We start from the raw sequence: 72,089 nt of genomic DNA, 5'->3' as shown, positions 1-72,089 counted from the left end.
AATGTTCTCTCTCCTAATCTCTGCTTTATAAAATATATGCCTTTCTTTAAGACTCAAATCTGGTGTCACCTACAGAAGACCTTTCTCAGTACATCCTAGATGCCTTTGTCTCTAAAGCTACTTTCCATATACTCTGTATTAATGTATGCATATATATATATATATATACATATATATATATATATTATCTTTTTCATTAAAATGTCAACTTCTCAAAGTTGAGGACTACGTTATTTTTTTTAATTTCCAGGATTTATTTCAATTTTTGTCATAAAATATATCTAATAAATGCTTGTTTGTTTACTATTTATCTATTTGGTCCTTACAAAAACCCCTGGAAGTCAATAATCCAATTATTGTCACCTCTATTTTATAGATAAAGAAACTGAGACTTATAGAAGTTGTGACTTCACCAAGATTACAAAGCTAGACAGACTCAGTGCTTAAATCCACATCAAAGAATAATCCATTTTCTACAACTTGACATTGCTTCCAGGTTGGTAGTGAGAAAACAAATGCTTAAAGACATTGTTTTCTTTGTTATCCAAATAATAAAAAGTACAATAAACTGAGGGAAAGGGCAATTATAGAAATGTTTCATACATAACTAGCCTATTATAATTAATGCATAAAGCTGGTTTAAATTATCAAACATAGGAAACCTCTCAGTGTAGTAAAGGAACAGAAATTGATCTGGCAGTGAAGTGGCAGAGTAGATAGTGGGATGGACCTGGAATCATGAAGACCCAAGTTCTAATCCAGCCTCAGACATTTATTAGTTATATGATCTCCTTTGCAAGTCACTTAACTTTTGTCTGTCTCAGTTTCTTCATCTATAAAATAGGAATAATAATGGCACCTACCTCCCAGGGTTGTTATGAGGGTAAGATGAGATGATATTGGTTAAATATGGTTACGATGTTTGCCAATCTCAATGTACTACATAAATGACAAGTATTGGTATAATTTAGAAACCAGACTACCAAGGTTCAAGTTGCATCCTTGTCCTAGATCCATCATTAGAGGACCTCATTCACTGAATAATGCAATATTTCAACCCTCTTAGTTATATATAAATTGAGATCGTATATTAATTTGTATCCCTACTTATTTTCTTATCTCACTGTGACAGACCTAGGGCATCAATTTCTATGTAATGTTGACTTCCTTCTGAGATAATCTTTAACAAGAACTGTATGTATCTTTCATGTTTATAATTATTTGCATTTTGTCTTCCATTTTTAAATGTGAGCTTCTTGAAAGAAGGGACCGTTCAAAAGACATGAACAGGCAATTCTCAGACGAAATTGAAACTATCTGTAGCCATATGAAAAGATGCTCCAAGTCATTATTAATTAGAGAAATGCAAATTAAGACAACTCTGAGATACCACTACACACCTGTCAGATTGGCTAGAATGACAGGAAAAGATAATGTGGAATGTTGGAGGGGATGTGGGAAAACTGGGACACTGATACATTGTTGGTGGAATTGTGAATACATCCAGCCATTCTGGAAAACAATTTAGAACTATGCTCAAAAAGTTATCAAACTATGCATACCCTTTGATCCAGCAGTGTTACTACTGGGCTTATATCCCAAAGAGACTTTAAAGAAGGGAAAGGGACCTGTATATGCAAGAATGTTTGTGACAGCCCTGTTTGTAGTGGACAGAAACTGGAAACTAAGTGGATGCTCATCAATTGGAGAATGGCTGAATAAATTGTGGTATATGAATATTATGGAATATTATTGTTCTGTAAGAAATGAACAGTAGGATGATTTCAGAAAGGCCTGGAGAGACTTACATGAACTAATGTTGAGTAAAATGAGCAAGACCAGGAGATCATTATATACTTCAACAACAATACTATATGATGATAAATTCTGATGAACATGGCCCTCTTCAGCAATTAGATGAACCAAATCAGTTCCAGTAGAGCAGTAATGAACTGAAGCAGCTACACTCAGTGAAAGATCTCTGGGAGATGACAATGAACCACTAGATAGAATTCCCAATCCCTTTATTTATGTCCACTTGCATTTTTGATTTCCTTCACAGGCTAATTGTACACTATTTCAAATTCCGATTCTTTTTGTACAGCAACATAACTGTTTGGACATGTATACATATATTGTATTTAACTTATACTTTAACATATTTAACATGTATTGGTCAACCTGCCATCTGGGGGAAGGGGTGGGGAGAAGGAGGGGAAAAGTTGGAACAAAAGGTTTTGCGATTGTCAGTGCTGAAAAATTTCCCATGCATATACCTTCTAAATAAAAAGCTATAATAAAAAAAGAAAGGAAAGAAGGAAGAAAGGAAGGAAGGAAGGAAGGAAGGAAGGAAGGAAGGAAGGAAGGAAGAAAGAAAGAAAGAAAGAAAGAAAGAAAGAAAGAAAGAAAGAAAGAAAGAAAGAAAGAAAGAAAGAAAGAAAGAAAGAAAGAAAGAAAGAAAGAAAGAACCATGTTTTAGTCTTTATTTTATCCCCAACACTTTGCACAATGTGGGGCACGTAGTATACATTTGAAAAATTCATGTTGTATTACTAATTAATGTCAATTCTGCTAACAATGAAACTAGCCTTTCTATGCATTTTATCTTCCATTTATAAATGTGAGCTTTTTGAATGAAGGCATCATATTTTAGCCTTTATTTTATCTCCAACATTTAGCACAATGTGGGAAATGTCGTATACATTTGAAAAATTCATGTTATATTACTGACTAATGTCAATTCGGATCTAAGAGAAATATCTATTGCTAACAATGAAACTAGCCTTTCTGTGCGATGAAAATAATAATAATTCAAAAACAGCAGACTACATCATTGTTGTTATTATATAAAAATCTTCTATAACCATCACCTGTGGGACTTCTCTCTTAGAGGTGATTTTTTTAGATCATATAAAAGAAAGACAATCAAGATCATGTAATCAACAAAATGGAGGACTACATTTTTTCCCCAAGGGCCCATTAATTCTTAAAAACCTCAAAAGAGGAACATATCTGAGGTAGATCATTTGTAACTGAACCCACAAGATAGAAAAGCAAAAAGTCCAATAAAGTAATTGCCTTATGAAATAGCAATGGAAAACTGATCCAAAATGGGCTCACTCAGCACTCCTCCCACAACAGCCTCCACATTCTAACAGGGTTACCAAACCAAACTATAGTCTTGTGCTTTGGGACAAAATCAGGGATTTCTTTTTGTGGTAGAATTTCTTACAGCACCCTCAATTTTCCATTTTTCTCTTTTCTTCTGTTTTAGCAGGCATCAGGCATCAACTCTGCCTAGCCATGTGGGCACAGGGAGAAGGACATTAGAGAAAAGAAATTTTACTTCTTTTTGCCTAGGCAATCCCAAGGTTTCAGGGATTTTTCCCAGAATACAATCCCCCCTGCCCCCGCTAACCATTGAAAAAATGAAAGATGTTATTTCAGTATGACCAGATAAAGAAAGAAACTGGGGCAGAGAACAATATGTATAGGAGTACTGAGTTTAAAAAGAAAAGGGTAGTGGGCTCATATGGAATTAGTCTTGCCTCCCTAGAATCTATTTGGAGAAGTGACTGTGGTTAATAAAAAGATAATTCTCCAATATGGGAGGAGGTTGAGATAATCTTGTGGTCCAGTCTTAGGGTAAACTCATCATCAAAGAAGGAGTCAGAAAGTAAGTAATAAGGGAATATAAGAGAAATGCTAAACTTGAAAAAGATCAAGAGGAAGAAAATTCAGCTAAGAGCAAAAGCTAGAATACAAAAAGATAAATCAATAAAGATACTAAAATTGGAAAGGAAGACATCTAAAAAATTACATATTTCTCTAAATAAATACCATATGATAAAATGAATCAAGACATCATGAAACACAGAACTCTAAGTAGATTCCCAAGAGAGCATGGAATTGCAATAGGTTATTCTAGAATGATTCAAGAGAGAAATAAGAATCTTGAGAAAAGTAAGATGCTAAATAAATTGTGGCATTTATGGCCTGCTCAGTAGAAATAATTAAGAAAATAAAAACAATGAAACTTGAATTCCTAATGATAAATCTTTCCAAAGAAGTTAAAAGAGAGAACCACAAACTGGAAATACAAATATACTGAAATGAAGAACAGTCTAGAAGAAGAACAAAAAGAAGAAATCTGAAATGAGAGACTTTTAAGATAGCCTTTGCCTGTAAGAAGAGGGAATTCTTGGGTTTAGAGACTGATTGTGACCTGGGGATCCATACAAATCTAACCTTATTTATCTATGTCTTGAAGTCAATTAGGATAAGAATTATACATGAGTTCTGTAGCACTTCCAACTAGAAAAGTGGAAAACAGGCCTGTGAAACTGCATATATAGAATATATTTAAAATGAAATTTCACTTTCAGCCATTCTTTGATCCTTAAAGTTCCAGGTTATTTGCATATGCTCATTTATTGTTTCATTAACTTTTAAACTACTTATGCATACTAATACTTTATGCCCAGCTCTATTCTGAGGAAGTAGCAATTAGATCAAAGAAGGTAGAGGGCTTTAGTCCCCTTAGTCTAAATACTGATTCAGTATCAAAAAAATCCTGCAGCCAGAACTGAACTGACTGCCAGAGAAGATAAACTTATCTCTGCGTGAAGACAAAAATAGCCTACATCTAGAAGTACAACCTTAAGAGAAAGAGCCTCCTCTTTCAAAGCTTAATGTAAAGAAAGTCTTGACAAACAAGTCAGTGGCCAACTTAAGGAAAGCTCTTTGAAATAGTACATATACTTGTTTTGAAATATGATGGGTCACACAAAGCAACATTGAGATTTCATACAACCAGGAGGTAGTTTTGAAGATGAGGACTATATCCATTATTTATGGAAAGATCCAGAATGAGAAAGTAAAGGCAATAACTTATATCAACATAAGAAAAATACTACGTGTGTAGGTGGATCCATTCTAACAAAAAGTATTACCACTAGCACACGGTAATGTAATGAGTAAAGAAAAAAGAACCAAGAAAAATATTTACCAATTGACCACAATGACATAAAAGGGGAAAAAAAACCACTGAAGATATCAAAAATCTTACCAATTCAGTAACCACCCTTGATGTCAGAAGTCTGTGGTAAAACAGCAGAAGACAAATTAGATTGGGAATACAAGGACTTTATAATTCAGATTCTCCTATTTACCATGTATGTGATCTTGATCAAGTAACTTATCTTTTCTGGACCTTACTTTCTCATTTATAAAATTAGAGTATTGGATCACATGGTGTCTAACTTTGTAGAGAACTGAAACTCTGAAAAAGGTATTCTGGAATCAGACAAGAGAGCACTTAAGGCTAATTACCTATTCAATGTGAAATAGTGGCTCTATAAGCATATATTTAGATTATGGCTCTCCTCACCATTAGAGTGGTGCTGAATGCTTGGTGATGAAGTAATCGTAGGCAAGGATTGAAGGGCTGAGGGAGAGAAGTTAGGGTCACTTGACTGCAGGACTAGGAGGGGAGAGGCTGGAGAATCCGGACTCCAGAATCCAGGATACAATTTATTTAATTTATTATCAATTTATTTAAAGATGGATTGGAGATATAAGACAGAAGGCTAATAGACTAAGAGGCCATTACAAAAATGTAAAAGGTCAAAAGCACCTGAACTCATGAGGTCACTGTGTGAATAAAGAGAAGGTACACAATATATTGTGGAAGTAGGCTTTTGAGATTTGGTAAATGATTAGATATAAGGTGCGAACAAAAGAATTAAGAATGTCACTGTGGTAGTGGATCTGGAGTGGCTGGAAGAATAATGGTGTTCTCAAGAAGATGAGTCCTGTTTTGGACATGTTGGGTTTGATATATCTGTATGGTACATCTAGTAGAAATGAGGTAATCAATAGATAGCAGATGATATGGTCCTGGAGTTCAGAAAAGACCTCATCATTCTGTGGCTAATCCCATTATTCTTGTGAACACCTGGTATAGGAAAAGTCTGACTCTACACCATAACCTCTGTACTACAAAATGGAAAAAATTTTACCTGCCTCCTGCTTATCTACATTATGAACTTTCATTTAAAATTCCCATGTATTTCTATTTCATTTCATACTCACAATCATATGATATAAATGCTATGTTATTTTACCATTATTATTATTATTATTACCATTTATTACCATTTTCCAAATGAGGAAAATGAAACTAACCCAGGTTAAATAACTTATTTGTTGTCATTCAACTACTAAGTGTCAAAGTCAACCAATCAATGGATAAACAAATATTTATTAAGCACTTATTAGATGCCAGCCACTATGATGGGTGCTAGAGACATCAAGCAAAACATTATATAAGGGGAAACTATATATAAGTATAAGCTCTGGCTCAAAACTCCCAATGACTCTGAGATCACATAATTCCGGTCCAATCTGGAGTTGTGTCTCCAAAGGCAAAGTTTCCTTCTTTTTCATCTTCCTTCCTATCAAATCTCTAATATAAAATTTATATGTGGTTCATAGTGTAATTTTTTCCAAAGATGAGCAATAAAATGTCCCTTTTCAACATAAACATGTAATGGATAAGTATGACTTTAAGACAGATTCACTACAGAAATATATGAACTTATCATGAATCCATGGTAATCCATGAACAAATCCAGAAAAATAAATTCAAACATGCCTTTAGACCTTAGGACAAGTGTGATTAGTCTGCTACATAAAACCTCACAGGTTGTTGCTGATTCTCATCTTTTAATAGAACTCCTTTGGTATATTTGGGATATTTGTAACATTTATGCCTATGAATGGAAAATTAGTGTTGGCCCCTTGGGCTATCCAACAGAAAATTCTCCAGGCTTTGGGGCAAGAGGAGGGGAGAGGGAGACAGCATTTAAGTCAATACTAGAACGATAGTCCTACTAGGTAACTGGGTCCTTTATACATAGATGTCTCTGACACATGTGTTCCATAGAATAAAATATTAGTCTCACTCACTGAATGAAGATAAAAGGACATTCACACTGGGCAAAGCTATTCCAAGAGAGAGGGTGGAGTTGGGGCTACAGGGCAGACCCAGGACAACTTTGGCAGTCAATTTTCTTTTTTCCACTGTCTCTGGACTGAAAGTAATGCCAAAACAGCCAACAACCTCAGGAGACACCCCAGAGACACAGATAGTGTGTTCTCCCCTCCTCCAAAAAATAGTTGCACCCACCCAACAGCTTTTCCATGGAACTTAGCAGTAGCAACTGGGGCGTCATGAAGCATTAATTTTTTCCCTTGCGTGGTTTCCCACATTCTATGACCACCTGAGAACATGCCATGGAAAATACTGGAAACCTAGGTAAATGAAGGGGAGGCTGACATACATCACCCTGGCCTTAAAAGTAAAGGAGCAACTCCCCCATCCCTAAGAGTACACAGATATTTGATTGCAAACTGGTGGTTTCCGAGTTTCTGTTCCCTTCCTCTTCCCTCTTCTTATTTCCCCCAAATAAACACAAATTCCTATTAAAACTTATTATGAGGGAGTAAAAAGCAAGTCTAGGTTGATTTACTGTCCATTTCCCTTTTGGCTCTGGTCACTTGGCCAGTGCTATTTTGCAGAAAAGGTAGGATTTCAGGAAAGCCAATGTAAGCCTTGGAGTGAACCAGGTGTATTGTTTTTTGTGTCTTTTTGTTTGTTTGTTTTTTGTCTGAGTGTTCAAAGTCATGGTGGTGGAAGGAAAAATGGAAGAATAATGAGTAAGACACTCCTGGAAGAAATACTAGAGGGGAGGTTAAACTAGGGAGTATAGAATATCCTACTGAGAAGTCTTCCTGTGTTAGTTGCCTAACACTGCTTTTCTACAACTCCTGTAGTTCCCTGGGGTGAAAGGAAGATGAGGGGCATGCAATAAGACAGAGATTCAGTCATGCACTGGGGAAAGTATTATGTACAAGATCTGGTGGACTAAAGATATGGACTGAAGGAAAATCAAGTGGGACTGAGTCTGAATTAGTTGAGTAATTATATCTCCAAAGCAGTCATTAAATGATCCACTCAGCCTTGAAGGTAGGTCTCTACAAGAATGTTTTCTGAGATCTGTGCTTTGTCCTGTGTTGGTCAGCATTTTGATCACTGAGTTAGAAAATGACATGGAAGAACTAGTTGTCATGTTAGCAGATGACAGGAAGTTAGGTAAGATAGTTACCTAACAGCTAAAGGACAACAGTTAAAGTCCAAAAGATTTTCAGCTATAACAATAGGCAGAATCTAATAAGGTGAAATTTATAAAGGTCTAAATGGGTTCAATAAAATGACATAAAATGACAACTACACAGGTGGTATGGGTATGGCATGGGATGTGAATCCTGGGAGATCTGAATTCAAATTCAGATTTATATTTACTAGCTGTGTGATACTGGACAAGTCATATAACCTCCTTCTGTCTGTATTCTCATCTATAGAATAAGATAATCATAGCATTTATCTTCCAAGGTTATTATTAAGATAAAATGAGATAATATTCACAAAGTGTTTTGCAAACCTTAAAGTACTGTATAAATGATAGCTAAGATATAACTAGATAAAAGTTTCTGTAAAACATATGTGTGTGTGTTTGTGTGTGGATAAATACACACACACACACATACATAAAGTTTTAATGGCCTACAACCTCAAAATTAGTCAATAGTGTGATACAGAGGCTAAATGAGTTTTTAATAGGCATGGTGCCCGGAATGAAAAGTGATAGTTTTGCCATACTTTTCCCTCATCATTGTTTAAGTAACATTTCCATAGTTTAAGAAATTTGTTTCTAAGCTAGAGAGCATCCATTCCTGATGACAGGAATGTATTTCATACCATATAAAAATTCATTGTAGGGACAAGATATTCTTAACACAGAAAAAAAAAAAAAAGATTTAGGAAAAGCCATGATTAACTGTCTTTGGAGAATCTAAAATGCTGGGAAAGTAAAGACTAAACTTTTCTACTTGGTCCAATAGGTCAGAACTAGTAACAGTGTTCAGAAGGCAAGAAAGCTGACTTAAGCATGATATAATAACAGTAAAAATTAGAATTGCTGATATAAGTTCACAAGTTAATTGTAAAGGTTTGGGGAAGTGATAAGACTCTCCAGATCATTCTCCAACATTTAGCATTGAATATTCTGTAAATGAATAGTTGTGAGATAAATATTAACCCCATGTCAGTCAGTGGTGAAAGCAAAACACATTTATACTCTGCTGGTATTCATTGAAGGATATGGGTTATGTATATATGAATTGTAAATAGTCAAATCTCAGATGAGTAATGAATATTGCCAATGGCACCTTTGGTAATTTCCAGATGGAAGACAAACTCCTCTGGGTCTATAGTCCCTTTTAAACTTGCACTAGACTTTTCCAGGAATAACACACATATCAGAACCCACGTGATAATCACAGGATGGGACCTTGGCAACAATTTGAGGCTGAATTGTTCCAGCTTATATAGTGAAAGAGCTATACATCTTATACTGGTTCTTACCAATGAGGCCCTGATTTGTTAAATCCTTAAGTGATCAGAAAATGTGCCTGAGCTTGTGGAAAGTCTTTTCTGAGTATTAATTGGTTAGGATACAAGCATTTTTTCTATGCTCATGATTGGCCTTTAACCCCTAGTGGACTCAAATTCAATACCCTGGTATCTTCAGGAAAATCTCTGAATGGTTGTCATAATTAATCTAAGTATGACATATAATTGGAAGGTAAAATGAATGGTATGTTCCATATGTATATTGATAAATAATCTGAGAGTAAATTTAAGAGATCCTGCTATTATTTTAAAGTGATCAGAATGAGGAAAGACTTTTTTTTTCAGAAGTTGGAAGAAAAGAAAAAAAAAGTTTTCATTTTTGATATTTACAAAGCTACAATTGCTGTGCTACAAAGAAAGCTATTTTTTCTTAAGATGAAAGAAAAAAATGATTCTAATAAATCTTTTTTTTTTAAAAAAAAAAGGATATTCTGCATAAGAAAGGAATTTCTCAAATGAGGATTGTACTTGTAATAATGGCAATAATTAGAGATGGTGATGATGATGATGATAAAAACAATTTCAATAGCAGTGTCTCAATCTATCACTTAACCTAACTTTTACAGATAGAAATTCATTCATTATACTTTGTGTTTCATAGTAGTCAACATAAAACAGAAATTACTGAATAAAGGCCACCCAGGACATTTCACCCCTTGTCTATTCATGTTTAAATCACACTACAAGGGCAGTTAAGTGGCACAATGGATAGAGCATCAGCCCTAAAGTCAGGAGGACCTGAGTTCAAACAGATATCTCAGACACTTAACACTTCCCAGCTATGTGACCTTGGGCAAGTCACTTAACCTTAATTGCCTCAGGGGGGAAAAAAACCAACAACAAAAAAACTATACTACAAATTAGAGTGACTCTAATAAGAGAAAAGGGAAATGGAGGCTGAGAATTAGTATAAGGACCTGAAAGCCTGCAAATAAATTCCTGAACAGAGATCCATTCACTGCCTTCTCTTCATAGACTTTCTACCTCATGAAAGCACCCAAAATTACCTGGCACTTTTGGTTGTACTATATGTAAGGTTGAATTCTGTTGGTTGTTACATATAAAATATTAGTAGCTTCAATAGAAATAGGGTAGCAAACTCAATGATGCTGAAAGAGACACTGAATAGATTTGGCAAAGTAGATGACATCCCAATCCTAGCCAAGAGAGCTCCCTTACTTATTATAGTATGAGCTCCTGATTAGATTATAAACTTCTTGTGGGTAGGATTTATAAACACCTTTTTTTATATCCCTAGCACTTAATAAAGTGCCTAGCACATAGTAAGTATTTAACAAATGATTACTGACTGGCTGAGATTTTCTCAGTTGTCACTTGATGATTTCATTCACAATGGGTTAGCTTCCATTTGTCCATTAGGTAGTCAATGATATGTGCAGTATCTTGTGGCTCTTATCAGTTACCCACGGGGAAAATAAAAAGACAGATTCTACCCACATGCAAAAATCTATGGCACAAGAAGTGTCAATAATTATATAACAGTGGTTGCCAATAATGTCTCATTAAGTGAAGGTGAAATGTATAAGAGTAAAATATGCGGAATTCTCCTTAAAGCCCATAAACATGAACCACTGAAGGTAAGAGAACTTTTCCCTTTCCTTAATAAGATAATTTTTTTTAATATTAGCTTTCTCTTTTTCAAAGTTCATACAAAGTTAGTTTTCAACACTCACCCCTGCAAAACCTTGTGCTCCAAATTTTCCCTCTCCCTTAAACAGCAAGGAATCCAATATAGGTTAAATATATACAATTCTTCTAAACATATTTCCACATTTATCATGCTGCACAAAAAAAAAAAAAATCAGATCACAAAGGGAGAGGGGGAATGAGAAAAAAAACAAGCAAGCAAATAAGAAAGGTGAAAATACTATGTTGTGATCCACATTCAGTCCCCATAGTCCTTTCTCTGGATGCAGATGGCTTTCTCCATCACAAGACCATTGGAATTGGCCTGAATCACTTCATTACTGAAAAGAACCAAGTCCATCGCAGTTGAAAATCACATAGTTTTGTTGCTATGTACAATGTTCTCTTGGGTTCAACTCACTTCACTTAGCATCAGTTCATGTAAGTCTCTCCAGACCTTTCTGAAACCAGTCTGCTGATCATTTCTTATAGAACAATAATATTTCCTTACATTCACATAGCATGACTTATTCAGCCATTTCCCAATTGGTGGGTTTCCACACACTTTTCAGTTCCTTCTCACAACAAAAAAAGGAATGTTATAAATATGTTTTGTATATGTGGGTCGTTTTCTCTTTTTTATGATCTCTTTGAGTTACAGACAAAGATACTGCTGAATCAAAAGATTTGCACAGTTTGATAGCTTCTTGGGAATTGTTTCAAATTGTTTTCCAGAATAGTTGAATCAGTTTACAACTCCATCAATGATGTATTGGTGTCCCAGTTTTTCCACATTCTTTCCTATATTTATCATTATCTTTTCCTGTCATCTTAGCCAATCTGAAAGATATATATTGTGTATCTCAGAAAGTTGTCATAATTTGAATTTCTCTAATCAATAGTGATTTAGAACATTTTTCACATAAATAAAAATGGCTTTTTTTTCACCTGAAAATTGTTCATATCATTTCACTATTTATCAACTTGAGAATGGCTTGTATTCTTTTAAATTTGAGTCAATTTTCTATATATCTTAGAAAGAAGACCTTTATCAGAACCCCTGAATATGAAATTTTCCCCAGTTTTCTGCTTATCTTCTAATCTTGGCTGCATTGGTTTTGTTTATACAAAAACTTTTAATTTAACATAATCAAAATTATCCATTTTGCATTTCATAATGTTCTCTATTTTTTCTTTGGCTATAAATTACTTCCTTCTTCACAGATCTAAGGTACACTATCCCTTGTTCTTCTAATTTGCTTATAGTTCATCATTTATGTCCAAGTTATGAAGCCTTATTATGACCTTATTTTGATATAAAGTATTAGATATTAATCAATGCCTAGTTTCTGCTATACTATTTTCCAATTTTGCCAGCAATTTTTGTCAAATAGTGAGTTCTTATCCCAGAAGATGGAGTCTGGGTTTATCAAACACTAGATTATTATAATCATTGACTATTGTGTCTTGTGAACCTAACTTATTCCACTGATCCATTACTCTATTTCTTAGCCAGTACCAAATAGTTTTGATGACCATTACTTTATAAAATAGTTTTAGGTCTGGTACAGCCAGGCCACCTTTATTTGCAATTTTTTCATTAATTCCTTTGAAACTCTTGACCTTCTGTTCTTTCAGATAAATTTTGTTATTATTTTTTCAAGCTCTATAAAATAATTTCTTGGCAGTTTGATTGATATGGCACTGAATAAGTAGATTATTTCAGGTAGAATTGTCATTTTTATTATATTAATGCAATCTACCCATGAACATTTGATAATCTTCCAAATGCTTAGATCTAACTTTATTTGTGTGGAAAGTGTTTTGTAATTGAGTTCATATAGTTTCTGACTTTGTCTTGGCATGTAACTTTCAAATATTTTATATTATCTACAGTTATTTTAAATAGAATTTCTCTGTCTCTTGCTGCTGAACTTTGTTGGTAACATATAGAAATGCTGATGATTTATGTGGATTTATTGTATATCCTGCAACTTTGCTAAGGTTTCTAGTAGTTTTTAGTTAATTCTCTAAGTATACCATCATATCATCTCCAAAAAATGATAATTTTGTTTCCTCATTACCTACTCTAATTCCTTAATTTCTTTTCTTCCCTAATACAATATTGAAAAGTAATGATGATAGTGAGCAACCTTGTTTCACCTCTGATCAATAAGATGAATATTTGCAGCAGAAACCCACCCTTGGCCTTGAATGTATAGGGCAATGAGAATATAGGAATCATTTTTCAATATGCTAATTTTTGTGATAGATGATCAGCATAATTTTCTCTTTGACAGAGAGAGTTTTAGCATCAAGAAGGTGCAAAAGAAGAAAATAAACATTAAGTGCCTACTATGTATCATGCATTATGCTAAGTACTTTACAAATAGTATTTCATTTGATTATTGAAACAATCCTGTGAAGTAGGTATTATTATTATTCCCATTTTATAATTGAGGAAATTGAGGCAGACAGAAGTTAAAAATTATAAAAAGTCAGATCTCAGATAGTTAATGAATCCAGAGAGTACAATATTGCTGATGGAATCTTTGGTAATTTCCAGATATAAGACAATCTCTTCTAAGTCTATAGTCTCTTTTGATCCTATATCAGACTGTTTGGCAAATATCTGAGTCCATATTTCAACTCAGTTTTTTCCTGATTACAGGCCCAGCACTCTTTTCACTGTACTATCTTCCTTCTCCTAAAAGGTAGAGAGACAGCAGTGAGGAATGATCAGATAATCACATCTAAGCCCGTATAGTCTTCAGATGCTTTGAACTAGAGCTTTTGGTAGAATAATAAAAAAGATGCATAACAGTAAGAACAATTAAAAGTATTACAATAAATGTAGTTCAAATTTATTTACCATTTGATAATTTACAAACTACTTTCTTTATAACATTAGCTTGTAAGTGCCTTGAGAGTATATGTGTATAGAGTATAGTAAGTGCTTAGTAGGGAAGACAGGTAATGCTGTGGATAAAGTGCCTGATCTGGAGTCAAGAAGACTTATCTTACTGAGTTCAAATCTGGCCTAAGACACCAGCTATGTTACCCTAGGTAAGTCATTTGACCATATTGTCCTCAGTTTCCTCATCTATAATATGAGCTGGAGAAGGAAAAAGCAAACTACTCTAGTATCTTTGCCAAGAAAGCTCTAAATGGGATCATGAATATCAGACATGACTGAAAATAACTGAATAACAACAAAGGGCTTATTAAATGCTGGTTGAACTGAATTAAACAGCCCCATGAGATGGATGTTACATGATTTATTCTGTTTAACTAATGAGAAATCTGAGGCTCATTGATATGATTTGACTTACCAAAGGTCACAACACCTATAAGAGGAAGAGCTAGAATTTTTTACTTCAAATCCAGTATTTTTTCCAATAACCAGAAAGTGGCCTCTACCTCCACAGAGTTTGCTACCTATCTTGGAAAGATAAAACATTCATGACAATGCTCAAGAAGTATTCAGTTTTCACATGGACATGCAAGACTCAAGTGAGATTAAGCAAGAAAGGCTTCCAAGAAGGAAGTCTATGTTAAACAGAGTTGTGAAGTTTAGGAATGGTGTGGACTGCTAAAGAAGAAGGGGGCAGAAAAAAGTAGGAAGAATGATAGATGCCAAGTTATAGAGGACATAAATAAGAGAAGATTATAAGATAGTGACATCCACAAAAGGACAAAGAAATCTGCAGATGTAAGACAATACAAGAAACAAATAAGCAGGCAGTGCTTTATACTTTTATTTCTGGGGTCAGCCCTATAAGTAGGCAATTTCCTTCAGATATGATTTGAGAGATTGATAACAAAAACAACAGTTAAGAAGGCTTCTCCTATTTAAAAATACAAATAGTACTTAATTCTCATATTGAGGTCACTTTGGGATTAGATATTCTGTCTCCAGAAGGGCCTTGATAAACTTGAAATGGTATTATTTGGAAGGGATAAAATATTGACATTAACAGTCTACTAGGTTCATATAGCAAAGACAATAGATAATGGATGGGAAATAAAATTTAAGAGGCAGATCCCCATGTTGCAATAGGCCAATGTCTGACACAGGTCAAGACTGAAAAAATGAGACACTGTAGGATATCTACAGATTTACCAAGGAAGGATTGGTAGCCCGAGCAAAAGAAGGATATTTGGAGCAGAGAAGAAATTTCCACAAAGAATAGAACATTGACTCAGCCTGCTGAGCTGCTCTGAATCAATAGTGCTATGAAGTCAGAAGTATGAGAAGGGAGTAAGCTGACTACTCATGTCCTAGGATTTATACCAAGTAGATTGTATCAATAAAGCCAGAAATACAGCCTGATGTAGCAAGGAGGTCATACCAAGAACCAATTGTCTAGAATGCTTTAAATACTTAAAAATATATAGCATAGCCTTCATTGAATATAGCCTTAAGTTATTACTTCTACCGCAGGAAAGGTAATCAGTAACAAAAAATTCCAGGGGGCATCAATTATTCTACTGTTGAACAGTGATAAAAATATCAGAGCATGAGGTTTACAATTCTATTACTGGATAAATATGACCTTCCATTGTATTAGAAGATTACTGAATTCAGAAAATAATTGTCTGACTGAAACTAATAAGTAAATGAACAAGTTCAAATTGATCAGTTTATCAGATTAATTACTTGAGTCATTTAGATTACCCAGCTTCTTAAACTGTGTTATGATTCCATATGAGATTTTGTAACTGAGTGCAGAAGGTTACAAAATCATGATTTCTTATCAGTAAATGTTTGATTTGTATACCTATAAACCAACTAGTGAAAAGTTTAATCTGATCTGGAAAATGAGAGTATGAGACATGAAATAATTAAACTTGGAAGAAGGAAAGAATGTTAGAAAAAGTTTGAAGTATACAGCATTGCCCAGAGATAGAAAGCCCTACATTGGGATTCTACACAGCCTGATACACGAGGACACTAGAAGTCTGTTAGAATAGGAAATCAGGGATTTCTGAAGAGAAGGTTTGTAGTTATCAAAGACTAATTCCTTCTTCTTCACAATTTGAATCAAGTAATTCCTCTGACCTACAGTTGCATTATATTTATGTGTGTACCTCATTCTAAACCCCTAAAAAACTACCAGATATGTTTTCCACCTTTCCTTCCTCAAAACAGAGGTGTTGTATAAATCACATGAAAGAAAAGCTTGGTCTCCAATCAAAATTTATCCTATCTCCCTTGCCATTAATATTGTACTTTCTCAATCTCATCATCATCACACACAAACTCTTAAGGAAAGTCTGACAAAAATGTGGCTAGCAAATGAATTTTAAATTTATTCCATATCTAAAGCAGGCTTTTTTGAGCAGAGAGAGAGGGCAGTCAAAACGAATTGCTAACTGGGTCACAAAGCCCTGAAAAAAAAAAAAAGAAACAGCCAAAAGGACACCCACCAACAAAAGTAGAGAAACAGTTAATAACTCAAGGTGACAAATTAAACTGGCTCTTTGGTGGTTCTACTTGGCTGTTCATTAAGTCAAAATATGACCATCGGAAACTAGGAAGGCTCTGTCACATTTACTGTATTTTCCACACATCATTAAAAAAAAAAATTGGAACTCTTAATAGGGAACTGGAAAACCTATAGAGCTCTTGGGGGCCCTGAGGGAGAACCAAACCTTCCCCTGGGTCTGAACCCCAAGCGTGGGGTGACCCAAAGTTTGGGACAGTGGGTGGTATTTTGGTGGGGTCCCTTCACTGAATCATTCTCACCCTAAGTATAGACTACTAAGAGTGTAACGGCTAAAGCTCTTTGCCAAGTTGCATCGAGAGAATGTTTCATCCACCAACCATGCCAAACTCTTGCGGATGAAGTCAGCAGTGTTTCACAGGGAACAGATAAAGAGAGGAACAAAACTCATCAAGAATGCAAACTTAGGTAATGCCAGCTTTCTGAAATTTTGACTGGCCTTAATATGCTCATGAAATTCCCCACTTGGCATTTTGGAAGAACATTTAAGGCATTTTAGATTTGAACTAGCCTGTGCAGATTTAGTAACAAAAATATGGTGGTCTCTTGACATCTAACCCTTATGGGAACCATGCTTCTAGAAGGGCTAAAAATATAGCACTGGATATTACATATCAATTAGGTAGTCTCATGATTCTGGTTTTCTGATCATCAGCAAAAATAAAGGACTTGGGTGAGAGGAAGGATGGGTGAGGATAGGTTATAAGAGTCCATACTATGTTTCTTATTGAGAAAGGGAGAAGTTAAGAGGAAATGGTATTGGACTAGCATGAATTAGAATGATTATGGCAATGGTAATGATAATGGAAGAGAAGGGCCAGAAAGTCAGAGAAAGGAAGGAAAAAAACATAGTTTAAGAGGCTACTTTGGAGAGAAAAGAAACACAAAGCAACAAAAGAAGAGGCAACATAGCATAGAAGAAAAAATCTAGATCTAGAGTCCTAGGACATGGTTTTGAATTCTGACTCTGCTAGTTCCCACCTGTTGAATGTGGGATAAATCATTTTCCCTCTGTACCTCAGTTTCCTCATATGAAAAAAAAGGTAGTTGAACTATATGACCTCTAAAGTCTTTTTCAATTTGATAATGATTTTAACAAGATGCTCTCTGGGGTCATCTTTCTTACTTCCAACTTTAGACCAGGTATCATAGCAATCTATATTGAAATATCAATTTACATACTGAAGAGTGTGTTGTTATTAAACTATCTCTGTAGGCAGATTAGCTCCTTACAGTGGAGCCTACAAGGCTGCCTAACAAGAATAGGGATAGGGAAAGGTAAATACAGATCCTCCAGGCTTTGAGGCCAGCTCTCTAATCACCCTTCCTTGCTGCCTCTCAACAATCATTTTTGTTGTTATTGTTGTTCATTAATGTTTCAGTCATGTCCGGCCCTTGGTGACTTCTTTGGGGGTTTTCTTGGCAAGAATATTGGAGTGGTTTACCACTTCCTTCTCCAGATCATTTTACAGATTAAGGGCTGACTTGCCCAGGATCAATCAGCTAGTAAGTATCTGAAGTCAGATTTGAATTTATGAAGATGAGTCTTTGTGATTCCAAAATCAGTGCTCTGTCCACTCTAGCCATCTACTTACCCCTCCACAATAATACCTTATATTTATAAAGCATTTTAAGGTTTATTAAAGTGCTTTACATACGCTTTTCCTTTGAGACTCATATCAACAATTCTAGTGGTAGGTGCTATTATTACCTCAGTTTTCCAAATGAGGAAAGAGATTCAAAGACTTTAAATGTCGTCCCAGGGCTACATAGCTAATTCAAAGCCAAGTCTTCCTGACTCTAAAATAAGCACTCTCTCCACTATATTCATACCTTCTTAAATGGGCAGTAACAGTGAGATAAACAAAGCTGGTCCCAGAGGACCTCCTATGACTAGTGTGTTATACTTAAGAGTTCAAGAACCTAGAGAACTCCAGAATCAGTGAAATTCTCCCTCCCTTTATCCCACAAGATGAAAATATGCCCTCCTCCCCAATGTTTATCAACAATTTTGTCTCAATAATAAAATAATAGAGCTAGAAATGACTTCAAAAGACATCTAGATCAATCTCTAAACTGAGGACAAAGAGAAATAGTCACAAAACTAGTAAAACTCGAAGGTGGGATTTGAACTCATCACTCCAAAACTGCTCTTTTCACTGCATCATGTTCAAATTTTTCTGGTCTTTTTGGTAGTAATCTCAAATATAGTTTTATTCTGTGAGCTTTTCTCCTCTCCTCTCTTTCCCTCTCTTTTTCTCTCTCTCCCTGCTTTTCTCTCTGTCTCTCTCTGTCTCTCTCTCACACAAATACACACACACACACACACACACACACACACACACACAACCCTTCCCTTCTGTTTCAGAAATCAGTGTCCTCTCAGCCACGTTCCCTAGCAGGGGTATTGCTTCAATATCCCTGGTACACAAAGCTTCTTGAACTGTAAGTTGTTTCACTATAATTTGGCTAAAACTTCAGTCTCAGGTTCCTTATCGGTAGCTTGAGTCTAATACCCAGTGGGTCCAACTGGAGACCCTATCCACCCAGCTGCAGTTTCTTGACCTATCTTATGGAAGAGTCCAGAAACACAATTCCCCTACTGTTCTCGGATGGGGAAAGGAGGGAGGGAGGAACGTATCCACACTCCTCACTAGCAAAGATTAGTGCAATTATTAGCCAACAGTAAATGGCTATAAGCCAATCTGTTCTCAAATCCTCCTGAGCACCTCAAGTCACCACAGAGTCTTTTAAAGCCAAACACACAAGACTATATATTCTCTGAAGTATGGCAGTGCCATTCCTCAAAGACTCCTGGACTAGCGATTAATGTTGCCCTTACCCACAAGACTAATAAGTGGAGAAAGTTACAGTGAATAATGCATGTGTCTGAATTCTGGGTCCCCATACCCCCATAAATCTGTAAAGGCAAATGTCCAGGGCTGAACATCATTGGCCATGGCCTGCCCAGTCGTCACATGGGCAAAATGCCTACTTATTAGAACTTGGTAGCAATAGACTGTGCCTTGTTTTGGTGTTAATTATAGCATTCACAGGCAATGATGTATTTTATAACTCTTTAGTCTCATTTGAATAACAATTTTGCCTCCGTTATGCAGTATTAAAAACTGTTAGCCATGTGACTCCCAATTGGAATCACTGGAGTGAATTAGGAAAATAAATTAAACTCATCCGCTCTGTGACTTTAGATACCTCCATTGTATATCATACTTATGTTTTGATGCATAAGCCAATGTACTGGATTTGAAGTGAGAAGACAAGATTTTGCTTTTAAGTGAATGAACAAATGTTCCAAGCACTGTGTTAAGTGCTGAAGATACAAAATTAGGGGGAGGAAGGGGATGAGATAGTCCTTTCTTTTAAGGAGCTCATGTTGTAATTAAAGAAAAAAACACATAAATCTGCCATTTACTCCTTGTATAGTAAATCTTTTAACCTCTTTGGACTCCAATTTCCTCAACTGTAAAATGAGGAGATTGGACCAGATGACTTTTATAGTCCCTTCCCAGCTCTAAAAATCTACCTTCCCAGGGAGAATTTGCCTCCATCTCCAATACTATGCAAAATTCATAGATTAAATGAAACTGCATTAGTAATAAAGAAGAAAAGGGAGAGATGGAAGAGAGTACAAAAATGCAGGACATTTTTGCCAACAAAATTATATTTCAATTGAATCCATTCAGTCAGATACCTGGTTAGTATAATGGGGGGAAAACAAACAAACAAAAAGCTCCAAACCATCAGTACTCAAAGCTGTCATATTAAAAACTCTGTTATTTTCATAGTAAGTAAAGTAACTTAGAAAAACCAGAGCATGTGTTTATACATCACAAGGATATCAAGGGCAGAAATAAAAATACTCCATATATAACAAAATGATCATAGAAGAGTTCTTTGTCGGCTAACAATAGGAATGAAGTCAGATCTCGTTGAATGAGGAATGGTTGAAAGAATAGCTGAATATGGTAGAATATTATTACAGTGTAGAAATGGTGAATATAAAGAATTCATAGAAACTTGGGGTAGACTTTCTAAATAGATTTTTAAAAAAGTTTTAAAAGAAAGAAAGAAGAAAAAGAAAGAAGAAGAATTACAACCCACCACTACCACAAGGAGGACTATACACAAAGAATACAAGTAAATAAAAGGAACACTAAAATAAGTGGGATTTTCATTAATAATTATAATCAGTGAAGTTCTTGGAAAATAGATGCAGAAACATATCTTCTTCTCATTAGATAGTTGGCAGGGAGAGAATTGTGGAATTCACCATATTCTTTCAGACACTCTCATCGAACATTTTGGTTTTGTCTAAGTTCTTTTGTTTGTTACAAAGGGAGGACTAATTGTGGTCAGATCAGATGGTACATTGTGGGAGAAATGATTATGGTGTAAAATAAAATTTAGAAAAACACAAAACTTTTAAAAGGAAAATAAATGGTCTAAAAAAAGAAACAAGTAGCAGAAAAAGGGTCAATCTTGGGCAATTATACTGTAATGGAATATTGGAACCTCCATAAGGAGGTACTTTTGTTTCTTTTTGGAAATATATATATTATAACTTTAAGTTTAGATACTAAAGGATTTATAGTTGTTGGTATAAAATGACAGAAGGAGTTTCCTTACCAAACATTCCTTACATGGATGAACTCCCAGATTCACACCAAAAGAGAAAAAAAATTATAATCCAAACTTGTACCTATATACAGATTCATGAATAGAGCATTCATTATACCTGCAGTATACATTTACATAGAAACATAGAATATATACTTCATTCCATTGTGAATATAAATATATATGCATATACATAAACTGTTTTCACAGTGTATACTAATCTGTGTGTATTCTCTCTATGTGTATATATATGCATATGCACAAATAGACACATAAATTACAGTAAAGATATAGAGTAATGCTTCTTTTCTAGGAAGTCTGAGGTTTTCTAGTTGGAGCTCTGAATGCCTTCCTTTGTAGCCCTGGGCAGGTAACTGAAACTCTGGGTGCTTTGGTTTTGTTGGTGTTGTGTTTTTTTTTCCAATTGAGAAACTGAGAGATTTTTAAAAATAACTATTTGAAAGATGACACTCAGAGATCATCAAGCCAAAATATATTATGAATATGAAATATGAAATGTGAAATGAAATATTACTTATAAGCAAAAAAATATTCATGCATATGTGTCCCATCAGCATATATTTAACTTTATCTATCAATATATACAGGGTGTCCAAAAAAATCTTAGATCATTTTTAAACTTCAATAGCTTAAAACAGATTTTGGGGATAATATGTGTGTCTATCACAAAAAAAAATTTTTTAAAGAAATTGATGGTCTCTAAGGTCCCTTCCAATGTTGGCATTTTTTGATAAATACACATACTATTTCAACAAAGACAATTTGATTCATTATATAGAGAGTGGGCCTCTAAGGAAAGATCTAAGGTTCCAGTCCCATCTCTGACACTGGCTGTTATTTGACTTCTCAATGCCCCAGGCAGCTCTTGAAAACTTAAGAGTCTCAGAAATCTGATTTCAGAGAAAGTACAGATTTGCATTGGTAAAGGAAGTATCACCCCACGTACTCCCTACACAAATGATGTTAATAGTCGCAGTAAAAATGGAGAGAAAAAAACACTAAAGATATATTAAGCTCTATTCTTATATACTTTATTTGAATGCTTACATAGTCACTATGTAGAATAACTTTCATTTTATAGCTGATTGCACAGATTTTTAATGTTTTTGTATTAGTGACTTAATTTATATGCACAAATCAGAATTGTAGCTTTTTAGTTGGAAGGGAACTCAGAGATCATCTATTTGAATCCCCTCTTTTTATAGATGAAGAAACCAAGGTCCAGAGAGATTCAGTAACTTGCCTCTGGTCACACAGATAGTAAACATCAGATGCAGTTCTTGAACCCAGGTCCATTAAGTCCAGAGTGATTTTTTTTCATTCAATCACACTGCCTCCTCATTTCATAAATATTTTTTATGAATATTTTAAAGTATTTTCTGACCTTATATACAGTTCCATCATCACAAACAGCCTATAGAAGTGGAAATGATTCTTGACTATGAGAAATTAAAGTGATTTAGTAAAATAAAAAATAAAAGAAGGTAGAATTGAGGCAAATTTCCATTCCAGTGCTAGCAATGATTCATGCAACCTAGTATTTTTCTCTTCATCTTCAAATTATCACTTTGAGTCCTCATCTTTTAAAAAAAGGGGGGTGATAAAATGATCCTATCTACCTCATAGACATATGGGGAGCAATAGAGTACCTTAGAAATCTAAATTATTATTATCCTATCTTACTTAGAAATTAGGCCTAATAGCAGTAATCAATCAATATACACGTATTAAGTACTTACTATTTGCCAGACATGATACCATAACAATAAAATCATAATGAGAAATAAGTGGAGGAAAAGGAATGGAATTCATAGACACTCTCAAAGCCCATAGTCCATAGGTCAAAACTACATATGACAAGGAGACAGAGTGTAAAATGATGTATGACTACTGCCACTCCATAAAATAGCACAGATTATAGGGTAAGAATTCCAGATTTAAAACAGTTAAATACCCCAGCATATTAATTTTGTTCATGAAGGTAAAATAGCAAAGAGCACCATTGACATAATGAAGGACAAAATCGTTACATCAAGGGAGAGGATTTTAGATCGCTTCTCAGAAAAGTAGAAAGTAGATTAGCTGAATAAGATCCATAATTATTGGCTCAAATGCTTCATATTGATGGTTAAATTACTAGTAAGGTGTTTTTTTTTCTTTTCTTTTCTTTTTTAAAGATTGATTCTCCTGATGGTATCCTGGTTGAAAATATAGAGACTAGGGGCAGCTAGGTGGTACAGTGGATAGAACATCAACCCTGAAGTCAGGAGGACCTGAGTTCAAATCTGATCTCAGACACTTAACACTTCTTAGCTGTGTGACCCTGGGCAAGTCACTTAACCCCAATTGCCCTAGCCAAAAAAAAAGAAAAAAAGGAAATATAGGGGCTAGTTACATGACTGATTTCATACTACTCAGCCTGGAAGCTTTGACCTGCTTGGTTTCCATGATGCTACTCACCCCATACCACCACCCAAGGGTTATTATTTTAATCCCAAACTTAGTGCAGAAACCTTATTAATCACATTGGTGCCAATCCTAATGCAGACACCAGTTTGGCATAGCCCACTAAACTCAAAACTCCAAGTTCAAGAGATGCAGTAGCCGTTGCCCTATAGATTTCAGGGATTTTGGGTCTGTGCCACCACAAAGGGCTACCAAAGCATTTTCCTAGCTCCCTTTCAGATCTTAATTTAATTCTACTTTTTTAAGAGAAAATATCAAGCATCTGTTATCAAAGAATCAGAACATTGGCAATATTTCTAAATATAGGCAATGAAGGTATTTATGAATTTTCTAAAATACATTCACAGTTTGTATCACTTCTTTAAATAAATCTATAAATACTTAAATGAAAAATATTTTGGTTGATGAGCAAAGAAATTATGTCAGAAAGTTCCAAGTATATAGATGATAAAGACAAAATTATGATTGATTCCTTGGTTCTTTATTGTACAAAGTGCTTGAAAATGCTGTGACATTTATATTGTCTTTTTTGATTATAAAAAAATTGACTTAGTTCTCAAAAGTTTCATACAGAAAATATATAAATAGACCCACATATAATGAGAATATTGTTATATAAAGCATTATATAAGTGCTTGCTTTTGTTACTATTATCATTGTTGTTGTTAATCATTTATTACATTCCACTAAATAATATAAAACATGAAGACGATTTGATCCCACTATAGTTATACATAGTCCTTTATCATCTCTCCTAAATGAAAATAAATTTGGCTTCCAAATTAAAAGGAATCAAACCAAAATATTGTATTAATCATTTGATGCATATGGAAAACACCTACAAAAACCAAATTAAAATCTTTCAATCTTTCTCTAGTGATATCAAAATGTCATTTCATTTAAATGTGAAACTTGATAGGCTAGAATATATATATGATAAGCTAGAAACTGAAGATGCTAGATTTGAATTCAGAGGTCATAGTGAATCAGTGGATAAAGGGGACACCTACAAATAACATGCTCTCTTTCCTCTGGCCAGGGACGTGCCAGTAGAAAATTAACGAGGAAAACACTAAGTGAATATGTAACTACTCAAGGGGAAGAAAATGCTTGAAGCAACTGACATAAGCAATAGCCATTTTGATGTATCCCTTCAGAACTGCATTATGTACCAGAACAGAAATAAAGAAAAAATAAAACTAATAAAAACTGAACAGTATTAAACAATCATAGAAATCATCATCCTAAGGCAATATAGAAAAAAAAAATGCTTCCTTGACAAGTGACAGGATTGACAGGTATTCTTAGAGTACAAATGCAAGTCCAAAATCTATAAAAATTCTTTTGGGAACAAATAGGCACCCCTTCACCAAAAATGATTATTGGCTGACAACAGACACACGGCATTAGATTTGTTGAATGAACCAAAAGTGGTTTACCTCCAGATGGAGCCCATGAAACAAATAAGATACAATAATTGAATCAAAAAGGTCTTCCATGTATGACATTAACATGAATTTAAGTAATCATATGTTTAAAAAACATTAAAAGGGGGAGAGAAGTTTCAACAAAAGTCTGAGTCAAACATATTTGTCTTGTATGAAAACTGGAGGACTTAAGGCAATTCCAATAAATTTGTGCCAATTGTACCCAGAGAGAACTATGAAGACAAGATGTGAATAAAAGCATTTTTTGCTGTTATTTATTTGCTTGTTTTTTTTCTTTTTTTGTGTTCTTTTTCCTTTTAATCTGATTTTTCTTGTGCCGTATGATAGATATGGAAATATGTTTAGAAGAATTGCATGTGTTTAACATATCAGATTGCTTGCTATCTTGGGGAGGAAGGAGAGGGGAGAGAAGGAGAAAAATTTGGAACACAAAGTTTTATAAAGGTGAATGCTGAAAACTCTCTTTTCATGTATTTTGGAAAAATAAAATGCTGTTAAAAGGAGAAAATGCTTTTCCTTGCAGGCTATTTCAAATAAAGTGTTTTAAATGAAGAAAAAAATAAAAGGAGGATTTATTGATAATTATTCACAATCAGGTCACTGCCATCAGAATTTAAAGAAAGAAATCTTTAATGAGACTAGATAATGATTGATTGAAAAATGGCAGCTAGGTGGCACAATGGATAAAGTTCCAGGGCTGGAATCAGGAAGACTCACTGAATTCAAATCTGGCCTCAGACATAGTATGATCCTGGACAAGTCACTTAACCCTATTTGCCTCAATTTCCTCATCTATAAAATGAGCTGGAGAAAGAAATGACAAACTATTCCAGTATCTTTGCCAAGAAAACCCAAAATAAGGTTACAAAGAATCAGATATGACTGCAAAACTACTGAACAACATAAAACTAAGAACGATGTTTTACTATCTCTAGACCACATCAAATGAAAATCTTCCAAAATATAAGAGTCCTGAAGGGACAAATCAAAATCATGTAGGCAAAATCATAACTATTGTCTTCTATTAGAATTGTCCCAAGCATGCTTACAGTGAGCCTACAAAAAAAAAGATTAGCTTGTATCCTATTATTTTTATTCAACTGCAAAAAACAATGATTTATATCCACATATGCAGTAGTGCATCGGATGTTAGATTCAAAAGAATGATGAGATCCTAATGACTTTTCCCAGGATTACTTCTCTCTGAAATCCATTGAAAAAGATGGGAATCATCATGATGATAATGAGCATGATGATGATGATAATGATAATACCCATTAGTTCTATAGTGCTTTAAAGCTTAAAAATCATTTTATTTACATCATCTTGTTGGAAACTTACAACAACCCTGAGAAAGAATATCAGTATTATCTCCATTTTGTAGATGAAAAAACTGATATTGAGACAGGACAAATGACAGATCCATAGTCTCACAGCTAACATCAGAAGAAGAATTTGAATACATTCCTGATTCCATTACTTTTTTCACCAAATCTCTATGATATGAAGCCTTTCAAACAATGTTTTATATATATATATATATATATATATTTATATATAGTTATATAACTTAACAAAGAAAATTATTATATTGCTGCTATTAAGTCTTTGTCTAAAGAGAAAATAGAACTAAATACTAAATATGAAATCCACCCTTAAAAGTATGAATTTTCATGCATCAATGAAATAAGGACACATAGGAAATAAAACCTGTGCATTTATGAGGCCTTATAAAATACCTTTAAAATATACACATTAGGCATATGTTTGTCCATAAACCCCATACAGATATATTCACACATCTCCCTTTTTCCATGAAAAACAAATATTACTTGACTCATTATATTCTTCTCCAAGCTGTGATTGTCAAGACTGAAAACAGCATCCCCATTAGCAAAGTAAGGCCCAGGGAAGCAAAGAACAACACCCAGAAAACTCTAAAACTTGTGCTCACATAGAAAACTCTTTGCTTATCAGCTCCAAGTCCCAGCCTATGGGAGATCTGACTTTCAGCAGCTCTGCATGAATGAACTTTAGCAGAGGATACTGGATACTGACATACTGTAAAAAAAAAAAAAAAAAAAAAAAAAAAACTAGGTCCTCTCCTCTTGCCTGCTACTCATTTGCTTTTTCTTCCAGCCCTCTTCCACCAGGTCCCTCCCTCCAAGGCAACTAGCAGAAAGCCACAGTTTGATTATATTGAATCATTCAGGAACACTATGAAAGGGGAACAATAACAAGGGTAAGCCAGAAACAAGACAGCTGAAACACCAACGCAGAATAGAGAGAATCACTTTTACCTCTCTCTATCCATTGTAGAAATGGCCTAGCAACTGGCCAGCCTGCTGGTCTTTCGAATCTGTCGAATCTGAGGGAGTATTCTTGCTCCCTCAGGATACCCTCAGCAGAAACATACAGGAACCATCCTCCTGAATCTGTGTCCGGTCTCCCAAGAATTCCTATGCCATAAAAGCACATGGCAGCAGCACCTGTCCTAGGGAAGCAAGGCGAGAGGATACACAAATACTTGTTTTGACCCAGGCAGCAACTTACCTGGATCTGACACATGGCTTGAAATTGAGGAACTAATGTCAAATCCAAAATCCAAGTGAGCACATCCAAGGGTCCCCGTCTCTCCCCTTGACATCCTTTCCTCTGACACTGAGTTGTTGTCTGGTGTGGATCAGATGACCAAGAGGACTTCCCAGAGCCCCTTCCAAATAGTGTGGCCTTGGGGGAGGGAAGATGTGGTAGAGTGGTACCCTCCCACCTCACTCTGTAGCCCCAAGACTGAAGGCAAGGCATCTGTGTTGGTGGTGATAGTGGTGGTGGTGGTGGTGGTGTTAGTGGTGGTGGTGAGCAGAATGCCTTGCTCTCTACAATGAAATGAGCCCACAGTATACCACAATCTGATCTTTTATAGTGCTTTGTTTATTACCTGTGTGCCCTTATTTCATAAGGCAACTTAGAGAGAGAGAGAGAGAGGAGAGAGAGAGAGAGGAGAGAGAGAGAGAGAGAGCAAGAGAGAGAGAGAGCAGGAATGATGAAGATGACTATTACTAGGAGTCCAAAGACACCTTTTCTTAAGCCTCATTCATAGCTGCAAATGTGCCCAAACAACCTAGCAATTGTTCTCTCAAATGTCACCTTTCTCTATGGGCCACTGTGCTGACAAAACGCGCCTCACTCTTTTTGGCCCCTTCCCCCCCTTAAAAAAATTACTGTGCTATCCTCCAAATATCTCTAGAGAAATTGAAACTACAAGGAACGTTTTTCTTCTCTCCACCTCCCCCACCCCTTTTTTTCTTTCCTTCTTCATGAAGCTTGAACAATTTGTCTCTGTTCTAGGTACATTCCTGTGGCCCATTCTCTTTTGGTCCCCTGCGCAAGCCTGAGGATGGCAGCCTGGGAGAACACAAGGCCCACATTCAGACGCAGGGAAGGGGAGGGGGAAAGGGAACCAAATGCACCTCTGATTGTTGTGCCATCAACTTAATACCTGGGCAGGGAAACAAAGGCTCTTTAGAGAGAGCCTAGGTTGTGCTGTAACTCACTCTCTCTCCAACCCCCATTCCTTCCCTCTTCCCCCCACCCCCACAGGAGTTCACTAGATAACAGGAGCTGAAAGAAAAGGCACAAACATAATTAAAGTTTTCCAAACCATTTGCGTAGTTACTATATAGGATGACAGAAAATAAACCGGTTATCCTGAGGCTTATTTTGATGAATTCTCCCAGCTCATGCCTTTCTTTTTTCTTTCTTTCTTTTCTTCATTCCTTCTTTCTTTCTCTGTCTCCATCTTCCTTCCTCCCTTTATCTCCTCCCACAATCCCTTTTTTGTTTCTTTACTCCATTCTTTTTTCTTTCTCTCATTTTTTTCTTTCTTCCTTTGTTTATTTCTTTCCTCCCATCCTCCTTTTTTATTTCTTCCTTCCCATTATCCTATCTTTCTTTCTTTCTTCTTTTCTTTTCTTCTTTCTTTTTATATCCAAAAATAATTGCTCTATTGGGGACCTCAAAGCTTTTCATATATGTATAAGTGTACTTCCTTACCTGTAGAGTTCCTATACGTTAGGATAACTCAAGCAGGCAGAAGGAAGCCTCTGTCTTTGAGATCGATTTTGCATTCAAGGGGTCATAAAATCATGAGTTCAAATCTGGAAAGAACTTTAGACAATTCCTGTTCTAACTTCTGATTGTACAGAGAAGGAAACTGTGACCCAGAGACCTTAAATAACTTGTTTAAAATCAGCCAAATATGTAAATAACAGGACAATAATTTGTCCTGTTTGTTTGGACAAAAATTCAATTCCACATGCGGCATTATTTCCATAGCATAATGTGCCAGTCCTTCCTTATATTTTCCTTAAGGGTTATTCATTGTATGTAGAAAAAGTGTAAAATAATGGCACAAGGTCTGTGTTGGGAGTCAGCAGACTGGCTATTGTTCTGCTTCATATAATAAGTATATGAACTTTAGCAAGTCATAGCTCCTTTGGGAGATTTTTCTCACCCATGAAATGAAGGGCTTTAAATAAATAATCTCCAACATTCCTTCCACTTCTAACATTCAAAAAATCTACAAAAGAGATGGAGGTTGGCTGACTGTAAATAGGACTGAGGAGCTGGGGATGGGATGTTTAGATGACCTCACCCTTGAATGTGGATAGAAGCTGATCAGTTATCTCAAAGTCTTCAGGAGTCGGTTCAAAAATGAAAATTTTGCAATCCCTAAAGCATGAAAACCTTTAGAAACCTAAAGTCCTAGCAGACAGATAAGAGAACTGAAGAGGATGAAAAGGTAAGGTACGTTTTTAGAAGCAAAAAGTCACAGAAAAATGAACATGGAGCCAACGAGAAATTGCAGTGAAATAATATTTAACTGCCTGGTGATTTTCTGAAAAATTATATTCTGAGAAAAAGTTTTTCAAAATCATCTCCAAACTGGAAAGTAGGAAAACTTGAAAATTTTGTAGGAAAAAAAATTAAAATAAATAATTAGAGAAAGAGAGAGAAGAGAGAAGAAGAAAGGAAAGAAGGAAGGAAGGAAGGAAGGAAGGAAGGAAGGAAGGAAGGAAGGAAGGAAGGAAGAAGGAAGGAAGGAAGGAAGGAAGGAAGGAAGGAAGGAAGGAAGAAGGAAGGAAGGAAGGAAGGAAGAAGGAAGGAAGGAAGGAAGGAAGGAAGGAAGAGAGGGAGGGAAGGGAAAAGGGAAAGAAGAAGAAGGAAGGAGAGAGGGAAGGATAGTGAGAATGAGGAGGTAGGAGGAAGGAAAGAAGGGCAGAAGGATGCAAGGAAGAAAGGGAAAGGAAGGAGGGATGGAGGGAGGGAGGGAGAAAGGGAGAAAAGAAGGGAGGAAGTGAGGGAAGGAGGGAAGAAGGGAGAAAAGGAGGGAAAGAAAGAGGGAGGAATGAAAAATGGGTTAGATAAATGGATAGATGGATAAATAGATGGGTGGGTAGATGAATGGGTGGATAGATAAATCAGAAAGACAGGTGGACACATTCCTAGCAATTTATAATTTAGCACTGATTTGAAACAGAAGAAAAAATAATGGGAAAGGAAAAGACTTTATTGAAGGAAGAGAGAAAGAAGCCAGGTGCAATGAAAAGAAAAGAATGCATTTGGAGTCAGAAGGCTTAAGTTAAAATCACAGTTTTTCTGTTTAGTGGTTATTTAACCTTAAATCACTTAAATTCTCTCAACTCCTCCTCCCCTTTGAAATGACAGGTTTGGAATGAATGACCTCTATGATCTCTTCTAGCTCTAAATTATCCTGAGATCCTCCAACAATCATCTTGAGACAATCCAAGCACCATCAATGTCCCAAGTTCCAATGAACTGCATGACTTCTTGTTCAGGAGGGCAAAGAAAGAACATAAAGTGCAGAGATGGAGAGGAAAGAGGAGAGCAAGTTGTTTTTCTTAATAATCATCTATTAAATTTGTATAAATGCTTGACAATTTTCAAAATATTTTCTTACTCATTATCTCATCTGATCATGATAACAACTCTTTGAAGTAAATAAGAGCAAGTAAGATCCAGTGGAAGGAATATGGAATTAGTAATCAAAAGAGACCTAGATTCTATCTCACATCCATTAGTTGTGTTACCAGATACAATTCATCTGAACCTCAGTTTCTTCCTTTGTAAAATGAAGATAATAGCGGTAATAATTACTAGCACAAATTAGATTATTGTGAAGCTAAATTAAGATAATGTATGAAAGCATTTGCAAAACAGTCATTCAATAAGCATTCATTAAGTGCCTAACTTTGTGCCTGCCATTATGTGAGGGGCTAGAGAGGCAAGTCCAATGAAAAAATCACTACTCACAATTATAATCTAAATGTAATAATATAATCTAAAAATTATATATATATGTATATATATATATATATATATACATATATATATATACACACACACACACTAAATATTATAATGAGGATGGAGGGGGAAAATGAGTAGATTAAAAAATATATGTTGCATAAATATAAAGGAAATACATATTAAGCAGTTAGATACAGGGCAACTTGGATAGGGCACTTGGTCTTGAGTCAGAAGACCTGAGTTCAAATCCATCCTCAGATATTTAATATCTGTGTGACCCTGAGCATATAACTTAATTTGCCTCCCTCATCTGTAAAATGAGCTGGAGAAGGACATGTCAAATCACTCCAGGAAATTTGACAGGAAAACCCCAAATGGAGTCATGACACAACTAAGATGAATGAATAGCAACAACAAGTTAAATACAAAATAGTTAGGAGAGAGTGAGTAGACTAGCAGCTAGGAAAATAAGTAAAGATGGCATAGAAGTCAATGCTTGAGCTTTATCTTAAAGGAAGAGAAGAGCTCTGTGAGGCAGAAGAAAGGAGGAGGTGCAATCCAGAAGAGAGGCCAGCCAATGAACAAAGAGAAGGGAGATGATATGTTCCATGTAAGGAGAAAAAACCAGTTTGCCAGGCTCCCTTTTCAGCAGAAGCAAAATTCATTAAGGAAAAAAAAAACAGTTTGGAGCTAGTTTCTATAATATTTTCAAAACTGAACAGAGGAGTTTAGCTTGTGTCTTATTGTGTCTATATTATGTTTTAGAGTTCATAGAATTCAAACTATTAGAATTTGGTTGTCTAGGGTTAGGTATGAGTTTGAGAGAAATTACTTTAGCAGTATCAAATATGATGGATAAGAGTGTTGAGGCAGGGGAAACAAACGAGGTAATTGCAAGAGTTGATAAGAGACTAAATAAAAATAAGTGAAAAGAAGTCACTTTGAGAGATGTCATGAATGTAGCAGAAATGGCAAGACTGGGAAGCATTTGTACATGTGGAATTAAAGAGTGAAGAGTCCAGTATAAATTGAGATTATGAACTTGGGAGACTAGAAGGATGAAGGACCTTCAACAGAAATATTAATTTTGAATCAGGGAGAGTTTGGGATGCAAGACAGTTTGAGAAGCTGAGTTTAAGACGCCTCTGGGATGTTATTTGAAATGTTCAATAGGTATTTGGTAATGTGTGCATGAAACTCATGGGAAAGATTGGGGCTTTTCTCAATCATTTTCATTGAGACACTGATTATTATCCCTATTGTATGGATGTCAAAATGTAACTCGGACTTCCCCAAGTTCATCCAACTAGTATGTGACTGAGGCATGTTCCCTAGCCCCTGGTCAAACTGCAAAGTTCTCAGGAAAGGGGCCACAATATGGACATTGCAGGGCTTTGAGAACTTTAGTCCCTTTCAGTCAAACAGAAGTACTCATCAACACAGAAACCCAATCTGATCTGTTTTCTATGGAGTTTATTTCTAAGAACCACCCAAATGCAGATGCTGAATAAGTCAAACAGAGAAAGACTAAAACAATGCATAACTTAATGAATTCAAGTATGTGTGCATGAGGCCAACATATAGACTTATAAGCTCCAGATCTATCCTTAAGGCACTATACAAAAATTTACCATGCTTAGCATTATTATAGATTAAGACTCAGTCCCTTGGCTCCAGAATATATTTATTCCCAAGTTAATTGCACTCCATAGTGGAAAAAAAAAAAAAAAAACAGACATTGGCTATAAAAAGGATAAGGAAAAGAAGGATAAATGGTTTAGTAGAGACCTTCTTAACTACTATATGTTGCCATGAAATAACAAGTCAACAGTAGTGTTTTTAAACAATGGTTCATATGTTATTATCAGAACATACCTCAATCTGAATGGCCCCATGAGCCAGAAACCATGAAAATAGACTTAGAAATAATCATAATAATATGAAGGCCAAGAAAAGTCATACAGCAAGTTAATGGAACAGGGACTAAAATTCATTTCTTTCAAATTCTACTCATAAAGTCATTGAAGGGACTCCAAATTTTAAGAGAACTCAGAGGGCATCTAATTCAATTGAAAAACTTTCAAAATACTTTCACATACATTATCTAAATTGATTGCCTTTGCAACTCTATGAAGTCGGTAAGATGGCATGGGATAATGGAACATATGGATATTCTTTTTCTTATTATTATTATTATTACGGATGATGGATTATTATATAATTAAAATTTTGATCTTTTCACTACCTCTCGTGGGCTCTTCTGAAGAAGACGCTTTTTAAAGTTTTTCATGCCATAGAAACATGAGATATCATCGTGACTAAATTTAGGAAACTTAGAGAACTTTGGTCTACCAGTTGATTATTTTGAATGATCTTTAAATCTGCTTGTTTTCACCTCTTAAATCTTCTTTTCAGGAGGTGGTGATGTAATGATCCACAAATATATTGCCAGATATAATTTGCCCTTTTTAACTTGTTCTTGTTTTTTTTTCCTTAACCAGCTTCAACTGATTAATCTCTGTTCCTCTTCTGAAGGAAAGAAAGTGGTGAATGTGAAAAGGACGACTTTTATTTTCTCCTGGCCTGACAGCTAAGCTGTCTTGTGGCCCATCCCTGTAAATGCTGACCCGATGAAGAAGATCAGGCATTCTGTGGAAAATCCAGGTAATGGATTTGGCAGCACTAAGAAAAGATGGTTTGAATCAGGAGCAGAGCCAATTCCTTAGCTATTGAGGGTCAAGTTCAGAGACTGTCCTCAATGTCTTGCCAAAATGGCTAAAGAAGCTTGGATAGAGAGCCTCCATTCAGGAGAAGACAGATCCTGCCTGTGGTAGAGGTGGGACCAAGCCAGGACTCTGGTTTGAATTCAGCTCATTGGAGGATCCAGAATGCTAATTGAGAAAGTTCCCTGTGCTGTGTTTTCTTTCCTGCCTGATAACATGCATTTCTGGACCTTATTAGGTGGGAATGTGATATGATTTCTCTGGAGGGAGGCCTGGTCCAGAAAGTTAATCTCTCACAAGTGTTTGGCTATGTTATAGAACCAAAGGAGTCTAGCATTTTGCTGTGGAGAATTACAGGATAGATTCATAGAACTAGAGAAACTGAGAGATGATAAAAACTTATCTTTGTAGAAGTTCATATCTAAAAGGGGAGGGGGAGGAGCTCCAATCTTATATACTAAACTCCCAGAGAAGGGAAGTACAAAGTCATATAACTATTTACTGATGATATTCAGCTCTTCCAATGTCTAATCACAGATTCATGGGTCCTCAGATTTGCAGAGGACTTGAGAAGTTATCTGATCCAGTTCTTAAAAGAATATACCCTATAAAGTCAAATGTTGTATGAAAGATTAAATATATAATTTCTTTTTTCAATAAAGGGTTCTTAGTCTGGAATCTGTTGATAAATTTCAGGGTGTCCTTGAACTTGGATGAGAAAAAAAAATCTTTATTTTAACTAACTTTTGGTTTCTTGTATGATCCAATGTGTTTTACTTTATGCTCTTACATTCTTCTGAAAAGAGTGCATAAGCTTCTCTAGACTACTCAAAGTATAGTCCTAGAGTCAGGCAGACTCTAGCCTTAGATATTTACTACTTATGTGATCTAGGCAAGACATTTAATCTCTATTTGCCTCAGATTTTTTAAATATAAAATAGCGATATTAGTAGTACCTAGTAGTATTTACCTCCCAGGGTTGTTAAAAGAATTAAATGACATGATAGCAAAGTGTTTAACACAGTGCCTGATACATATTAGATATTATGTAAATTATTAGTTATGATAATGATGTGACCTCTGGATACAGTGGAATTCTGAATGGATAGATGTTTCTTCTCTAAAGAATGTGTGTAGTTGGTCATAATTTAATGTGCTTCTGATTGCTCAAATGGATTTATCTTTCTAAGTTTGTCTCATTAAACATATGCCTACTTCAATAATTTTATGCAATTCTGGGCTTTTCATCAGCAATGCTTGTAAGCCTCATATTTTATTAAAAGCCCATTCTGTCCTCAAAAGATTATATTCAGTTTTGCAGGAGGATTCTTGTTTGAAAATTTTTATCATTTGATTTTAGAATATTTCCAAGATTTTTCATCTCCTTTATATTCTTACTTGTCAAGTCTTGTATAATTCTGAATTTCCTTTGTATTTGAACTTAGTTCTGTTTTTTTTTTCCTTGTTGCTTACCCAATTTTTCTTTTGATAAAGAAGTTCTAAATTTAGTAGTCCTGAAGGTTTTCACCTTTCAGAAGGTGACTGACTAGTAGGTTCTATTTCTCTTAATATATTACCAGCATGGGACAGCCAGGTGGCACAGTGAATAGAGCACCAACCCTGAAGTCAGGATGACCCGAGTTCAAATCTGACCTCACACATTTAATACTTCCTAGCTGTGTGATCCTATTAGCCCCAATTCCCTCAGGGGGAAATATATATATATTTTATAAAATATATATATATTTTACTAGTAGCGTTACTTGAATTTAACTTCACCATCATAAATAATTCCCACCACCAATTCTACCACCACCACATGGAAAAGCTCATCACCAGGAAATTCATATTTTTCAGAAATTGTTTCAGCTTCTGTACTCACAGCTCATCAGTATGCTCAGTAACCTCTGGCTCTCTGATTGGAGGGATGAAAGGTAGAGTAAAAAACTTCTAAATCTTTGGCATAAAGAAAGTCAACATTTCATTTCTCCTAATTCCACCATTATCGTGTCCCCTGTACCTGGTATCTCTTCCTTTCTCCTCCTTTTCAGTCCTCTTTTGTGTAATGTCTTCCCCTAGTAGGTTGTAAATTACTTGAAAATAGGGACTATCTTTTCCTTATTCATATCCTCAGTGCTCAGTACAATAACTAGCTTATAGTAGACACTTAATAACCATTTATTGTATTGTGTATTTTATTGTGTTATGTTGATCATTGTACTCCATTGTATTGTAATTACATTTTATCATTATCTATGGTTCTCATGAATCTGGGTAACTTCATTTATAATTTCTTGAAATACAGTTTTCAGGTTTTTGTATGACCATGGTTTTTGGACTCTGATGACTCCTAAATTATTTCTACTCAAAATTGTTTTTATCTCTACTCAACCTGGCAATTGTTTTTAAATGAAGTAAATACTTTCTCCTTTATTTTTTCTTTTTTTTACATTCATTTTTTGAGTTCCAAATTATCTAAACAACAGTGAGTTCAAGCATTTTTTTCCATACATCTATAGATACCTTTAATTTCTTCTTCTGAAAACTGTCTGTTCGTATCCTTTGACCATTTATCAATTGAGGAATAACTCACATTTTTTATAAATTTCATTCAAGTCTATATATTTGAGAAATGAGAGTTTTATCAAAAAAAAAATCTTGTTAAATGTTTTTCCAGTTTCCTGCTTTCCTTCTAATTTTGGCTATATTGGTTTGTGTTTTCTACCTTCTACTCTGAGCCACACTCCTATTTTTTCCCTTTTTAAGGACGCAGTTCATCTTTTAATCACTTCATTCTTCTACCAACACTTGTATTTTTATAGAAAGGTGTTTTTCTTTTTTTTTCTTCTGAAACTTTACTTGTATTTGTTGCATAACTACTACTTCTTCTTATACTTACCTTTTAGCCTTCTCTTAACCCATTTATTTCTTTGTTGTATTAAGAATTTTTGGTTTGTTTGCTTTTTCAATTTATTTATATTTCTAGCCTCAATTTTTTGATTGATACTTTATGCCCCAATTAGCTTCTACCCTCTTCCATACTCTTGGATAGAATGAACAATTTCTGACTTGTACTAGTCTTCAATCTCTCTTCCTCCTTCTAGATCTCTGGACTGGAATGTATAGTACACCTGGAGCTTCAAATGGCTCAACTACTGACTTCTGCTTCGAATGTATGCTCCAAACTTTTCATTCTTCACTTTGTACAATAAAAAACCAGGAGTAGGTTACCCCATCCTAAATCCATGATATTCCCTGAGTAAATTTATGCATTGACTTCCAACTTCTTGGAGGACCCAGGGATACCCCATGCTTTATCATTTCTTTGACACCTAGGAGTAGCTACTAAATATCATGTCTAACTTCAGGCTTCCAAGAGACCCACATGGCCTGACTGAGTGTCTATCTCATTTTCCTAGCTAGTCCTCTATCTGGAGCTGATTTAGGCCCCATTTGTTATTCCAACAGGAAATCAGACAGTTTTGGCTTTAGGTATCTTAGAAAGCTCCAGTCGACACTGTCCAGGGCAGGCAGTCTCAAATGTCATTTTAGTCTTCACTTGCCTGTGACCATCTTTATTACTAGCTACAGATGACACACCAGGGCTGAAACTCCACAGGCTTATGGATCAGAGATCCCCTTGGGTAGAGCACTTGAAGGCTTCTAACCATCTTCCCATATAGTTCTGAAATAGATGGAAGAACTTACAAATATTTCCCTTTGGTTTTATTGATAACTGTTTCATTTGAGCCCCCTCCCCCATAAATTTTTTGTGGGGAATTTTTAGAAGAGGGAAACATGGCTATAAAATTTCATATATTCATCTTTATCAAGAGTCCTACTTTATTGTTTGGTGTTGAAGTCATGTCCAACTCTTTGTAATTCCATTTGGGGTTTTCTTGGCAAAGGAACTAGAATGGTTTTGCCATTTTTTTCTGCAGATCATTTTACAGATGAGAAAACTGAGGCAAGGTTAAGTGACTTGCCCAAGTGTCCTCTAGTAAGTGTTAGAGGTTGAATCTGAACTCAGTTCCTCCTGACTCCAGGTAGGTGGCTCTATCTACTGAACCACTTAGCTGCAAGTATTTTGAACATGGTGCTGTTAATGCCCAATCTGCCTATAAATAGTTGATAGCATGACAATGAATAAAGTATTGAACCTAGAGTCAGGAAGTTTCCAGTTTGAATATTGCCTGTGTCATTTTCTATCCATGAGACAGTAAACAAATTATTTGATTAATCTGGACTTCAGTATCCACATCTATAAAATGAGGAATTTGAAGTAGATGGATTCTAAAGTCCTTGCTCACCCTAAATTTGAGATCCTGAGATTTTTGATCCTACCTGTACAACTTAAAACAACTGGGCAGCTAGGTTACAGAGTAGAGCACTGGGCTTGGAATCAGGAAGTATTATCTTCATGAGTTCAAGTCCAGTTTCAGACATTTTCAAGTGGTGTGACCCCAGGACAAGTAACTTAACTTTGTTTATCTCAGTTTCCTCATCTATAAAATAAACTGGAGAAGAAAGTGACAAACTACTCTGATATTTCTGCCATGAATATCCCAAATGGGAATCAGAGAGACATAACTGAAAGATGACTTAATAATAACAGATGGACAACCCACCTAAACACCCTTAGTCTTATGGAGCTCTCTAATACTCATCTGCAAAGTTATAGGTAGGTTTTGATCTGATGGAGAACATTCCTACATTGACACTGATATGCAAAGGTTAATAGCAAAGGACAAAATGAATTCACATTAAATTAGTGACCCTAAAAATCTACCATATTCTCTTGAGATTTAGCCATATTTTATTTACTACTATTGGATCCCCTAAAAGTTAATCTCTTAAGTTCATATCCAAAGCCTAGAACTTGCATGCAATAAAATCTCTACACATTCATTTCTATTTCAGTTCTTCCAAAGGCCCTCTATCAGCATTTGGGATAACTTGCAATCAATTACTTTCCAAACTTTGTACTGATCTAACCTTCTCAAGACAACACCAAGAGTTTATGTAATTGATTTATTCCACACAGTAAAATGAGGTTATTGCCCACTATCAGGTCTCTTTTGTAAGATGTGGCAAACAAGACATGCAATAAAACAGCCCATCTTTGCACAAAGAGATAAATTGCTAATCTCTAGTTGGCATTCCACAGACTGTTTTACATCATAGCCCTGGGCAACACTGAACTTTGAGGTCCTAAAATTATATTCCATTGCACTTTTATTGGCCTCTATAAAAACAAAAACATAAAATGTAATTATGGTAACACCAAGGTCCATGTTAATGCTAATCTCCAAGCTTTAATGTAAAGTGGGAAAAGACAGTTCTATTAGGAAAACAGCTCTTCTATACTTCCCCAGGACCTAGAGATAGGGCATAATATTCAGTCATGTCTGGCCCCTTGTGATCTCATGAGGGATTTTCTTGGAAAGATGATGGAGTGATTTACCATTTCCTTCTCTCCCTTATTTTGCAGCTGAGGAAACTGAGGCAAACAGAGTTAATTGACTTGCCCAGGGTCACATAGCTAGTGTCTGAGATCACATTTGAAAACTCAGGTCTTCCTGACTCTAGATCCCACCTCTCTATTCACTGTGCCATCTAGTTGCCCACAGAGATAAGATACAAAGAAGCCTGTATTTAGATGCAGCTAGGTGTCATAGTGGTCAGAGGACTTGGGCCTAAGGTTAGAAAAATTTGAATTAAAATCCAGACCAGATGCTTACTAATTATCTTATCTTATCTACCTTAGTTTTCTGAAGTGTAAAATGACGATAATAATAGCACCTATTTCCAAGGATTGTTGTGAGGATTAAATGAGATATTTGTAAAGTACTTATCATAGGTGCTTGTTCCTTTGACTCCAATCCTGCATTCTTTTCAAAGCAGTCTTTATTAGTTGATTTTGTACATCTTAACATGGTTATTTGTGCTTAACAGAAGTGATTAGGATTTAGAAGGGTTATGGAAGGGTCTGTTAAAATCTATTAAGTAAAGTGGGAAATAGTTAATTAATATGTTGGTCAGATATGCATGGTGTATGTATTATATCCATCTCCAGCTGCCACATTTTTCAGAAAGCATTGGCAGTCTTAAATTTACTCAAAGAGGGTGATCAGGATCATAAAGAATTCATATCCTGTAAAGGAAAAGTAAAGAAAATAGGATCATTCAGCCTGGAAAAAACTTGAAGATAGGATGATTATTTTTGACTTTGATTCAAATCTCTAGTGCTTAGTCATTTTCATTTCTGACTCTTCATGGCGTCACTTGAGGTTTTTCTTAGTAGAGAGATACTAGAGTGGTTTGCCACTTTCTTCTCCAACTCATTTTGCAGATGAGGAAACTGAGGAAAATAAAACTAATTGGTCTGTCAAGGGTCACACAACTAGTAAGTGTCTAAGGCTGGATTTGAACCCAAGAAAATGAGGTCTCCCTAACTTCAAATCCAGCACACTATCCCCTTTGTCACAGAACACAATGTAAAAATTACATCATAAGTAATTTAACAATGTCGAAATTAATTCAAATCAGTGGATACTAACTCTTTCTTTAAAAAAAATTTGAAGGCTGTTAGCATAGGAAAGAAGGTTTACTTCCTCTATATGACTCAGGGCAAAGAACTATGTCCTAGTGAACGAGATAAAGTGAGATCTTTCAAGACAGTTGTGAAAATCGAGTAAGGCTTCATCTATTTCAAAGTTTGAGTAGGCCTGAAGGACTTTAAGTATTAAGTATTAAGTATTAATACTTAAAGTGTCTCCTCCCTGCTATTTTCCTAAGGACATACTTAAAGTCTTCTCCCTGCTATTCCCCTCCCTGTTATCCCCCTAAGGGCATACTTAACTCCCCTTTTTGTTATCCTCCCTATTTCAGCCAAATATGGGCACCTATGTACTTATTGGTCAAGTTCAATTTCTTGAATAATTCCCGCTTTTAGAATGTAAGATCCTCAGCCAATAAAGATGAGGGTCAGTGGTGGGAGGGGAATTTGCGTTAGGGATTAAAAGCGACGACCCTGCCCCCTACGGGGCTTCCTCCCTTTGATGGACTGCTTGATGAGTGGGACGCCCATTCTCACGGACATATAATAAACTTTGCTTTGCTTCTAGAGATCTATCCAGTTGTTTTATTAATGGTTTCTGACCCACACACTAAGGTAGAAGTCATAGAAGCAGATTCTGGTCTAAAAGAAGGAAGAACTCTCTATTAAATAAAGCTGTTCAATTATAAAATGAATTGCATTATGAAGTGGTGAGCTTCCCATCATGGGAAATGTTCAGGTAAAGTCCAAAAAGCTCCTACTGAAAAGGAGAATTCCTGCAGAGATGGTAAAGTTGGACTAGATGAACTGTGTGGCATTTTTAGTTCCAAGATTAGGCCTGATTAGCTAATGGATAGCAGTTGCAGAAACAGAACTTCCTAATAGTAGAGCTAGACAAAATGGAATGGACTACTTCCATGTTTAATGACTTCTTTACCAAGGATCTTTAAGCAAACCTGGATGAGGGATGTTTTAGAATGTATTTTTGTTAAAGTCCCTTCCAATTTTGAGATTCTCTGATTGTGTAATCCCAAAAACTCTGTAAATAACAATGTCCCCCAGATCAGAGGCCTTGCCTCCAGTCCATCCCTGGTATCCATAACCTAGGAAAAAAAAACACTTGTAGCAAAAGTGCCAGCCACCATCAGCACCAATTGTTGACCAACAGCAACCAATGAAGCAGGCAAACCAGCAGCAAAGCATCCCAAAGGAAAAAGAGAAGGTAGTATGTGCCTGATGAGGCAGTCAACTAACATTTTTTTTTTTTTAATTTTAATGCAGGAAAGAATTATTTTACATTCTTGCAAGAATGGGTTACTAAGTTAGTAGCTACATCTTTGAAACTCCAAAGGCAGCATTTTATTTCCTATCCTGAAGCACAAGTATGACCCCTGATTCCTCATTAATAGGATGTTATGGAAGTTACATGATATGAATCGCCACTCCTCATTACATAATCAGTCCCTGCCCCAAAGGAGAGGTAGGGGCTTTGCTAGGGGCAAAGAACAAAAGATTTTTTTCAAATCTCACTAGCACCCCTGATTACAAAAGTCAGTCCCTGCCCCCAAGGAGCTTACATTCTTTGGGGGGAAGAAAATTCCACCCTTGATTATACCTTGATGTCCTTGTGGCTTTTTATCAACTAGCATTTATTAAACATCTATTATTTCTCAAGCACTGTGCTTACTCAACTACCACAACCACAAAATTTCCTCATATTCTGGTGAAATCAGTAAAAGATTCTGAGCTCAAGATACAGTAGAATAACAATTCCTCTTCCATATCCCATCCTGAAAACCTAGATACAACCTTGCCATCATCATTAATGGGAGCAATTTTTGTGGGAAAAGGACATATGACTACCACTACCTACAATGACTTATGGTCAATTGCCATGCAAATAAACCTAAGAGTACTGGATATAGCAGCCTCCCCAAGACCACTGGCCCTCTTTGACCCCTGCCATGATAGTCCAGGAAATCAACTGATGTGAGTATGTGAACTTGCAACTCCAAACAAATTATGCATCCTTACCTTTTACTAAAGATCCAAAAAAGAAAGTCCTGACCACCAAAGTCCTTTGCAGTATCATTTTATAGATGAGAAAAGTGGAGGTACCTTTTTGGGAAGGAGGAAACTGGGTCTCCCTATCACTCCTTATAACGCAGTGGCCACTCCTGGGTTCAGCTCCACTGTTATTTGGCACAACAGTTTTAACCTGCTTCATTTAGGATGTGAGTAGATTCACCCTTTCTTGTGCAGCCAAGTGGCCCTCTGCTCTCAAGAGCTCACCACTTCGGTGCTGAACTTAATTCACACATTCAATTGTTTTTCTCACCACTGTATTTCCAACAACCTCAGCCTCCCCAAAAAGGGGCATTATATTCATAGGCCACCATGCCCAGCTCAAAACGATAGATTGCAGAAAAGATGGCAACTTGCATTAAGAAAAGAAGCTACCTTATCTGGGAGTTTCCTGTATTAATGAAATTTTGATCCCTATCCCAAAGATCTGACCTAGCATCAGCCCAACTGTACTTATACCTTTTCTGTTTTTCACTCTAAGTTCTCATAGGAGAAAAAGATAAAAAGCAGGAGGTGGCAAAGAAGGGGGCCATTAAGGCCACATAATTTTCCAAAGGTGACAGACTTATGATAAACCATGTTTAAACTTTACCTAGAGTAAAATATCGATCATCAACAGAAATACCCTCTGAACCTTCTGAACAGGCCAAGTAAATAACTAATCAAGTGCAAACATCAATCAAATCCAAAGAGGTCCCAGAGAGGTAAAAAACCTTCACATTCCCATCCACGACTATTTCTTAGCAGCTGTTCTTTGTCAATGTAGTTGTGCTATAATTGTAAACAGAAGCCAGAAACCAAAGGATAAGTATTACAAACAATGACAAAGTCTATTCCAACTAGTGTCTACTCTAAACTCATCCCTCTTCCAAACTCCACCATTCTTCAAATTACAAATGTTTGCTTCCTCAGCATAATCCTCTATTTCTTATTCTCCTCCTCCACCATCCCCACATTTGATCTATGGCCAAATAGTATATCTTTTTTTTTCCTTCACAACATCTCACATTCCTCTCATTCTCTCCTCTTACACAGACATTATCCTACTTCAGGAAATTATCATCTCTTGCCTGGATTACTGTTTGTTATTTAGTCATTTTTTAGTCATGTTAGACTATTTGTGACCCTATTTGTGGGGGGTCATAAATATTTGAGGTTTTCTTGACAAAAATGATGAAGTTGTTTGCATTTCCTTTTCCAACTCATTTTACAAATGAGGAAACTGAGACAAATAGGATTAAGTGGGATTTCCTTGGCAAAGATGTTGAAGTGGTTTGCTATTTTCCTTCCCAGCTCATTTTAAACATGAAGAAGTTGAGGCAAACAGGGTTAAGTGACTTGCTTAGGATAACCTACAATTTGTTCTTCCCATTCCAATATATTCTCCACAAAACTGTCAAAGTGTAATATTTCCTAAAGAAAAAGTCTGTCCATCGCATATATACTCCACACAAGCAAAATTCAGTGTCCCTCCCATTAAATCTAGCACAATTCCTGGCAGCTACTAAATACTTAATAAATACTACTATTTGTAGTATGTCCTATTGACAGGATTGAATTTTAATTCCTCTTTTCAGCATTTAAAGCTCTTCTCCACCTAGTCTGCTTCCTGTTCTATTATACTTTATTTTTTTCTGTGGTATCAATAGTCCACTTGCACTGGCTAATTCATGTTTCCTCACACAGAACACTTTCTCCCACCTCCTTGACTTTGTACCACTTCTCTTTCATATCTTGAATGTTCTCCTTCCTCATCTCTGATTCTTGGAATTCCTAAATCTCCTTCAAGATTCAGTTCAAGCACCACCTTATATGAAAGGCCCTCTCTGGTCTTCCCACCTACCAGAATCTTTCTTCTAAGACTATCTTGTATCTGATTTTTAGGAGTCTCTTGTATACCTATATATATGTAAGTTGTCTTTTCTATTAGAATCCATGAGGGCAGAGACTGTTTTGCTTTTAAATTTTTATCCCCAGAACTTAGAACACTGCCTATTACGTAGAGGATGCTTAATCAATTCTTATTTGTTAAGTCAAAACACTTCCCTCTCCCTTGGGTCCTGTTACTAAACGTGTGTGTGTGTGTGTGTGTGTGTGTGGTGTGTATGTGTTTGTGTGTGAAGGAGAAAAGAGAATTGGGAAACATGAAGACCTCAACTAAATTAGCTTGCAAAAAATAAATTTGACATACCTTTTCATTTTTCCCCATGGCTAACAGACCTTAAAGAAAAATATCTGCCTATTTTGCACAGGTATGTGGAAGCAGGATCATAATCTCAGGGCTTCTTAAACTTTTTCCACTTATAATCTCTTTTCAATCAAGAAAGTTTTATGTGATCTCCATTATACAAGTATATAAAATATGTATACCAAATCAAACATCTACTGATAATAAATCATAATTTTGCAATTCCTAATTCAGTTACAAAACCCCATATGTGTTTTGTGAAATACAGTTTAAGAAATTAGAGTCTAAATGACCTTTCCAGGCTCATTTATGCCCTATGATTCTATAATCTTCTCTGCCTTCCCATGAACCTTGAAGGTTTCCTTTGTGGTTTCTTTTTGATTTCTATACTTTAGAACAAATGCAGTTATATCCTGGTCCTCACTGTCATGGTGCAGGGAAAGGGAATAGGGCAAGCCATAGTTCTTTTCCCAAATCCAAGATGGAGATAAGTATCTAGGTGAACTTCTTGCAACAGGCTAACATTAGGGATCGAGGAAATATGAGATCCCTGGATGTTACCAATGAGTTTATTGAAACTCATTATGCCTTTTTATTCTTCATTCAGTAATAATTCAGCCTTAGTTTCATTAACACCCTCTTAGAGTGTCTATATTTAACTAAGGAAATATGGTAAGATGTACATTGAACTGGTTAATAGGTGATGAGAGAATTTTTTTTCTATTAACTATAAACGGATATTTGTTCTGAGCTGGTTAGACATAACATAGAAAATACTGTGCTCTGCTCTAAAGCCACATATTAAGAGGGACATTGGCAAGTGAGTTTGTTTCTCAAGGAGGACATTTAGGATGGTGGAAAATCTCATGAAAAAACAATTGAAAGAACTATGTGTCTTAAGCTTAGAAAAGAGAAAACTTGACAGAGATATCTCTACTTTATCACTAGAAAAATAAAAAATATATTTTTTTTCTTTTGGAGAAAAGTAAATCATACAGAGTACTTAGGGGGAAAAAAGGCTGATGTGGAGATGGGGTCGGGGAAGACAAATGTATTTCACATAACTTCCAAAGAATTGGGAACTAGTGGCCTAACCTTCTGCCCTTGCTTACTGTAAATGCAACAGGCAGGTAGAAGAAAATTTGGCTAGTAGTTTGATTTTATTTTTTAAGCCAATCAGCTACTTCTAGCACCCCCCTCCCCACCTCCCTAATCCATCCCCTGCTGTCATTTATCAAAGCTGGCATGGCCCTGTGGAATTCCACTCATTCTTCACTGGGGTTTTTACCCCCCTCAAATCAAACGAGAAAGGTACATTCTGGGTAAGAGTGCTAATATGAGGGGGAGAGAGGTGTCAGGAGAAGGAAAGAATCAATTCTCTAGGACTTTCCCACACTTAGGGGAAGCCACTTTATCAGTATTTGGACACTGGGTGTCAAGGCTGGTCAGATGGGATTCAAAGGTGCTTGAGATAGAGGGACAGGGAAGAGGGAGGTTGGTAGGAAGCTGTATTATAATCTGTCAACTATAAATGAGCCAATTTTCTAGTAGTTGACACAGAGGGGTCTAAATCTTTCAGAAGCACCTGGACAACAACCTATAGAAATTTCTAAATGTCCAAAAACATAGGAAATTATTAAGATCACTCTAATAGAAAGGAAATAACACATTGAATTTGGAATCAGACATCCAAAATTCTAATCCCTACTGTCACTTACTGTATGACCTTGAGCATATTACAGAAACTTCCTGAACCTCAGTTTCTTCCTCTTTTAAATTATAATTTTGTATTAGATGATCCCTTTAAGATCTATGGTTGTGTAAAGTTTTTCAACTGCTTTCTCTGAATTTGCCTGCTTCCACAATTCCTCAGGTTCCTTGAGTTTCTCCTTTGGTAAGGTAGGAAGTATCTGAGTAGTAGAAAAGTTAAGCAACAAGGAAAATGGAAGGATCCTAGTAAAAATCCTAAACAATCTGGGGTATTCAGTCTATTAGCAACTACTTGAAATCCTTGGATTCTTTCTCACATAGCAACCATCTCTCAATTAGTCAGGCACTGATTAGGTCATTGGCCAATTATCCAGGCCCTTTAGGTAGCCTTTTCTTGTCAGCCCTTTGATGGGACTCACCGAAGGGTGAGCAAAAGGACAAAAAAAAGTGAAACCTGAGTCAAAGATACAATTTCCTAATAACTTGATTGGGACAAAAAGATGAAACTTTTGGCTAAAATGGTAGAAAGAATATGAGCTCTGGAGTCACCTCTGACACCACCTCATTTAGGCAAATCATTTAACCTGCCTGAGCTTGATGGCCTCCCTTCTAGGATTAGTTCTATTTTTCTACAATAAGATTTGGGGATTATCTGTGTAGTCATTATCTGTCTTCTTCATATTTCTCTATTATCCCAATTAGTGAAGTATTCTCTTAGTAGGAAATCAGTCCCCTTGTCTGTCATACCCCATTTGTTCAATGAAGAAATGATATTGACATAGTCACTAATCATGGGAGGAGAAAGAAATCTGTCTGCCTATCCTCACCAACTTCTATTCAAATACCTTAACTTACTCTCTTTTGCTGTTCACATTTTGGATTCTTTGTGACTCCATGTATCATAGTATACTAGGCCCTCTATTCTTCACTATCTCTTGAAATCTGTTCAAGTTCATATTCATTGTTTCTACCATATATACATCTCATCCTGTGCAATTCCCTTTTTCTTTTGCCTTCAATCTTTCCCAACATCAGGGTCTTTTTCAATGAGTACCATCTTCTCATTATTTGGCCAAAGTACTTAAGCTTAAACTTTAGTATTTGACCTTCCAGTTAATAATCTGAATTTCTTTTAAGTGTTGACTCTTTTGTTATCCATGCTGTCCAAGGAACTCTCAAAAGTCTTCTACATCATCACAATTAGAAAGCATCAGTTTTGCAGTGCTCAGTTTTCCTTATTTTCCAATTCTTGTGGCCATATGCTGCAACTGGAAAAACCATAGCTTTGACTATACAGATCTTTGTCAGCAAGGTGATGTCTTTGCTTTTTAGTATACTGTTCAGATTTGCCTTAGTTTTTCTTTTAATTTGGCTGTAGTTGTATAGAAGAACCACCTCCTTACAATCACCACCACTCCCAGAGGTGGGGAATTATCTAAAAGACAATAGCATCCCTATTGACAACAATTCAGTTAGCCAAACATTAGCCCTCTTAATAGTCTATATCCCCATTCACTTAATCCAGAACAAGGAAATGATGCAAAAAGAACAATTCCCACATCCAAAATCTTTAAGAACCAATGATCCTCAGACTAGATCAAGGACAAGCTCACATGAATAAGCTGTAGTGTTAATGTCAAAAAGAAACAGTACCACTACTCTTAGTGAGAATCCTGAGTCAGCATATTGACTTAGTTTAATACACAGTTGTCTCTGTTTTATTGTATTTTTGTTTATTTTGCTACATATTTCTCAAATGAGTTTTAATCTAGTTTGGGTCTCAGGAGTATAGCCACACATTTGACACTTCTGGTATAAAGAAAGCAAATAGTATAGCAGAAAGAAGATGGGCTCTGAAATCATAAAACCTGGTTTCAAATCTCACCTCTGTCAATGATTATTTGTATGAAGTTAGCCAAATCATTGGAACTCAACTTTATCATCTGTAAAATGAAAGGGATTGGCCTCCATGAGATGATCCATAGAAATTTTCTCAAGGCATCTATGGATGGATTTCAGGGGATCTGTAAACTGGCATAGAGAAAAATACACTTATTTCAATACAATTAATTTCTTTTGCAACCTATAGATTTTATTTATTTATGCAACCTATGTTCTCAGAACATTCTTCTGAGAAGGGATCCCACAGGCTTTACAATATTCTCAAAGGATCCATGGCACAAAAAGGTTAACAAGCCCTGAGATATACAACATGAAAATTCAATGATCCTATCAAATGAAGACTTTCAATTTAGTCTACTTTTGCTCTCCACATAATGCCATTATGAAATGACAAACACTAGCTAGATTAGATCTATGCTTCTATCATATTGCAACGTGACAGATAAATCCAAGCATTAGGATAAGTCATGCTCAACTTTAAAAAGCAGGATGTCTTAATGCAAAGAACTCAGTACCACAAGTCAGAAAACCTGGGCTTTAGTTTAAATCCACCAAACTTAATGAAGTCAAGAAAGTCATTCAAACTCTCTGGACTCTGTTACATCATCAATCAACTAGGTCATAGAATCCCTGCCCTTTGTTCTGTCACAGGTATGTTACAAGAACATGATAGATGAAAAATAATATGAAAATCTTAGGAATGGAATCTTCAGAGAGAGCCAGAGTATTATGAACAATGCAGAGCTAAAGTGTTTGTACTGGGACTAAGCAGATTTCCCTTACCTTCCCTTTTCAGGACCACATGAGAGGAATAGAAAAGAAAGGGGGAAAAAAAAAGAATTAATTGCCTGCTTTATTCCAGGAAGGATACTAAGCATTTGATAAGTAACATCTCATTTGATCCTCACAAAAGCCATTAGAAAATGGTGCTATTATTATTCTCACTTTACAGTTGAAGAAACTGAGGTAGAGATTCAATGATGTGTCCAGGACCATACAATTAGTAATTGCCTTTTTTTTTTATAACTTTTTATTGATAGAACCCATGCCAAGGTAATTTTTTACAGAATTATCCCTTGCATTCACTTCTGTTCTGATTTTTCCCCTCCCTCCCTCCACCCCTCCCCCAGATGGCAAGCAGTCCTTTACATGTTGAATAGGTTACAGTATATCCTAGATACAATATATGTGTGCAGAACCGAACAGTTTTCTTGTTGCACAGGGAGAATTGTATTCAGAAGGTATAAATAACCAGGGAAGAAAAACAAAAATGCAAGCAGTTTATATTCATTTCCCAGTGTTCTTTCTTTGGGTGTAGCTGCTTCTGTCCATCTTTGATCAATTAAAGCTCTCTTTATCGAAGAGATCCACTTCCATCAGAATACATCCTCAAACAGTATCATTGTTGAGGTATATAATGATCTCCTGGTTCTGCTCGTTTCACTTAGCATCAGTTCATGTAAGTCTCGCCAGTCTTCTCTGTATTCATCCTTCTAGTCATTTCTTACAGAACAATAATATTCCATAACATTCATATACCACAATTTACTCAACCATTCTCCAGTTGATGGGCATCCTTTCATTTTCCAGCTTCTAGCCACTACAAACAGGGCTGCCACAAACATTTTGGCACATAAAGGTCCCTTTCCCTTCTTTAGTATCTCTTTGGGGTATAAGCCCAGTAGAAACACTGCTGGATCAAAAGGTATGCACAGTTTGATAACTTTTTGAGCATAGTTCCAAATTGCTCTCCAGAATGGCTGGATGTGTTCACAATTCCACCAACAATGTATCAGTGTCCCTGTTTTCCCACATCCCCTCCAACATTCCACATTATCATTCCCTGTCATTCTAGCCAATCTGACAGGTGTGTAGTGATATCTCAGAGTTGTCTTAATTTGCATTTCTCTGATTAATAATGATTTGGAGCATAATTTCATATGTCTATAAATAGTTTCAATTTCTTCGTCTGAGAATTGTCTGTTCATATCCTTTGACCATTTATCAATTGGAGAATGGTTTGATTTCTTATAAATTAGAGTCAATTCTCTATATATTTTGGAAATGAAGCCTTTATCAGAACTTTTGATTGTAAAAATGTTTTCCCAGTTTATTGTTTCCCTTCTAATCTTGTCTGCATTTGTTTTGTTTGTACAAAAACTTTTCAATTTGATATAATCAAAATTTTCTATTTTGTGGTCAATAGTGATCTCTAGTTCTTCTTTGATCATAAATTCCTCCCTCTTCCACAGGTCTGAGAGGTAAACTATCCTATGCTCTTCCAATTTATTTATAATCACATTCTTTATGCCTAGGTCATGAACCCATTTTGACTTTATCTTGGTGTACGGTGTTAAGTGTGGGTCAATGCCTAGTTTCTGCCATACTGATTTCCAATTTTCCCAGCAATTTTTGTCAAATTCTTATCCCAGAAACTGGTGTCTTTGGGTTTGTCAAACACTATATTATTAAAGTTATTGGCTGTTTTGTCCTTTGAATCTAACCTATTCCATTGAGCAACTAGTCTATTTCTTAGCCAATACCAGATGGTTTTAGTAACTGCTGCTTTATAATATAATTTTAGATCTGGTATAGCTAGGCCACCGTCAATTAGTAATTGTCTTAAGCTGACGTTGAACTCTTCTTTTGCAGTTGCTAGACCTAGTGCTCTATCCATTATGTCTACTAGCTACCCAGGAATGGTAACTGTTGGAATGGAAATCATTGCCATTATTTAATCTAAATAATAATAATGATTACTTACACACACAAACACAACACACACATATGATAGATAGATAGATAGATGTATGCATATATATATTTATCTCCAGGAACTTAAAAAAGATCATATCATTGGATCCTCATAACACCCTAGGAGATAGGCACTTTTATTATCTTCATTTTGCAAATGAGGAAACAGAGGTTAAATGTCTTACCCAGAGTCACACAGCTAGTAAGTGTTTGAGGCTGATTTTGAACTCTTGTCTTCTTAACTTCAGGCTCAGGGCTCTATATACCTCAGAATCTAGATGCTTCTATACAAATAGAAGTCATTACCATTTTTTAATCTACCTAGTCCCACAGAGACATGTAGCATATCATGTCACAGTTTAAGAAACTGCAGGGCTTTCTCTGGAGATTAGGATAAATTTAGATTTCTCTGTTCACCTTTTCAAAGTCTTCACAGTTTGACTCCAGTTTGTCCTTCTGGATTTAGAACACAGGTTTGTGTCTTCTTCATGCATTCTCCCTTCTAGTCAAGCTAATCTCTTTGATGTATATCACATTCAGGGTCCCTTTTCTGTGGCTTTGAAGGGTTTGTCTCCATGCTGAAATGTTCTTCCCCTTGTTTCTATCTCTTAGACTCCCTATCTTCTATTACACCTCAGCTTAAGTAGTACTTCCAATAGGAAAACTCCACTGATCCTCCAAAGCTAAAGTCTTTCCTGCAGAAATGGCTTCATATATATATATATTCTGTATTTAACTATCTCCTTACTTATTATCTCTGATTTAGTAGAATGTAGGTTCATTGGGTGGCGCTCCAATCAAGAGATTGTGCCCTCTGGGGTCAGGGGACTTAAGTTCAAATCCCACTTGAGATGTGTAGTAATTTATTTAACCTCTCTATGCCTCAATTCCATTAATCACAAAATGAAGGAGCTGGATTAGGTGGCTTCCAAAGTTGCAACTGTCTCTTGGCAATGAGGTTGAGGCTAAAATTTGGCCTTGCTGAGAAGATAGAGGACTCTAGGAAAAACTGATACTGGGAAAGATAGAAGACAAAAGGGGAAAGCTGCAGAGGATGATTTCTCTTAGTTTCCTCACCTGTAAAATTAGAATGATAATAACACCTCACTGGGTTGCTGTGAAGATCAAGTAAATTAACATATGGAAAGCACTTTGCTCAACCTTAAAATTTATATCAATGCTAACTATTATAATTAGATGATGTCATGGAAGCAATGAATATGAGCTTGGAGAGATTTCAGGAGCTTATGGAGAACAGAAGGGCCTGGCATGCTATCTCCCATGGGACCATGAACACAATTGAACAACTGAACCACAAAGGGGGAATGTGGTACATAGAGGATAGAACTTGGAGTCAGACAGTTTTGAGTAATTTTTCAGTAAAATCTGATTCTTCCTGACACCATGTGGGGTTTTCTTGGCAAAGATATTGGAATGATTTGCCATTTCATTCTCCAGCTCATTTTATAGATGAAGAAACTGAGACAAACAAGGTTAAGTGATTTGCCCAGGTTTACACAGAAAGTAATCATCTAAGAGCAGAATTGAACTCAGAAATATGCATATTTCTGGCTCCAGATCTGGCTCTCTATCCCCTGTGACACCTAGCTGCCTCAGAATCAGGTAGATCAGTGTTCAAATCCTGCCTCAGACATTCCCTAGCCATGTAATCCTAAATAACTTATTTAGCCTCTTAATTTTCTCATCAGTAAAATCAGAATAATAATAATTACCTCAGGGTTGCTGTGAGGATCAAGTGAATTAACATATGTAAAGCACTTTGTACAACATTAAAATTTATATCAATGCTATTATCATAATTAGTATTATAGTTAGAACTAAAATCCTAGAATAACAAAGTTGTATATAGTATATATAGTTGTATATAGTTGTGCCTAGCACAGTATCAAGAACATAGTAAATGCTTAATAAATGTTTATTGAATTGAATTGATCCCATTTGCTATTCAGAATGACTCCTCCAGATTTGACACCTCGTAAAAATCTTGTACTTTGGTTAGAAAATGTTGAATTCTCCTACTTCCTTTACTGATAGAAGGGAGAGGACCTGTTTTCTAACCAGAGCTCTTTCTCTGACTTGATAATCAAAATTTGGACTCTTCTCCTGAAAGTAGAAGAAAGCAAAGGTGATCCTTATGTGATATGAGCTTTGCCAGGAGATCATATTATAGTCATGAATGGCTAAACCTGGGTGAAACTTGAGGGATTAGTGGAAAGGGGGTGGGGAAAAGGGGTGGTACTATTAGTTGCCAAAAATTGGCCTGAAAAGTTTTCCTTGTTGTTTTGCCAATAGCTGTTGCAATCCTTTGGAGGAAATTTGGCCAGATAATCAACTAAAGCCTGGATAGACTCTTGGGACCAAAACAAATAACTGGGAGGAAATTGGCACCTTCTCAGTTAGTAGTTCAAGAGTAAGGTATGAGACACTAGGGTATGGATTACTATATGTTTGTTCAATGAAATTTAAAGTACCACCATGAATGATACTCAACAAATAACTTGATTTCCAAAATCTCAGGGATGGGTTACTAAATGTAAGATTTCCATAAGAAGATCACCAAGGAACTGAAAAAACTAGAGAGTAAGAATGGAAATTACCATTTTGCCAATATTCTAAAAGAATAAAAACAAATCAGAGAAAATTTGGTTTGAGTATCCTGAAGATTGGAACTTTTCAAACTTAAAAGATTGAGATAATACAATGACTGAGAGTCCTTCTTGGAATCTGATAACCCATTGTATAATATATTTATACCCAGAGCTGAATCTCATACACAGATTTTTAAAGGACATAGAAATGTCATGCTAAATGGAATCAAGGAGGACAATTTATCTCTCTGTCTCTGTCTCTGCCTTTATTTGTCTCTATGTCTCTGTCTTTCTGTGACTCTTTCTCTTCTCTCTTTCCTCTTCCTACTATGTTTCTCTTTCATTACTGCGATAGCAACCATGTCTCAAAAAAATAAAAAAATAAAAATAAAAAAAAAAAAAACACTAATGCCCTATACAAAGAACATTTCCTAAAAGTAGTTAAGAAAAATGACTAATAGTGTGATTTTGACTGATAGTGTATCATTTTTCCATTTTTGTAGTTTACTATTTGAACATAAGGAGAAAAGAAAAACAACATAATTGATAGAATCTTGAAGTTAGAAAGATTGGATAAAATCCTTACTTCCATTATATTGGCTGGATGATCCTGGGCAAAATCATTTATAGTTAGTACCTCAGGTACTCACTCTTTTAATCTATTTGTTAGAGATGACTTGAAGATTTGCATTGTTGAAGTGTTCCCAATTTGAGAGTTCTACAATCACTTATCCAGACAAGATAAAAAAGCAAGGATTGTTGATTTAATATTACTAAATTAGTACCGGCATTGGCCATTGTATTTGATCTAATTTTTTGATGTTTATTATCATCTCAGGTATTAGCTATCCCTTATAACTCCATGTTACCTGAAAATTTGATAAATCAAAATCAAATACAAAAACATTAAGCATCACAGTCAAGCATAGATGCTTGAGGTACTCCACTATAAACCTGCTATCAATTGACATTGAGTCATTAACAACTATCCTTTGAATTCAACCATTCAAACAGTTGTGAGTGAATTTAACTATATTATCCATCTTTCCCACAAAGAATAGTACATAATACTTTTGTTAAATGTAATTATATTAATATTTAGATAATTTGTATCTATAGCATTTCCCCAATTGTCAATGAATTAGCTCTGTCCAGAAAGGGATATAAGGTCAAGCTGGCATGACCTGTTCTTGTTGAGATCCCTTATAATTACTTCCTTTTCTAGATATTTACTAATCTATCTAATGATCCCTTCTAAAATTTTTCCTAGAAACTGAAGTTAAGTTCCCTGATTTATGTTTTACAAATTATATTCTCTTTCCTTTTATGGAAATTGGGACAATATTTGCCCTTCTCCAATCTCACAGCACCTGTCCCACTTTTTTTTTTTTTTAACACAATTGGGGTTAAGAGATTTGCCCAGGATTACATAGCTAATATGAAAATATATTTGAACTCAGATCCCTACCTCCAGGGCTGATACTTTAAACACTATGCTATCTAGTTGCCCCCATCTCTATTGTTTTTTATGATTTTTCAAATATTATTGTGCCCACTAACTTTTTTGGAACCTGAGGTTGTTATTTTTCTGTGACAGATTACTTATACTCATCATGCATTGGTTCTCTTACAAATCACCTTACTTATCATGAAACTTAGCCAGCTCATGTTAGTCATTTTTGTTTTTCCATTTCCAGCACAAAGGTCATTCACTTGCCGGAGAAATCAGAAGCAAAATAAACACTGAGGTCATTCTGGGAACCTTAGGAAGGACATGAATGAAGCAGAGAGTGTTCCCTCTAGGATAACCAGTCTAGTAAAAGGCTTTGAGACCAAGTCATCTAGTCTTAGAATCACTTAGTCTTAGAATTTAGTCTTAGAATCACTAAAAGAATGGACAATATGTAGCATGGAGAAAAGAGGATTTAGTGAGGATATGAGTTTTGTCTTTGGGTTTTTGGAAGAGAAACAGAAGGGGCACAAAAGCATAGTGGATAATAATTTCTTTTCCTGGAAGCCATCCCAAAACTTATTAATTCCCTCAATTAATTACTTCTTATTTAAGAAGTATACTGCTTGGGATGAATACAGAGAGGCTTGGAGAGACTTACATGAACTGATGCTAAGTGAAATGAGCAGAACCAGGAGATCATTATATACTTCAACAACGATATTGTATGAGGATGTATTCTGATGGAAGTGGATTTCTTTGACAAAGAGATCTAACTCAGTTTCAATTGATCAATGATGGGCAGAAGCAGCTACACCCAAAGAAAGAACACTGGGAAATGAATGCAAACTATTTGCATTTCTGTTTTTCTTTCCGGGTTATTAATACCTTCTGAATCCAATTCTCTGTGCAACAAGAGAAGTGTTCGGTTCTTCATACATATATTGTATCTCGATATATGCTGCAACATATACTGCAGGATATACTGCAAAATATTTAACATATATAGGACTGCTTGCCATCTAGGGGAGGGGGTGGAGGGAGGGAGGGGAAAAATTGGAACAGAAGTGAGTGAAAGGGATAATGTTGTAAAAAAAAAAAATTACCCTGGCATGGGTTCTGTCAATAAAAAGTTATTATTAAATAAATAAATAGGAGTATACTACTTGCTTTTGGTGCTAGTGGTACAGTAGATCGATCACTAAGCCTGGAGTCAGGAAGTTTCAGAATTAAAATCTGACCTCAGAAATTTGCTAGATGTGTGATCCTGGGCACATTGCTTAACCCTGTTTGCCTCAGCTTCCTCATGTGTAAAATGAGCTGAAGAAGGAAATGGCCAATCACTCAAATATCTTTACCAAGAAAGCCCCAAACGGAGTAATGAAGAGTCTGGCATGATTGAATTGACTCACCATCACTGCTTGTATTTATTTGCATGTTGTTTTCCCCATTAGATGGTAAGGTCCTTGAAAACAGGGCTCTCTTTTACCTCTTTTTATATCCCTAGCACTTAGCACAGTTCCTGGCAAATAGTAAGTACTGAACAAATATTTACTGATTAATTGATTTAATACAGGTTTCTGAGCCAGGAACAACTAGATTTAAGTGTTCTTTTTGATATATTGGTTATTTTGATCTTAAGCAAGTCATGTAGCTTCCAAATTATCCTATATATATCTTCTTTATACATTATTATTTATATGTCTTCTTAACTAGAATTTGAGCTTCTTGAAGACAAAGACTATATATTTATCTTTTGTAGAGTCTGGAATTCCTCAACAAAGGGAACTCTGAGCCTTCCTCCCAAACAAGGGGCAAGCTAATTGTATCAGATAAAGGCATGGAGCTCCATTATGAATATTTAAATGGTTTAATAATTATATGGAATACTTACATAGGGACTATCTGGGGGTGGTTGCCAAACAAATAATTGGATCTCTGATCCCTGCCATGCAGTCTGGGTCAGTAAGCAGATTACTCACTGAATCCTCTCAAAGACCCCAAAAAAGTTCCCAAAAAGTTAACTATAGAACAAAGGGAGGAAGAACTATAGAGCATCATGTATACATTAATGTGGATTGACTTAATGTTTTGATTTATTGCTTGGGAACTGAGCCTGGTTCCAGAATCTTCAAGGTGGTTAGATGTTCAGACACTAAAGATTGTGTGCTGGTCAGTTTGATCCCAGACACACACAAAGTTATTTGTTAGACACTGTGTCCTTGTAATGGTTTTCACTACCCCTTGTTATGACTTTTACCCCTGTACAGGTATTGTTTTCCCCTCAATAGGGACCCCACATTCCACCCCTGAAGTCCTTGTTCTAGCTTTCATCAGTCAGGACCTCACACCTTTCTTTCAATCCCCAGCACTTAGAACAATTCCTGATATTCAGAAAATACTTAATAAATACTTGTTGACTCAACTGAGTGCTCCAAAGCAACTATTTAAGCCAATAAATAGCTCAACCTTCACAAGTAGTGGGAATCTCTTCATCTCTATGCATGTCTAGTTCAAAAGAAAAATCATATAGAAAGGAGTGAGATCTATTCAGGTTGGTCCCAATGGGTAGAACTTGCAACAATGAATAGAAGTTGTTATCAGATACGCCTTATTCTTTTTTCCCCCTGAGGCAATTGGGGTTACATGACTTGCCCAGGGTCACATAGCTAGGAAGTGTTAAGTGTCTGAGGCCAGAATTGAACTCAGGTCCTCCTGACTTCAGGGCTGGTGCTCTATCCACTGCGCCACCTAGTTGCCTCGATAAGCCTTATTCTTATGGAATGAGAAACTTCATAACTTTTAGCCAGGTTCAAACTGGCTACCTTTGGATAGAAAAGTTTTCTTCTCACTAAAGGTCTTCAAAAAGGTCAAGATAACAACTGATCAATTATATTATAAATGGTACAAATTGGAAAGATGGCCTCTAAAGTCCCTTCTAATGCAAAGATCCTGTGAATCCCAGAAAAGTTTAGTGTATGCTTAGGGTTGTACAAGTAGTGATAGGTCAGTTGGTCAACTGTAGAAAAAAATATAGACTATTTTTGCCTGACTTGTGGAAGAGTCTTCCAAGATTATATTAGTCTGAGCAGCCACAATCAGATATACTGTACCTTGACCCTACCCTAATGATGTCATTTTGATCTTCTTTAAGGATGAAGGACAAATCAGTCAAGTCGCATTTATTATGTACTTAATATGAACCAGACACTGTACCAAGAATGGAAGATAAAAAAAAAATTCCTAATAATAGCAACAACAACAATTCACCAATCCCTAACTTCAAGGAACTCACATTCTAAAAAGGAAGCAAATGTGCTAACATCTAGAAACAAAATATATGCAAGATCAATTGGGGGCAACTTCAGAGGGATCAGAATCCAGTTCTTCTCATTCCTAGCTCAATTATTCAATTACATCAAGCTGTATGTAAGCCATAGGAGGGCATTCCTTTCCTTCCTTGTTATACTTTTCATCAATCTGGATCTCACACCTTTCTTTCAATTCCCAGTACTTAGCACAATTCTTGACATACAGAAAATGCTTAATAAATACTTGTTGACTCAATTGAGTACACCCAGGCAACTATCCAACTTTGGTACATTTTCTTTTATTTGGGTAATGTAGATCCAGAGAACTAAGTTACCAAATGTCCTTTGCTCTGCAGCTAGAGATATGGAAATAAATCCCAGAAAGAGTTTCTAGTTTCTGGGACCCTAGGAATCACATGAACCCAGAATGAAGATATGAAAATTGTCTTCCTTAAATCATCAGAGACCTTTCATGGAAAAGGAAGTGCAGAGATAACTTTCATTGAAAAGCAATGAGATTGAAATATAATTTCCACCCATTATTTTCTTCATGAGATCTATAATATCTTGGATCACAAGCATCCCTATGGAAAACAGAGATCATTTCCACAAAGCTCAGTCATGAAAGGGCAAAATAAAGTAAAATAAAATTTTATTAAGTTTCTACTCTGTAATAAATACTTTACAAATTTTCTCACAATAGCCATCAAAGGCAAATGATATTATTAACTCCTTTTACAACTAAGGAAATTGAGGCAGACAGAGGTAAGGTAAGATGCCCAGAGTCACACTCTGGTATGTGTCTGAGGTCAGAAATGAATTCTAGGATAGCAAGGTGGCATATGATGCCATACCTGGAGTCATGGAGAACATCTTCCTGAGTTCAAATCTGGACTTAAATACTAGCTATTAGACCCTGAGAAAGTCACTTAGCCCTTTTTGCTTCAATTTCCTCATCTGTGAAGTGAGCTGGGAAAGGAAATGGCAAAACACTCTAGTATGTTTGCCAAGAAAATTCCAAATGAGATTATGAAGAGCCAGATACAAATGAAAAATGACTGAACAAGAACTTCCTGACTCTGAATCTGGAGCTCTATCCACTACGAGCATTGGCTGCCTCTAAAGGAAAAGATCTCAGACATTTTCTAGAATTCATTTCCCACATTTCACAGAATGAACAAACTATGGTATATAAATAAAATGGAATGTTACCATAAGACATACTGACTATGAAGAATTAAGAAAAAACTTTTAAAAGCCTGTATGAGCTGATTCAGAGCAAAGTAAACAGAAACAAGAGGAAAAGTCTAAGTAATACATATAACATATCTTTAGGCCCCCTACTAGAAAGTAAATTCCTTTAAAGTAGCTGCTATATTTTATTATTTCTCTTCGCCTAATATTCTAAGGATCTACTATAATCTCTATGCATAGTAAGAAATTAATATGTTTGACCCATGGATAAATGATACCTGATAATTTATAATAATTTTCTGATTGTTGTTATCTATATCTGAGAAACTGGGATAACAGATGACATTCTTATAAAACTTACTTTTCCAAAAATCACCCTTTGAGATAATACATAATTAAATACATGGTTAAAATGCCAGGAGAGTTCTAAATATTTAAAAAGAAAAGACTTCAATTCTGTTGCCATGCTTTGCTATAGAGGATAGGAAATCTAGTATATTGGTCTCTAGCTTTTGTGAAAAGAAATTCCATGAATTCAGAGGAAAGATATATAGGATCCCATGGATTAAAATGCTTCAGGGGAAGTCAGTTTAAAAGAGCAATGGAAGATGCCCAAAAATAAAATTCTGAAGACACAAAGGAAAACAATTCTAATGAAGAAGAAAAATGAGATTTATCTGAAATGAATAATATTGATGCACAGGAAACTCACTGAACAACTTACATTTTAAAAAAGAAATATACAGGAGATAGAAACAGAGCCAGATAATAAAAAGATAAATATAAGAAAGTGGCAAAGTTTTGTAAAAGGAATGTCAAACTCTGAGATACCATTACACAGCTGTCAAATTGTCTAGAATGACAGGGAAAGATAATGCAGAATGTTGGAGGGGATGTGGGAAAACAGGGACACTCATACATTGTTGGTGGAATTGTGAATACATCCAGCCATTCTGGAGAGCAATTTGGAACTATGCTCAAAAAAGTTATCAAACTATGCATACCTTTTGATCCAGCAGTGTTACTACTGGGCTTATATCCCAAAGAGATTTTAAAGAAGGGAAAGGGACCTGTATGTGCAAGAATGTTTGTGGCAGCCCTCTTTGTAGTGACCAGAAACTGGAAACTGAGTGGATGCCCATCAATTGGAGAATGGCTGAATAAACTGTGGCATATGAATGGATGATTTCAGAAAGGCCTGGAGAGATTTACATGAACTAATGCTGAGTGAAATGTGCAGGACCAGGAGATTATTATTATACTTCAACAACAATACTATATGATGATCAATTCTGATGGACCTGTCCAAATTCAGCAATGAGATGAACCAAATCATTTCCAATAGAGCAATAATAAATTGAACCAGCTACACCCAGTGAAAGAACTCTGGGAGATGACTATTAACCATTACATAGAATTCCCAATCCCTATATTTTTGTCTGCCTGCATTTTTGATTTCCTTCACAGGGTAATTGTACACTATTTCAAAGTCTGATTCTTTTTGTACAGTAAAATAACTGTTTGGACATGTATACTTATATTGCATTTAATTTATACTCTAACATATTTAGCATGTATTGATCAATCTGCCATCTGGGGGGAGGGGGAGGGGAATGGAGGGAAGGAGGAGAAAAAATTGGAACAAAAGGTTTGGCAATTGTCAATGCTGTAAAATTACCCATGCATATAACTTATAAATAAATAAATAAAAGGAATGTCAAAAATACTAAAGCTGGGATAAACTTAGACTGGCAAGAAAAATTAAGGACAGCAAAAAGAATTTCTTTTGCTCTATGTTGCATAAAAAATGAGTAAAGAAGGGATAACCCAAGAATCCCAGGAATAGTAGTGCCTCAAAGATCATTATCTCTGCTTCTGGCCTGACTTTCACAGCCATTATCCAAGGGGAAATAATTCTATGTAGAAGAATTCTATGCAGCAACAACTTCCAGTGACAAAGTAAGTAAGCCAATCTTCTGTCCCCTCATGCCCTATTGGGGACATCCCCCAGAGTCAAAAAGCCTGAGGAATTATTATTCCTCAGCCCCCTCCCTCCCCAAATCACTGTCCTGACATACTTTTGACCTCACAGCCATATGGGAAGAGAGCAACCTTTGTACATATACAATATGGCAACTGCTTCTAGGCCTTCAACTTTTCAGCAGCCACATCTACTAAAGATTGAAAAAGTAAAATTCCTGTCATCAAAGTCTTTAGCACCATCAAATGGCTCATCTTTAGATACAGACGCGATGTTATCCATGGAAATATCATTAAAGAAGATACTTTACCATCAAATGTGTTGCTTCATCATAGAATTTTCCAAATCACAGCTGAAATCTCTTATATGTATTTGTTACTGTTTTTCAGTCATTTTTTGACTCTTTGTGACTTCATCTGAGGTTTTCTTGACAATGATATTAGAGTGGTTTGCCATTTCCTTCTCCAGGTCATTTTACAGATGAGGGAATTGAGTCAAGCAGGATTAATTGATTTTCCCAGGATTATAGTTAGGAAGTACCTGAAGCCAGATTGTAATTAAATTCTTCCTGACTCTAAGTCTGGCACTCTTTCCATGGTGCCACCTAACTGCCCTTATATGTCTTGACTCCCCCTTAAGAATATGAGCTCTTGGAAAATTATGGAGCAGAATTCAACCAAAGAATCTTCAGGAATAGGAAAGATATGTGTGTGTATGTGGAGTGTGTGCAGGTATGTATGTGTGTTTGTGTGTGTGTGTGTGGACTTTCTTCATCTGGTAATTTGTTTTTATATATTTTGAATCCTTCCTAATGTTCTGCTGGGCATATGGCAATGTTCTTTTTTGTTTTACTTTATTTTGTTTTGTATTTTTTTTTTTTTACTTATTCCATTTTTTCAAATAAAATACATTTAAAAAATAAAAATTAATTTAATCAAGCAAAAAAAATGTGAGCTCCTTTTGAATAAGTATTATCTTGTTTTTTTCTATTCATATCCTCAGTATTTAGAAGGGCACTTTGCTTATAGTAAGTGGTTAACATTTTGTTAATTCATTTTTTTATGGAACCTTTACTTGGAGTGGATAAAGTAATGAAGAAAGAGGAGATAGTACTTATTTTCTTTCTCTTTTCTTTATCAAAGAGAATGATCTTTATACTAGGAATAACAGGACAAAAATGGTTAACAGAGACTTGATAACCAATATAAGTAAAAAGTCAGTAAGAGAACACCTGGCTATCCTAGATGAATTCAAATTATTCAAATGAACTCCAACCTCCTGCAGGTCCTATGCAAAATGCAGATATGATTTCTGAGACATTGTCAGTAATGTCCAAATGAATATGAAGAGGTAAGGAGCAACACAAGGTGAAGAAGGGCAAGTATTTGTCCTATAGGAGAAAAGAGCCTACAAAATATGATCCAGTGAACTTGACTTTGATTTCTAGAAAATTCTAGAAGCTGTAACTTAATGTGATTGGTAAATGTCTAGAAAGGTAAATATGATGCACTTGTGTGGCTACAGCAAGGATAGTTTGTGCCAGAATAATTTCATTTCTTTTCCTTTTTTATTTTTTTTGTTAAATGATTATTAAAGCAATTGGCAAAAATAACATTGTAGATTTTAGCAAAATTTTTGTTAATGAATCTTAAACTCTTCTGTGGAAAAATACAGACATATGGATTAGATAATACACAATCAGATACATTCAACAAGGATTGGACAGTCGGACTCAAAGAATATTTGTTAATGGAAAATTTCAACTTGATAGGAAGTTCCCAAAGAAGCACTCAAAGGATTTGTGCTTGATCTTATGTTATCTACATTTTTATGAGTGACCTGAATAAATGCATATGCTCATTAAATGTGTAGATGATGAAAAGTAGGAAGATAGCTAACAGGATGGACAGTACAGTCAAATCCCAAAAGAATCTTGACAGGATAGAGCATTGAGCTAAATCTCATAAAATAAAATTTAATAATTCTAATTTCTAACTGTTCTGTATAGGTACTAAAAAGCAAGTATAAAATGTAATCATGTATAGAAAGCATTTGTTGCAGAAAAAATCTGAATGATGTAATGGACTGCTAACTCAATGTGTCAATAATGCAATGCAATAGTCACGAAAGTTAAATTTGAGTTACACTGAGGGGACTGAGCTTCCTGGAATACAGAGGTGATAGTTCCAATATATTCTGCCCTTGTCAGACTTCAACTGAAGTACTGTTCTCAATTCTGGATGCCATATTTTAAGAAAGACCATAATAAACTGGAGATTGTTTAGAAAAGGGCAATCAAGATAGTGAAGAAGCTTCAGTACATCATATAACAAGGAATTAGAAAGGTATCTTTAACTATTAGAAAGGATAGCTTGTGGTGGGGAAATTAATGTTCTTTTGTTTTGCCCCCCAGGGAGCAAAACAAGGATCAATAAGAGCATGAGTCACTGAGGCAAATTTAGGCTAATGTTGGTGAAAGCTTCCTAACAATAGGAGCTGCCCAAAAGTTGAATGATCTCCTCAAAATGATGATGAGTTCCACCTCTTTAAAAATCTTCAAAAAGAGGCTGGATCCATTGGTCCCAAAACAATCAAACTACTAAAAGATATAAACGTTTACTTCATAAAATTAGAAAAATAATAAAATTCATCTAGAAGAACAAAAATTCAAGAATATAAAGGGAATGATGAAAAATATAAAAAAGGAAGAATGTGATCTCCAACTACACAACAAAGAGGCAATCACCAAAATTATTTGTTATTGATTATAAATGCAAAGTTAATTAGTAAGTAGAACAGGTTAAGTTCTTGAGATTTAGAAGCAAATAAACAGTAATTTAATGATAAATATAAAGACTCTAACTACTGAAATGAAATCTCAGTTTTAAAAAAAGTTTTGCTAGTCTGTCCTTTAGTGGAATTTTTAATAGCCACTAACTTTACCTGGTACAGCATAAGAGTTAAAAGACATAGAAATTTAAACCAGGTTTTTGTTGGTGCAAAGCAAAAATTAGTTATATCTGGAGATGTAATTTAATTTAATCTTCAGTTGTCTTTGATGGAGTATAAAATAATAATTGTTCTATTAACTGAACACCGCATTGTAATTGGGGGGAAAATGTTGTAACTGTTTTGTTTTTATTTTTAAAAATAGTCATTTAGAAGCAAAAATTTAAAAAATACTTTAAAACAATTGCTAGAAAATCTAGAAGGTAATCTGGTAGAAATTAAGTTTAGAAGAACGTCAGATACCATATACTACAAACAAGCTTTGAATGGGTGCAAAATTGAATATATGAATATATCTAAATATTATATTATACTGTTATATTTTAAAAATACATATATATGTACAGAATAGAAAAGTATATATGTATAGATACATGTATTTATACATATATACATATATAAATATATATTTGTATAGAATAGATGTGTGTATATAGATTATATAAATATATTATGTGTATATACACATGTATGTGTGTATATATTTGTGTGTATGTATGTATGTAAGTATGTACATGTGCCTTTTTTTTCCATTCACATAACCACCTCCCTGGTACAGTCTCTCTTTATAGCATACCTGGATTACTATAGTAGTCTTTTAGTTCATCTTCCTGCCTCAAGTCTCTACTCTGTACAGTTTATCTTCTACTTAGTTAACAAAGTGTTCTTCCAAAAACACACATTTGCCCATGTCATCACCCATTCTCAGTACACTGCAGTGGATCCTTTTTACTTCTAGAATCAAGTATAAAATACTGCTTGGCTTTTAAAACCCCCATTAACCTGAATCCTTTCTACCTATGTAATCTTTATAATTTGATTATCTTCATATTCCATGATCCAATAACAATTGTTCTTTCTTACACATGAAACTCCATCTCCTAACTTTGCTTTTCATTACTTGTCTTCCATTTATTTCAAAAAGAAGCTGAATGCTCTCTCTCCTCAACTCCTCCCTCTGGTTTTCCAAGCTTCCTTCAAAACTCAACTCAATCAAATCAAAAAACTTTCTTTGTCTTTCCCCAATCGACTTCCCTCTAAGAATACTTCCCATTTATGCTAACATATCTTGTTTAGTGTCTGACAGACCTCAAACCTATTGGTGAATTAGAAAAAAAAATATCTACCCCAAGCATGTGAAGACTTTTCCCAAAGGAATGGACAGGTGTGAAAAATCTATTCCAGTTCCCATGAAGGTAGCTGAATATGGAGTGCTTAAAGCTTGATCAGATATCTAAGGTCATCTACTGCATCCCAGGTCATTGCCAGTCATTCTGACTTTTGTCTTGCAATTGTACTTCAATGTCAGAGAGAGTGCAGCTGATGACTATGTGCAACTTTGCCTCATTTAAATTCGATTCTTGGGCAAGACAAAACATCACCCCATGATGTCATTGTTCCTCTTAAAAACCAAGGATGAATAACAATATATCTTGTATGTACATAGTTGTTTACACATTGCATGCTTAGTAGAATGTGACCTCTTTGAGGAAAGGGATCACGTTTTTGCCTTTCTTTGTATCTCAGCATATAACATAGTGCCTAAAACATAGTAAGTGTTTAATAAATGCTTGTTGTCAAGGTCTAATCATAAAAGTTAATACTATAAACAAATTAGAGTAAGAGGGAAGCACATATCTTTGACAGATTTGGATAAGGGAAGAGTTCTCAACAGAACAAGTGACAGAAACAATTACTGGAGATTTAAAAAAAAGGAACATTTTGATTACATAATATTGAAAAGTTTATGAACAAGTAAAATTAATGTTTTTAGCAATAGAATAGGAACAATTGACTGAGGGAAATAATTCTCGGAAATTTATCTGAAAAAATGCCTGATAGCTAAGATATTTAAGAACAAAAGACAATTCTACAATAGATAAATGGATAAAGGATAATGATTTTCAAAAGAGCGCTAACAATAACAATATGAAAACAGGTCCCATATTTTGGAACTAATATGGTCCAAATGTTAGTTTTTCATCAATACTTTTAAAAGTACAAATTATTAGAATTCTAGGCTTCTGCTTAGGGCAGCTATATGACACTGTAGATAAAGTAGTGGGGCTATAGTCAGAAAATTCATCTTCTCAAGTTTGAATTCCGTCTAAGACACTTATCAGCTATATGAGGCTAGGCAAGTTACTTAACTCTGTTTGCTCCAATTCCTCATTTATAAAAATGAACTGAATAAGAAAATGTCAGATCACTCCTGTATTTTTGCCAAGAAAACCACAAAGGGGATAACAAAAAATTGTACATAGCTGAAACAATTGAACAACAACAAAAGGGTTTCACTTCATAACCATCAAATTGACAAAGATACCAAAAAAAGAAAAAAGAAAAAAGAAAAGAAAAGAAAAATAACCATTTTTGGAAAGATTTTGGACTTTTCTTTTTGTTTGCTGAAGCAATTGGGGTTAAGTGACTGACTTGTTCAGAGTCACACAGCTAGGAATTATTAAATATCTGAGGCCAAATTTGAACTTAGGTCCTCCTAAACTTTGGGGCTAGTGCTCTATCACTGCATCAAATATTGTGCTTTTCTACCAAAAACTATAGATTTTGTCCAATAAATCTGGAAAATAATTTAATATATGACCAAAAAGACAATTGATTGTTTACTCTTTAAACTTTAAACTTTACAATATTAAACTTCCATGCCAAAGAAATCAATGAAAAAAGAAAAAGACATGTATGTACAAAAATAGTAATATCAGTACTATTTATTGGAATAAATAAATGGAGACATATAAGTTCCCATCATTTGGGGAGTGGCTGAATAAATTGTGGCCTATAAATGTTAACAAAACATTAGTATCTAGTAATAATTGAATGACTAAAGGGACAGACTTAGAAAAACCTGGAAAGTCATAAGCTTGTGGTCAGTGAAGAAGCTGGGCCACAAAATCTGCAATGAATATAACGTTATAAAGAAAAACTACTGTGAAAGACCCGAGAAGTCAAGTTTTGCAATAACCAACCACAATTCCAAATATGAAATATACTACCTACCTCCTGGTAGAAAGGTAATGAAATAAAGACACAGAATGATACATTAATTTTCAAGCACAGAAAATATGTGCAATGGTCTTATATGATTATACTGATTTGCTGTAAGGAAAAGATTTTTTTTTCTTATTCTTGTTTTTGGCAAGCAGATTAGGGGGTAATGGTACTAAAGTAAGGAAAATAAAGAAAAGACCATCAATGAATCATTAAAATATAAACAGAAGTTCAGAAGGAGACAGGAAAATCAGAGTAATATTGGAACTTTTGTATTAAATATGAATTTTACTTCAAAAGAGCAACAAGCTTTAGATAACAGAAAAAGAAAGACATTAAATTATAAATTATTACGAATTACATTACAAACAGTACAGAAATTCATAATCACTTTCAACCCAACATACATGCATTTTTTTTTTTACTTAGTCAGCATCTATATAGGGTAGCTAAGTGGCATGGTGAATAAAGAACTGCTGGTCTGAAGTCCGATCAGATTCTTCTTCCTAAATTCAAATCTGGTTTCAGACACTAGTTGTGTGACTTTGGACAAGTCACTTAATCCTTTTTGCTTCAATTTCCTCATCTGTAAAATGATCTAGAAAAGGAAATGGCAAACTACCACAGTATCTTTGCCAAGAAAACTATTTGTCAAGCACTTAAAAAATATTCCCTTGTTTGATTGTCCCAACAAATCCAAAAGGTTGTGCTATTGTTATTCTCACTTTTTTAGATAAGGAAAAGGAGTCAGCCAGGTTAAGTGATTTGCCTAAAGTGATATAACTTGTAAGTGCATGAGGCCACTTCCTAACTCAAGGCTCAGTACTTTATTCTTAGCTAAATAGGAATTGGGATTAACGTATCAAAAAGTATGTTAATGCATATTAAGCAATAAAAAGCTTAATGCTTAAGTTCATAACAAAAAAAATCATTTTAAAATAAATAACACGTGAACATTGTAAAATATTACTGTGTTGCAAGAAACAATAAACATGATGAATAGAGAGAAGTAAACACTTACATGAACTAATTTGACATGAAATAAACAGAGCCAAGAAAACAATATACATAATGGCTGCAACAATGTAAATGGAAAGAACAACAATTCCAAAATAATTGAAACTGAATGCTACAAATTTAGGTTAAATGCATTTGGCCCCAAAGATATAAGAAGAAACTTCCTTTAACTCCTTTGAAGAAATGAGGATCCATGATCATTGCATGTGATGCTAGACTTGTTCAAAGTGTTTAATGCTGATTTTTTTCTCTTTTCCCTTTTTTAAAATTGTTGTTCCTTGTTATAAGTAATGTTCAGGAGAAAAGAGGAAAGGATAAGAGAAAATTATAGGTGATGTGTAAACAAAAGAGGTTTATAAAAATAAATTTAAGACAAATTAGGAAAATTGCATTAGATTATTTCTGAGGTTCTTTCTAGCTTTCAATCTGTGACCCAACAACAATCTCCATTACTTCTGTAATCTCACTTGTATCATATCCCCTAATTTTGGGCATTGAATTTTTTGTTCTCTGTAAAATGAGTTGGTTTAATTAGATGATCTTTAAGGTCTTTTTGGTTCTATATCAATCTCATGATTCTTTACAGAGTTAGAGTTTTGGGGGCAGAACAAATGCCCACATAATAGGCTCACCATATGAATTATGTCAGAGTTTTATAGTAGGTGGTTATGATGGTTGAAGAAACAGGCTTTGACTTGTCCTCTAAACCAATCTGTGCAATAACAAGCTCTGTTTCAACAAGCTCCCACCATATGAACTGTCCTTGAAGAAGATACAATCCCTTTGTTAAATGGTATCTGATAATTTTCCCCAATTAGTCAAGGATTAGCTAGGCATTTGTATATATTTCTGACTTCATTTTTTTAAAAATTGCTCAGCATTTCCTTATCCATTTCTAGATTTTTCCCAGATGATAGTCAAGAAGGTAGCATTAGATAATAAATTGAATCTTGTATTGGGAGTCAAGAAGGCCCAAGGTTGTTTCCAGCCTCAGATACTTAATAGATATGTGACCCTGGCACAATACCACCACCTACATCCTGGCATATGATGAGAATCAGATAAAAAATGTATATAAAGCATTTAGCAAGTATTAAAGTATTATATAATTTCAATTTCTGATTATTAGATCATAAATTCTGAAAAGGCAAAGATGACAAAAGTGACTCTGCTCATACAGTATGTACTATGGCATGTAATACATATTGGATGGTTATATAGTCTATGAAAAGAAGAACGAAAACAATCCCTAAGCAGCAGAGTATATTTTAGGGATTTTTTTTTCCTGTTGTTTTAAAATAAAGGCTTTGATTAAACACTATCTTTTGTTAAATGATCTCAAGAAAGCCTTTCCTGTCCCATTTCACTGTCCACTGGAGAAGAAAATTTCACTGACCAAAACAATAGATATAGGTATTTCCCCTTCCCTCCCCGCCTCCCCTGCCACTAGTATTCTGGACAGACAGTAAAGATGCCCTGTCCCTATAAGAACCTTTTTGCATTTCAAGAACTAAAGGGCTCTCTGGCAGCCTTGGAGGCAACTCCCTTCTCTATGGAAGAACCTTGAACCATTCATTAACTACAACACACCTGCCCAGGATTTCAAAGTGATCAAGATTAGCCTCAAAGAAACAGATCTAAAAGAAAACAGAGACTTATGTATTACCTTTCTACTTTATTTTTTCTTAGGTTTTCATAGGAAATAGCTATTACTGGGAGACAGATTTCCTGTGATGTCTATACCAATGTTGACCCCAGTTCTTTTAGTTTAGTAAGGGAGGGGAAAGTAGCTGTTTAGCAGCAAGATGACAAAATGACTGGGATTGTCTAAAAAGGTGTGGATATGGCCAATAGCCTCAGAGAGTAAATTAAAAAAAAAAACTTTTTGGGAGTTCAGAAGTATAGGGAAACTGATGGCAAATTTGTACTATAATCCCTGAGATCCACTAAATTGCCCCAGTTCCCCAAACCCCTAGAATCTAAAGACTTCAACTTAAAATCTATGCAGAGATTCTTAATCTGGAGTCCATATCCTTTAAAAATGTGTTTTATTCCAATACAATTGAAGCCCTTTGCAATCCTGCATGTTTTAAAATATTATTTTGAGGAGTATATAAGCATCACCAAACTACTTTAGGGGTGCATTACACAAACGCACACACACACACACACACACACACACTCACCCTAATCTTAGAGAAATCATTACAGCTAACACGAAGGGAAAGATTTAATGGCCAACTGATTTTGTAACACATAGCCAGTTGGACTATTTACACCAGACTTTGCCTTTCTGGGGCTATAGCTAACCACTAGACTGGGATTTGGCTTGGTGTCTGTCCCATTGGAAAATTCTCCTGTAAGAATGAGTTTCAGAAATTCCCCTTGCCAAGCTCCTAATAATCCAGGATCCTTGACTTGATCCTTTTTGAGTTTTTATTAAGATCCTAATTCCTTATTCCCATTAAGGGTGGACAGAAAAAAATATTTCTAAAACTTGTCTAAAACTTTTTTATACCATAATCCCAAATACCTTTGAATGACTTTGTACACAAAAGTTTACCTTTCCATAAGCAGATGTATGTAATGTATATATATGTAATGTTTATTCACTAATTTCAGATCAGATTAATATAGAAAGCCCTTAATATATTGACTCACTAAAATCTCCTGCCTATATCAGGCCAAATTCTTAGGGTATGCAATCCATATGAAAATAGCTTCATCAATTGATCAAGTATTGTCATGTCTGCAATAGAGCTCAGTAATAGAAAAAGGTTGGGCAATAGCACTCACAAAGAGGAAAAAAAGGGAATTAATTAGTTCTAAAGGCCAAAAGTATAGTGGAAAGAGTACTGAACTTGGGCTCAGAAGACTTAGATATAAATCCCTTCTCTGGAAATTACTACTTTTCTGACCTGAGAAAATCATCTAACTTCTCCAAGATTGAATTTCCTATCTGTAGAAAGGGAAAAATAATACTTATTCTACTCACCTCA

This window comes from Antechinus flavipes, chromosome 4 (assembly GCF_016432865.1).
Source record: "Antechinus flavipes isolate AdamAnt ecotype Samford, QLD, Australia chromosome 4, AdamAnt_v2, whole genome shotgun sequence".
Classification (NCBI taxonomy): domain Eukaryota; kingdom Metazoa; phylum Chordata; class Mammalia; order Dasyuromorphia; family Dasyuridae; genus Antechinus; species Antechinus flavipes.
Note: the sequence above shows the minus strand (reverse complement) of the source record.